At 35.5% G+C, this 61,809-nt stretch overlaps 1 protein-coding gene across 2 annotated transcripts; it reads right to left on the reverse strand.

The window, feature by feature from the left end:
- Positions 1-10,595: 10,595 nt before the first annotated feature.
- Positions 10,596-37,608, reverse strand: LOC113069207 (adenylate cyclase type 5-like). Of its 2 annotated transcripts, none has more exons than XM_026242216.1 (19): positions 37,421-37,608; positions 36,533-36,654; positions 29,733-29,844; positions 28,013-28,140; positions 25,848-26,006; positions 24,840-24,981; positions 24,333-24,470; positions 21,082-21,104; positions 20,409-20,553; positions 18,252-18,349; positions 17,851-17,938; positions 16,703-16,819; positions 16,267-16,431; positions 15,860-16,041; positions 15,271-15,403; positions 13,928-14,191; positions 13,259-13,463; positions 12,916-13,040; positions 10,596-12,720 (listed from the first exon to the last, which is right to left on the reverse strand). In XM_026242216.1, the coding sequence occupies exons 1-19, from the start codon at positions 37,604-37,606 to the stop codon at positions 12,592-12,594; spliced, it is 2,661 nt and encodes an 886-aa protein (XP_026098001.1). In that variant the 5' UTR covers positions 37,607-37,608; the 3' UTR covers positions 10,596-12,591. The 2 variants fall into 2 exon arrangements, with proteins under 2 accessions (XP_026098001.1, XP_026098000.1); XM_026242215.1 differs by having other exon boundaries at positions 20,409-20,568.
- Positions 37,609-61,809: the final 24,201 nt, after the last annotated feature.

Genomic DNA, 61,809 nt, shown 5'->3' on the forward strand with positions numbered 1-61,809 from the left:
ACATCCTTATAACATTTATTTGATAATGTGTATAAATGTGTAATATATATATATATATATATATATATTAAAACTGTTCAAAAGTGTGGGGCTAGTAAAGTTTTTTTTTTGTTTATTTTATTTTTTATTTTTTTTGAAAGAAACAAATACTTTTTATTCAGTAAGGATGCATGTGTAAGTGATTTAAAAGTAAATAACTTTTTTCAACATTATTAATAATAAGAATTGTTCTTAAACCAGATTAGCATATTAGAATGATTTCTTAAAGATCATGTGATGCTGAAGACTAGAGGAATGGCTGCTGAAAAAAAAACAGCTTTGCTTCACAGGAATAAATTACATTTTAAAATGTTTTAAAATAAATAAAAAACACTTACTTTAAATTAAAATCATATTTCACAATATTACTGTTTATAACCTATTTTTTCACCAAATAAATGCAGCCTTTTGTGAGTTTACAAAATATATTTCTTAAAAGAGAAAAAAAAAAGATACCAACCCCAAACATTTGAATAGTAGGGCATAAACCTTACTAAATTATTTTAGATATATTCTTAAAACAAAGCTTGTACTGAACTTGCTGCTTCCTGCTTAAAAACGTTTTCCTCCTGTTTCTGTTTGTATATCTAGTGTTACTTGTTCGCCTACTTCTCAATTTGGAGGAACATCAAGTCATTCCTGGCCTTTGCTATGATCTGCCTATGTAACATGTATCTGTATGAACTGCGTAACATGTGGCAGATCCTTTTTCACGTGACGGTGGGAGCATTCATCACTCTGCAGATCCACCTGAGACAACCACAGGGCAAATCACCTGACTACAACGTTTGACCCCCTTGAACACTTTTAAGACTACGTAATGTAGCCCAACATGGCAACCCCAACCTGTTCCCACCACATTGAAGGACCAAAGAACTATGGATTGTGAAGCAGGTTTTACTAAATATTTTGCTATTCAAGAAACATCCAGTCGAGGTCACAGATAAGAAACTGGTGTTCTTGTTGACGCGAAAGGATCATAACCGAGAATTCATAAGCGCACAGTATTAGATTCACGCATTAAATATTGAAGGAAGCATTAACAGATGAATCAGATGTGCACAGTTAATATATTTCACAATAGGAAGGAATTGTTTTTTGTTTAATTGACATCAGGGCTTAAAGGGACCGCTCATCCAGAAATGAAAATTCTTACATCATCTATCTTGAACAATGGCTTGAACATGGATGGTGAACAGGGTCTGTCGAAAATAAAAAAATAATAAAATAATAAATTCTGAAAAAAGCATCAAAATAGCAAATAAATAATTATTATTTACACACAGATGCATATTTTTTATAGGATTGTTTCAATACCAAATCAAAAGTGTATATATAACTTTTTCTCTTCTTTTTTTTTGTAATTTGCAATGCTTCATTTGTCTTTTTGTCTTATTTTCAAATAGTTTTTTGCTACAAATTGAAGTTTGTAATGATTCAATTCACAGATAACTGATGACGTTTTTTTTTTTTTTTTCAAAAATGAAATAAATTAATTGAAAAATACTTTTGCTGCACCTTAACTGTGTGTAAGAAACCAATCAAAATGTAAGTTATTATTCACTAGTTTAGTAGTTCATTATAAAAAAAAAAACCTCTTGCTTGACCGTTGTAATAATTCATATTTTATTGCAGTAAATCACAGCTTATACCATCATCAAAACATTTCCTTTCGTGTTCCACTGAATAAAGAAATCATTAAAACTTTTCATTCTTGGGTGAACTTGTCCTTTAAGATGTCATTTTAGAATTTTTTGATGTATTGTATGACGCTTTCTCTATTGTGATTGTTAAAGCCAATTCATATGCAAGACTTTTTATAGCTGCCTTTTTAAAAAGAATTGACCTTGCTGGATTTTCACTCCTTTCTGCAAAATCAGACTTTGGTGATTTTATTTTGTCATATGCTTTCATCGATGCCTAATTTGGGTGTCACTGTGTTTGTGGTCATTAGTCAGACGTCTCTGCTCTGAAGGCAGAATCAGATGTGTTATTTATCAATCATGTCTATGCTGCCTGCAAGGTGTTGCTTCCTGCAAATGACATGTGGTTGGCTAAGAGAAATGGAATCACACTAATAGACAGACTCTGTTTTTTACCCCCTCATTGTTTGCTGCCTTTTGTCAACGGGTCCTGTTCAGTGACTGTTGAGTGGTATAAATGAGTTTTGTTTTATTCTGTTTCTGTTCACCCTGCTTTGTTTTCATTGTGCAAATGACAGGTTGAATGGATGATTGACAGATTAAAGGGTCAAGGGGTTTTTAATTCCTCAGACGAATGTTACGTCGCATTTCTTTTTTCCCTAAGTGTCAGTGATCAAAGATGGCATCTGCATCTTTGTATTACAGTGTATCTCAAGGCTCTCTCTCCAGCAGTAGTGCATTGCCAGTTTGTTTGTACTCAGATGAAAGGCCCTGCTAGAAATAATCAGTTAAAAACCCTGATTTGCATGATTGTGTGCTTTCCTTTTTTCTTTTTGCACTTTACGCATTTATAAAAATATTAGCACCAGAGAGGGGGGATACACAAAGTTGAAAAATATTACTGCATTATTGTTTTACGAGAAAATACTTCTTTAGTCTTACTACTTAAAAAAGTTCATGTTTAATTCAATGTGTTACTTGTTTCTTTGTAATTAATTGTGAAACTTCCATGCATTTTCAAAGTGAAATGTCTTTCTACACGGGTGTTTTAAAGTGTTGTGTCACTAGTTTCTCTGTCATACACAGTCTAAATGTTTGAATATGTGCTTCTAAAGTCAAATAAGTTAAGAGGCTCGCCCAATTTATAAACCTGTTGCTATTCTCAAATCCTTAGAGCTGCAGTGATGATGATGATGATGATGATGATGATTGTGGTTATTAGAAGAAGTCATTTGGCTTTTAGAAGCATGACAAATTAAAGTAATGTTCCAGGTGATTCCAGTGAATGCTTTTGTGTATGCGAAAATTACAGCCCATTTAGGCTTATTTGTACTTAGTGAGGGGGAAAGTCTGTACATTTCTGACGTCTGTGAATTGATGTGATTTTTTCCAGCTTATGTTCACTGCTGATCTAATTTTATAGTTGCATAGCACACTACAGTGAATGGAAGCATGAAACCACAAAGTAAAGGGGGTAAATGAATGGAAAAACACAAGTTAAAAGTACATTTGAGTCAAATTAGTTTTTTTTTTTTCAGATTTTTTTTTTAGGTATAGTTTGATGCGTTTGAAAAGAAAAAATAGAGAAAATCAAATAAATTGAAGATCACGAAGGGGGTTGGGAATGGACAAAAAAAAAAAAAATCATGTAATATTCCACCTTTGTGGTTCAAGGCTTGCTTCCAGAACTGCATTATCAGGGTGAGAAATGATTTGAGTGATTTTTATGATATTGTGCTTCGCCTCAGGTCTTTCTAACCTTTTGACTGCTGGATCAAACCCAAACCACTTGGCCATTAGACTGTTTTTAATGTCAATGAAATGCCATTCTCACGCCCAGCACAATGGCCTTTCTTTCATGCTTTATAAAACAGCTTTGTTCCGTCAAACTGACCGGATCGGACGCATGCAGAGACCAAATTCAAGTGCAGTCAAGCCGATAGTATTTCATGGACACATTTTTTAAGATAAAAAAGGTCAGGTTTGCCAGAGGGGGAAGTGTTCTGAAATTATGTGAATTATAACATGCCTGAGTGACCAAACAGCCACTTCGTGGGGTTTGTGTTCTTAGATCTATTTCTGGACACATTCTGTTTATGACCGGCCTCGAAACTGCTCAGTTTAAAAGTTTGAATAATCGAACAAAAAATTAAAGAGACAAATGTTTAAATTAGCATACAATAATTAACCTGTCCGTACAACGAGAGCAGTAAAAGATTTGTACAGAAACATGGAAACATTGGAGGCAAGGATTAATGGCGGCGCACTCCTGCCACCTTCTGGTTATGTAATGCAATAAATATGTCAAAACCAAAACACAGCAATGTCAAAATGCCATAAAATGGATGTGCATATCCTGAATGAATACCTGTATTTGAAAGGCAGCACTATACCTTTGCAACAATCGTCTTGATGTCCAGATGTTCGCAATCATCTGAAATATAAATACGGAAAAGATCAATCACAATTCAGTATGAAAATACTGAATTTACGAAAGACGACCAATCCTAATTCGATATGTTAATATAGTACCAACGACGGAAATGAATTTCCACAAAGAAGAGAGTACTTCTTATGGTATTACCAAAAGCATCTACAAAACCAAAATTAAAGTTCAAATCCTATAATCATAGCTACATAATTTCAGAGTGAGTTTAATATTATAATAGTTCATTTGGATGTATAAAACAGCATTGAGTTTTGAGGTTGCAGATAACCAAAGACAACCCAAGATGAAGCTCCACAGGAATAGTACGTTAAATGGCAGAACTCAGCAGGACATAAAATGTGGTATTTAACTTACTTGACATCTCTTATCTCGGTGCTTTCGTTTAGATAACAAACACAAGGAAGTGAATTAAAACTTTTTTTTAAAAGTGTGTAAATTTATCCTCGCAGTTAAATATGCAGAGATGCCTACTTGTAAGCCATTCATAAACTAATCCCACGATGAAAGTAAAACTGTCTCAGCTGCGCCGTTAAAACTTTACTGTTTAAAAATCCCGCATTGGCTCTACCAATGGCGTGAATTCGGGGCGGGCCTAGATTATCATCAGACCAATAGCGTAAGGGGGGGGGGGTACAGAAAAAACACATCACTTTTAATTTTTTCAAATGGCAACTGCGTCATCTAACATTAAAAGACGACAAAAGTGCCATGATGACACTAAATACAAAAACATTCAACCAAACATTGAACACTGTAGAAAATTGATTCGTGATTAAATAATTAGGCCTACTTTATAATTGTATTGGGGTCACATGCTATACAGGGGTCATATGATGTGATTTCAAGTTTTCCTTTCTTTTTGGAGTGTTACAAGCTTTTGGTGCATAAAGAAGATTTGGGAAGTTGCAAAGACTAAAGTCTCAAATTCAAAGAGATATTCTTTATAAAAAGGTAAGACCACGCCCCCCTAAAATGCCTCGTTTAATCATGCCACCACATATCTACATCAAGATGTGGGAAGACATGCATAACGCCACCCAAATGTTCATGCAAAGAAAGAAGGCATAACCTTTGATTCTCGCTGTTGCCGCCGGCGCCATGTCATGGAGATGATGTTTCATTGTGAAAGAACTACTTTCTTTGGCCTTCCCAAAGAGGACACAACTACAAATCAGTGGTTAAGTTGTATTTACAGCACTGTTCCAGAAGAGTTTAACCCAAATATTTGAGTGTGTTCTGTACATTTTATGAAGTACTGTTTCCTGATCCTGGGAGAAAAGACTACAATGCCAGCTGTTCTGACTCACAAACTGTAAGTACATTTACATACAGGTGTGTCAATAAATTTAAATGTCATGGAAAAGTTAATTTATTTCAGTAATTCAAATACAAATTGTGAAACTCGTGTATTAAATAAATCCAGTGCACACAGACTGAAGTAGTTTAAGTCTTTTAATTGTTATGATTTTGTAAAAGTAGTACAAGTAAAAGTAGATGTATCTAAATAAAAAATGACTCCAGTAAAAGTAGAAAGTCCTCCATTCAAACATCACTCGAGTAAAAGTACAAAAGTATCCGATTTAAAATATACTTAAGTACCGGAAGTAAAAAGTGAATATTAAAATTAACTGTAAATATCAATAATTAAGCAGATCAGTTGTTTTGGGAGTGATATGCAGTGTTTTAATTGAACAAATGATGAGATTAGATACTTAAGAATTTGTTAGATTTACAATCATATGAGACAATGAAGAACCTTATCGCAGTATAGGGATTGAACTTTCAATATGTTCCATAACCTCATAGCTGCATCAAACAGAAGATGTGCAAGTTACAAGGTAAGACTGTTTCAGAATATCAATGAGGAAGAACCACCTCTTTAAAGAGTTAATTCTCCCAAAAATGAAAATTCTGTCATTCGCATTTTAGGGGCTAAATATCATGTTATTGCTATTGTTATTGTCCCTTCGACCTGCGGACATGAAAAACAACCACAGACTTGGCAACACTGGCTGACATATACTACACAGAGCCGTAATTCACTGACAATCTACACAAAAAGATTTTTTTCTCGATTTTGAAAGCGATTTTGAGTTAGTTGTCGGTGGACTATGGCTCTGTGTGGTAACTGCCGCTCCACCTGAACCAGTGTTGCCAAGTCCGTGGTTGTTTTTCATGTCCGCTGATCGAAGAAAACCCAATCCCAATTTCTTGATATTTAGCGCCTAAAATGTGAATTTTACAAGGCAACCCTCCCAATAAACATATATTTTAACCCCGGGAAGCAATTTTTTATCCTGGAAACAGGTTTGTGCTAGTTTTGGACTAGTTTTGAGAAGCAACTGGTCAGGATTGGTTGTGAAAACCTGGCGACCCTGATCTGAACGCACGTGCTGGAGATATACTTCTAATTACAGCATCTTTACTGATGAGATGAGCATGAAAATCGCATTCGATTTTTTGCACAGCCCTACTGAAATTTAATTCACCCATGGCAGGCAAAGAAGACATTTCAGCCAATAAAAATCTCCCTTGACTTACAGTATTGTTCAAAATAATAGCAGTACAATGTGACTAACCAGAATAATCAAGGTTTTTAGTATATTTTTTATTGCTACGTGGCAAACAAGTTACCAGTAGGTTCAGTAGATTCTCAGAAAACAAACAAGACCCAGCATTCATGATATGCACGCTCTTAAGGCTGTGCAATTGGGCAATTAGTTGAAAGGGTTGTGTTCAAAAAAATAGCAGTGTCTACCTTTGACTGTACAAACTCAAAACTATTTTGTACAAACATTTTTTTTTTTCTGGGATTTAGCAATCCTGTGAATCACTAAACTAATATTTAGTTGTATGACCACAGTTTTTTTAAAACTGCTTGACATCTGTGTGGCATGGAGTCAACCAACTTGTGGCACCTCTCAGCTGTTATTCCACTCCATGATTCTTTAACAACATTCCACAATTCATTCACATTTCTTGGTTTTGCTTCAGAAACAGCATTTTTGATATCACCCCACAAGTTCTCAATTGGATTAAGGTCTGGAGATTGGGCTGGCCACTCCATAACATTAATTTTGTTGGTTTGGAACCAAGACTTTGCCCGTTTACTAGTGTGTTTTGGGTCATTGTCTTGTTGAAACAACCATTTCAAGGGCATGTCCTCTTCAGCATAGGGCAACATGACCTCTTCAAGTATTTTAACATATGCAAACTGATCCATGATCCCTGGTATGCGATAAATAGGCCCAACACCATAGTAGGAGAAACATGCCCATATCATGATGCTTGCACCTCCATGCTTCACTGTCTTCACTGTGTACTGTGGCTTGAATTCAGAGTTTGGGGGTCGTCTCACAAACTGCCTGTGGCCCTTGGACCCAAAAAGAACAATTTTACTCTCATCAGTCCACAAAAGAAATGTTCCTCCATTTCTCTTTAGGCCAGTTGATGTGTTCTTTGGCAAATTGTAACCTCTTCTGCACATGCCTTTTTTTTAACAGAGGGACTTTGCGGGGGATTCTTGAAAATAGATTAGCTTCACACAGATGTCTTCTAACTGTCACAGTACTTACAGGTAACTCCAGACTGTCTTTGATCATCCTGGAGGTGATCATTGGCTGAGCCTTTGCCATTCTGGTTATTCTTCTATCCATTTTGATGGTTGTCTTCCGTTTTCTTCCACGTCTCTCTGGTTTTGCTCTCCATTTTAAGGCATTGGAGATCATTTTAGCTGAACAGCCTATCATTTTTTGCACCTCTTTATAGGTTTTCCCCTCTCTAATCAACTTTTTAATCAAAGTATGCTGTTCTTCTGAACAATGTCTTGAACGACCCATTTTCCTCAGCTTTCAAATGCATGTTGGCTTCATCCTTAAATAGGGGCCACCTGATTCACACCTGTTTCTTCACAAAATTGATGACCTCAGTGATTGAATGCCACACTGCTATTTTTTTGAACACACCCCTTTCAACTAATTCAACTAATTGCCCAATTGCACAGCCTTAAGAGCGTGCATATCATGAATGCTGGGTCTCATTTGTTTTCTGAGAATCTACTGAACCTACTGGTAACTTGTTTGCCACGTAGCAAAAAAAAAATATACGAAAAACCTTGATTATTCTGGTTAGTCACATTGTACTGCTATTATTTTGAACAATACTGTAAGTGAATTCAAACATATCCTTGAGATATGGCCATGGGTAATCCCTTTCGGGAATCTCGGGATCATTGCGGGCAGCAAGAGCTGCACTATCACCTATTTTAGTGGTCATCTTCCACCTTGAACTAACTGCTGCGTGACCATATGTTGGCAAAGAACTCGTGAAGTCGCACGTTCTTTTTTTCAAAAGAAAACCCAATTTTTCAATGGTTTGTAAAATCATAGTAAATACTTGAAGATACATGCATGGGCATGGGGAAATGTATCGGAGTAAAAAGTAAACTTTGTCTTTAATAAAGTAGTGGAGTAAGAGTGAAAGTAGATGCAAATAAAACATACTCAAGTAAAGTACAGATCACCAAAAAAAAATACTTAAGTAAATTAGTAAAGAATTTTTACTTTGTTACTTACCACCACTGCATTTACCACAAACCCACCAATTTAATAACTCAGCAAATTAGAATGGTGGCATGCCAATCAGCTAATCAACTCAAAACACCAGCAAAAGTTTCCTGAGTCTTCAAAATAGTCTTTCAGTTTGGTTCACTAGGCTACACTATCATGGGGAAGACTGCTGATCTGACAGTTGTCCAGAAGTAAATCATTTACAACCTTCACAAGGAGAGTAGGACACAAAAATGTAATGCCAAAGAAGCTGGCTGTTCACAGAGTGCTGTATCCAAGCATGTTAACAGAAAGCTGAGTGGAAGGAAAAAGAGTGGTGAAAAAGATGCACAACCAACCGAGAGAACTGCAGCCTTATGAGGGTTGTCAAGCAAAATCAATTCAAGAATTTGAGTGAACTTCACAAGGAATTAACTGAGGCTGGGGTCAAGGCATCAAGAGCCAACACACACAGACGTGTAAAGGAATTTGGCTACAGTTGTTGTAGTCCTCTTGTTAAGCCACTCCTGTACCATAGACAATGTCAGAGGCGTCTTACCTGGGCTAAGGAGAAGAAGAACTGGACTGTTGCCCAGTGATCCAAAGTCCTTTTTTCAGATGAGAGCAAGTTTTGTATTTCATTTGTAAACCAAGGTCCTAGAGTCTGGAGGAAGAGTGGAGAAGCTCATAGCCAAGTTGATTGAAGTCCAATGTTAAGTTTCCACAGTCTGTGATGATTTGGGGTGCATTGTCATCTGCTGGTGGTCCATTGTGTTTTTTGAAAACCAAAGTTACTTCACCCATTTACCAAGAAATTTTGGAGCACTTCATGCTTCCTTCTGGTTACCAGCTTTTTGTAGATGCTGATTTCATTTTCCAGCAGGATTTGAGACCTGCCCACACTGCCAAAAGCACCAAAAGTTGGTTAAATGACCATTAGTGTGCTTGACTGGCCAGCAAACTCACCATTTTTTTTATTGGTCTTATGAAGTATTCTAATTTGTTGAGATTTAGAGTGAATTGGTGAGTTTTTGTTAAACGTGAGCCAAAATCATCACAATTAAAAGAACCAAAGACTTAAACTACTTCAGTTTGTGTGGACTGATCAGGGCCAGAATATCAGTCTCTGTTTTGGTATGTGAAACCTGCCCACTGCCAGTTTACCCAATTGTATTTTGGCACCCCAGGTTTTCAGATGGCGGAACACATTGCATTACAGCAAATACACAATATGATGTTCTTTTTAGCAACATACTATGACCCCTTTAATAGTGGGAATTGCCAATTACAACTCTGAAATAAAAATGTAAAGTCTGTACAAATAGAAGAAATCATGAATATAATTGGGAATCATGTCAAAAATAAAAATAAAAACAATTTCATTTATTTCTATTAATCTATTTTAAAATGTATGCAGTTTTGTTCGCTTGGCTGTTTTTTCGTCAGATGTCTTTTTAAAAATATGATGTAATTACGTTGCTGTCAGCCAATCGCTGCATTGCTGATTGTGGTTTCAAGTATTGATACATCCAGTGTTCCAGTGTTTTTGATGCTAAATTTATCTATTTTTCACACTACCCTAGCAATTTTTTCTTCCAAAAGCACCTATCAACATATTTAGTTATTTTTAACATTTATTTGGCAACCTTTGGCAACTTTTAGCAACAAATCGGCCTTGTTTTAGCAACTTCCCTTGAAAATTAGTTGGCAACACTGGATAAATCTGCACTTTTTGGGAACATGAGAACACTCATTAATCTTAGACAACTTAATCCAGATATTTGTATCAAATCCGCAAATTCATTTGAAGAACCAAATTAACCAGAGTTCAGTTATCACCACTACTAGATCTGTAATCTTTCAAATAATCGCAGATGTATTAAGCAAGGCATGAAGAACGGACTCCAGGACCAAATATAGTTTACAGTTTCATAACACATGAAATGCAGATTTATTTTTCCAACACATTATATCATAATCCTACTTGACTGTATCTGAAATAGGTAAAGCAAAAAAAAGTTACTTGTAACCAGTTTGTGTACACACTGCAATTATTACATACAAGGCCTCATTGGAGAAAATGGACATTCATTGGGTCGTACCATCAGACTGAACTGAGGGAGAGAAGGAAATGCTGGTCGAGCTGCAGTGCAAAAATGGTGAAGATTTGTGGCACAACAAAATCATTCCTAGAGGATCCCCACTTGTTGTCCCACGCACTATAAATGCTAGGCTAAAATCAGTATTTGCACTTTTGTTTGCCAAGCTTTAAACGACTGTGGCTGTTCTGAAACACTCAATTGCCATTTTGCCTCCTGCAAATCTATTTTCTACTCAGAATTACATTGTAGTGTACTTGACAGGATACAGAAACCCTTTTTGGAGAAAGGCCAAACATATTATGCTTAAATGGTTACAAGGCAAGCTACTGAGTTTATCCAAAGGGACGCAGCAACAGAAAAGGGTGACTGATAATTTACACTTAAAAACCTCTCCCTCCTGTTCAAATGTGCAGGATTGTGTTCCATTATGTATTTATATGTATGTATTTATAGACAGCATTCTAATATATTAATGTATAAAATATATTATCTAAAATAGCATTGACAGTTTAGCTTTTGGAGTCAAAATATAAAATGTTAAAAATACAAAAACAGCCATATTTGACCATTTTCCTCTGTCCTTAAAAGTGTCTTCAGTGTATACAAGTGTCTGTAGTCTGGAGAATGTAAATTTGTGTTTGGAACAGACACAGTCACATGCCCTGTTCATGCCGCCAGCGACTTGCATGTCACACCATCCACCGTTCCGGTTGGTTACTTGTTAAGTCTCATTTCTTATTGACAGCTAGTTTACACTGCTAAAATGAACATTCTGGAAGAAAAAAAATATTTTTGTATTTAGGTTGTAACGGTGCATTATGCATTGTATTAAAGATTAACAAGAATCAGTATGCGCTCTTTGTCAATGTGGGCGGCCATTTATCTATAAATAAACGCTGACCTATTTGGGTCCACATACAGTCATATGCATCGTTTTTTAAATACTGACCCTGCACATGATTAAAGACATAAATTGCTTGTTTCTGACTGAAGACAGATTGACATACTCCATCAGGTTGGTCTAAATTGGACCTGAGCAAATCCCAACACTGAAAATGAATTTTCAAGTCGGCGGTGGCATAAACAGGGCTTTATTCTCAACTCTAGATCATTCAGAGCTAACACTGTCAATGCTCGCTCCCCCTTACCAGTAACAACCACAGTCGCTGCAGCAAAGTTCAGGAAACCATAAAGGGTTTGCAGAGCTGCTGTGCTCACTATGGCCTTCTACATTATATTAGCTCATTGTGATATCTCTATCTACTTTGATATCACCTAGACAGTGTTGAACACAACAAGACCAATTGAACAGAACTCTTTACATACACTGATGAATCATATACACATAAAACATGTGTTTTACAGGTATATTGGCTTCAGTGTTCATGCAGTTGTTTCGGAGCCACCAGGACCACTCAGTGGATTAAGATCGCAGTCCAGCCACACCTGAGACCACCAAAGCCAGGTGCAGAGAATGCAGTTCATCTGTCCTCTCTTGGCAATATCAGAAATATAAGACCGGGAGGACTGCTTTGTATGCCTTGAGATTCCTTTGTTTCTTTGGTCTCTGAGGATGAACCGTCTTTCTGAGCTGTTCCATGCCTTAAATAAAGGGGCCAAAGGCCTCTGTTAATCCTATAGGAAGTCTCAGTGTGCAAAGAGGCCTTTTTTAGACTGGCTGAAGGCTGTTTCTGAACAAATCCTATTGTGATTGGTCCAAGAGGATGCCTTTTAACAGCCTGGGAGGCCCGGCCCTAAGTGTCTCGTCCTCATATCATCTCGAAAATGTTCTGAATATCAGACGTTGAGTGTTAACTGCTGTTGGGTCCTCCATTTAGGAAGTAGGTTGTCATTTCTCCTTTGCCCTTCACTTTCACAACGCCTCTGCACTCCAGTGTGTAGTTATATGAGCTGAGAACCTGGTAGAGGTCAGTTGTGACCTAAAAAGAGAGAAATAATAAAATATTTGTTAATCATTTCACATAATGTTTCTTCGTTTAAACTTTTTAAACATCTTAAAACTGTATTTATTTCCAGGGTTAATTTAGATTTTGAATCACAGATTTTCAATCTTTTAGACCCTACAGTACTTACAGGATATCTGGCCAATCACAGAAACCTAGAATGCATCTCACCTGTATTCTCTCAGGTACCCCAGTGCTGTCCATACGGCTGGCTACATTCACAGTATTCCCCCATATGTCATATTGCGGTTTACGAGCCCCTATGACACCAGCCACGACGGGACCTATATTGAGACCTACAGTACAAGGTCTCATGACAACATGCTTTTCATTTTATAACAGTAAAATATTTGAGTCATTATATGAAAGTCTTTGTCTGACAGAATGTTACATTGCTACAGAAAGCCTTTTTGCAAGGGTAAAGGGACTATTTCATAAAATGAATCAAATTAAAATAATACAGATAAGGCAGCTTATTGGAGGAAATCTAAGAGTGGCTAAGCCAAATCCTTACCGATCTTCATTTTGAAGTTATTGAAAGAGTGTTCATTGATGTACTTCATCTGGTCCATGAGGCGCATTGCGTAGTCGGCTAGAGCGCGAATGTGTGACCTTCCTGCTTTATCATAAGTGGAGTCATTAAGCCCAGACGCGGCCATGTAGGTGCTGCCAATGGTTTTGATCTTTTCTAGTTGACGAAACTGATCCTCGCTAATGATCTGCAAGAAAAGTGAAATGAGGTTATGACCTTCATCTAGAAATGAGAAGGTAATAAACTTCTACATTTGTATGGACACAGTCGTTTTAGAAAGACTTGAAGATGTAGGTTTCACACACAGGTTTAAATAGAGACCAACTGTTGCAAAGAAAGTAAAAAAAAATATTTATATGCAAGAACTAAATAAAAAAATAAAAAACGGTCTGTTTGACATTTATTTATTAATAGATACAAATAAAAAAAAACATTAATAAACACACACACGCGTTATGAATTAGACATTTATATACAGACTACTTTAAATGGAATGTTTTTAGTATTTTTTGTTTTATTGTTATTTACTTGATTGATAGTATTTTCAACTCCAACTGCAGTAGAAAGTTAGTCAATTGTACAATTGTACCGCACTTAAAAGTAGCTTAAAAGTATTGCAACAGTTCTAAGGTTTGTCAGAAATCGCCGTACCTCATCAAAGTCGGCGATGATCTCGTTGAGGAGTCTCAAGCACTCCACACCTTCATTGTTGGCCTCCAGTTCCACGTAGAACTCAGAGAAATTGCTGATGGAGGCAAACATGACAGCCACACATTCACACGACTGATAATACAGCTCGTCATTCCGCCGCTCGCGCGCCAGAAAGTGTGCGGCCACGTCTTTGGGCAAGATGTTGTGGAGAAGCCGACGGTTGTAGGCCTGAAGTTCTTCCATCTCCTCCTTCTCCTCTGTGGCCTGTGAATGCAACAAAATAAAGGATGATGCTACAAATAACAGAAAGGTAGAGAAATCAACTTGATAAATGTTGCATTGCTGCAACACTGAGGGCCCTATTTTAACGATCTAAGCGCTATGGCGGTTCGCTGTTTACATGGCAGAATTTGTTGGCGGAAAAGCTGAACGCTTCTCAAGCGAAGAAACCAATCTGCTTGTGCGCAAAGTTAATGCGCACGAGTAGATCATCTACGGGACAAGCGGGAATCCACCAAAGCTTCCTGAGGGGAAGAAGGCATAGGATGGAGTAGAATTTCATTTATCATTATAAGTAGTAATAGGCTGAATTGCAAATAGGTAGCCTAAGTCTAATACACGCAATGACTATCTAATCATTACATTTTTATATTTATGTAGCCTACGGAGTGATATTCTTTTACTTTGTGATCGTTTTGATTTTAATATTTGGCATATTTGTGTGACGTGCATCCCTGTGTGTGATAAGCAAAGTCAATGCGCACTGTGGACCCTCCCAGAGGCTCATTTTCTACCAACGCGTTCTTTAAATAACAAAAAAAAGCAGTCTATTTTCAGCTCCTTCAATTAGCAACGTGCCAGCAATGCGCCTGAAAACACCTCTTTTTTAGACCAGCATGCCCATGGGCACACAAATGGGCGCAAATGCATTTGCTAATTAAACGACGTGGCGCTGGACGGGGAAATGCACGAGAAAGAAAAAAAAAAAAAAAAAAAGCAAAAAAAGCAAACACACTTGCGCTGCGCCTTGTGTCCCATTGCGCCGGGTGTATGATAGGGCCCTGAAAGCCAAACTGGATCAATATGCAATATTGCATAAATCCACCATTACTACCGTTGAAAGGTTTGGGGTTGGTGAGATTGTTTTTAAATGCTTTTAATAAAGTCTCTTATGCTCACTAGGGCTACATTTATTTGATCACAAATCAGTTAAAAGAGTAATACTGTGTAATTCTATTACAATTTAAAATGACTAATATATCTATTTGTGATTCTGAGTTCAAAGTTGCATTTTTAAGCAGTCATAACATACATTTTCTACATCATTACACAGACAAGCACACCTGTAACTTCCAGAGAAAGTCTAGTCTGGCTGTAGACTCCACCTGCTGTGCATGAAGGTAGAGAGCCAGCACAAAAACTGTGATGACAACTGGAGTCATGATCTTTAGAGGAACCCGGGTGTCCATTGCACAGCTGCAACACACAGATCACTGACTTTCAACAACTTTCACACCATAAGGCAAACAGCATGATGATCTAAAGCGTTCAAATCTAACTGAGTACATTTTAATCTGTTAACATGATTAATATCATATCAGGACAACACTAGATCAGGCCACATGGTCACACGTTTGATTTATTCCTGTGGTGACAGCAATCTTCATGGTCATGCAATAAAAACAACAAGCTCACTGGCATTTCTTTGAGATCAGTGTCTCGATTTCATTGATTTTATCTTACATTGTTCCATTAATATACTCTCTGTGAAGACAAAGAAAAAGCAAATGCATCAGAGGTAAAGAGCACAGCTGACTTTATCTTTAATATAGACTCAGTAGAACTGATAGGACAAAAAAGCAACTACTTCATTAGCCGGGTTATATAAAGATCCAAGACACTGTGACGCTTGGCTAAAATCTAGATACTCACATGGCATTGGCATTGGCCATGACTAGTAGGTCCACATTGTCAAAAAGGCTGACCTCGGGCACCTCCATGATAAGCACGTACAGGATCTCAATGAAGAGCATGAGGAAGAGTTTACCAATACTGCTGATCTGTAGGAACACTGAGCAGGCCAGTAAACTGAGCAGCACACATGAAGAGAAATACTGCAGAAAGAGAAAAACATTCAGACATTAGTCTTCCGCTCTCCCCTTATCTTATTCCATAAATGATTTATCCTTTGGTAAGCAAGGGATGTAAAGCTACATTTCTCCAAATCTGTCAATGAAGTAACAAACCCGTCTACACCTTGGATGATCTGAAGGTAAGTACATTTCCAGCAAATTTTCACAAAACTACAAAACTGAACTGGTCTGAGAACAGTGCCACACCTCTGGGAAATTGCAGGCGGGTGACGAGCTGTTGCAGAGGCTGTCCTGAGACCAGAGAGTGTAGTTGAAGGAAGAGTTGCGGACATGGCAAACGTTCACATCACTGGGGCTGATGTTAAACTCCTGTCCTAAACATGTCTTCAGGTCATCCGTACTGCAGGTGAACTAAAGGACAGATGAAGATTCATTTAATTAATCACTACACATGTCAAAAGTCAATTACTCAAAAGCATATGATGATTGCAGAATTAAAGATTTCTATTTTTGCAATTCTGTCTTTAAGTCGTTAAATATTGTGAGACAGATTAAGTGTTAGTTGCACGGCTCTATGGCTACACAGTTTATGTATCACTTAATGTATCACTAGTGCATGAAATAACTAAATATCTGAGACATTAAGGCACAGGATACTGAGGTTAAGACTTGTAAGACTCACAATGTTAATGAAAGCGGAGAGAAAGACCAGGACGATTGTAAAAACCCCCACCAGGGTGCTGTTGAGTCTGGACTGAACAATCCTTTTTGACAGAGTTTGCAGAGGCACAGGGAAAAACTGTCAATAGAGAGAGAAACATGAATTGAGTTTCACAATTTTAATAAACATAACTCAAGGGTATCTAAGGACCATTTAATGCGCTCACATTATGATTTTTACAAATAAAAGTATAAAGGTAAACTTAAGATGTTTTTCTTTTGAACTTTCTGCTCAGAAATCCTGAAAAAAAGTATATTGAGGTTTGCCATCACAGAAATAAATTACTTATATATTCAAATAGAAAACAGTTATTTTACATAATATTTTTTAATTAAATAAATGAAGTCTTGGTGAGCATAATAGAGTTCATCTTTTATATATGTATATATATATATATATATATGTATATGTATATGTATATGTATATGTATATGTATATATGTATATGTATATGTATGTATGTATGTATGTATGTATATATATATATATATATATATATATATATATATATATATATATATATATATAAAACACAAGATAAAAAGACCTTATGGATGTTGTGGTTTTGCAGAGATTTTGTAGCACATGCTTCTGTGAAAGACTTTTTTACGGGTCAGGAAGTTCAGAATCTAATTCCACTGCATCTCTAAGGAAAGACCTGCGATGCCCCCTTGTTGCCCATGGAGCGATGCAGTGACAGTTCCACCTCAGTGTGCACAAATGAGCTGCCAGCGCTTCACTGTGTCTCTGGCTTTGCTCTGTGTGACTCATTGTCTCAGGAGACCTGCTCAAATTGACGCAGCTAAAACCCCAATATCAATCAAACCCGCTCAGGTTATTTTAGTGGAGAATTTGAAGGTTGATAAACACTTGGATATAGCGATGATGTGTCTGTAAGAGTGTTAGGAAATGGTCTGTGAAGGACGTGTTAAGATGCATTGTTTTCTAGGGCTGAGGAGGAGGGTTTTGTGTTTTCCTGCATTGTTGTTAATGTTGCTCAAGATTTGTCTCTTTATTCTATAAAAAAGAATTACTATTATGCAGAATTTCCCAATGTTGCACTTATATTATATAGGCTAAAATCCATTCAATACCAACATTTCACTGACCCCAAAACAGGAGTAAATGGCTGAGATAAACATGACGGCCATCAGGAGGACGAGGCACAACATATAGAAGCCAACCATCAACCCAGAACTGCAGAAAAACAAACAGGTGTAGAAGAGGAAACCAGGTGAATAGAAAATAACTGTGTCATTTTAAACAACTATTATATATCATAATTAACATAGGGTCTAAGGGAGAGGAAAGACCTCCCCTGGCTGTTTTGGCTGCTCAGGTACTAACTATCGTCACCTTTACAAAGTCAAAATGAATGAAAGCTTCTGTGTATGAAGGCTATGTGTCATTCCCATTCAAAATCAAACAAAACCTTCTCTAAGCCTCTGGCTTGTTTGAATGGACCAGAAAACATTTGCTAGGATCAGACATTTAACTGAAGTGTACTTACTGTGGCACAATGACGATCTGAATGAAGCAGATGAATAAAAAGACGAGGGAGGCGCAGGCTACGTATGCTCCGAACCTGGCGTCTACCTGTTTGGAGTACTGAGAGAAGGTGAGGAAAGAGGAGAGAAAAGAGTGGGGTTACAAACACAGTTCAAATAGCATGTGAAAGCAAGTAGTGTTTTACCGACTGAGGGGGGTAGTTCATTGTCTACTTCAGTTTGTACTCAAAACCAGGGTTCCCAGTCAAAGGGTTTTCTTTAACTTTACCAGTTACCACTTTGGGATAATTGGCTGATTTGAAAAAATATATATATTTTACAGATATTGCCATTTTAAACCCATTAAAGGCATATTTCAGCCAAAAATGACAATTCTGTCACACTGATCGTTTAAGATAATTAAGATATTTTTGATGAAATCCGAGAGCTTTTTGACCCTCCATAGTCAGCAATGGTAATTAATGACAGAAGTTTCATTTTTGGGTGATCTGATTAAAATCAGAAAAAAATAAAACTGTAAAACTGTTTGTTAAACTTGTTTGTTACAAAAAAGGCTAAACTAAACTAAACTAAACTTAACTAAACGGCAGTCTGCAGTGTCACATGACCCTTCAGAAATCATTCTTATATGCTGATTTGGTTCTCAGCATTTCTTAATAATGTTGAAAACAGTTGTGCTGCTTAATATTCCGGTGAAAAAAAAGAGGACATTTTTCTTTGATGAACAGAAAGTTAAAAAGAGAACTGTTTGAAATAGATATCCTCAGTAACATCAGAAATGTCTTTGTCAGCTTTTGATCAATGTACTGTAATGTGTCGTTTCTAAATAAAACAATTTCTTTCAAAAACAAAAAACTATGGAAGAGAACTCTTGAATCAACTCTTCAGTGATTCATTCATGAGCCTAAAATAGACGTTCTGGACACAGACAATGGAAGCTACAAAAGCAATAATTATCTCCACTACAAACTGGAAGCAAGTCTCTGAAAGAGCCGTGTGATCAGTGCCAGACGTGTGAGGACTGGTGCATAACAGGCTGAAAAACATTTGGATGTGACTGTAGATGGAGGATGTGAACACCAAATGCAGACGCTGAGAAACTTTCTTTCCATTACCCTTTCATCACTATCTTCACAAAGAAAACTAGTCTCCTACGTGTGAAAAAAAGTACATCTTTTCTGGGAAAGTTTGGCATCTCTCTGAGGTAGGGGAGGTCAGTGTGACAAATACTTTGAAGGTAACACCATAAAATGACTTAAATCACAGTGCAGCATAAAGACGTCAGTCTCTGACTCATTCCAATCTGGACCTTGAATTTCATTGCCTCTATTCATCGTAGCAGCGTGCCACATCTTTGTGCTATGCAAAGTATTTTTTTCTGTACAACAGTACTATAATGTACTTCTGATTGGCTCTCTGCCCTATTTCTTGCTATGCAACTGAAGGAACAATTTACCAGTTACATTAACTAATGATCTGTTAAAATGTTAGTTCCTGCTCAAAAGTCATGCAATTTACAACAAAATCCCTACAAGGCTAGAAAATGTCAGCTTGATAATGCAATTAAATCAAAAGAACCGGCAACTATGCTTTTTTTTTTTTTTTTTATAATTGTTTAAGCTTGACTGGCATAAAAATGAGTGATTTTTAGTGGACAACAATATGAAAAGTGGCCTATTCTTCACAAAAAGCTTTCATATAGTGCATAGACTTTTTTTATGTTTTTTTTGGAGCTTGACAGCTGTGATCTTGACATCTTTTATTTTAGCATTTATTATATACTATTTTAGTACTTTTTAATATTTAGCTTTTATTTTTTCAGTTTTCAGTTAAATTTGTGATTAATTTTGTTACATGCTTTTGTCATTTTTGTTGACTTTTTTATTTCTATCTAGCTTTATTTTTATTTCAGTTTCAGTTCTAGTAATTTTATACGTCGACTTATTTTATTTTAGTAAGTTGCCATTTTATTTAATTGAATATTTATTTCAACAAAACAATAGTTTTTTTCAATGTATGGAAAAGAACAGTGTGAACATTTTGCTAAATTTCTCATTTGTTGTGGTTCAAGGAAAAAGAAAAAGAAACATAGTGTGGATTAGCATTATTAGCTAGATCAAGTTTTATCTTTTCATCGAAGCTAGTCATGAAAGTCGTACCTTCTTCTCCAGGTCAGGTTCTCGGAACGTCAGCAGAAATTTCTTGACGTGTTCGGACCGTAATCGGTCGATGCTTCGAGCATCAATGGCACGGCCCAGAAACTCATCCACCTCATCCTCAGGGTTCAGGTTTTCTTGCGTGTTTCTGAAAATGAAATGTCTAGATAACAAGAGGGGACATGGTTTTCTACTTTTTTCTCTCTTCTTAGTTAGCCTTTAACTTACTACTATAGTTTAATACTATAAAGCTAGACCACCAGAAAGCAGCAGCACCACACCCCCAAAAAAACATGACAGAATTAAGTGCAGCTCAGAATCATTGTGGTTAGTCTAGATGATTTTCAGTAAAACTGTGTTATTTACATTAAAAGCCACAAAACATCTGCTAAAGAATTCAAGGCCTAGCAATCATGTTCATGCAATTCAGTAACTAAATCACATCAGCAAAACTACATTCTGCATTTTAATTCAAATACTGAAAGTGTCATTTGACAGAGAAGTGTCAAAATGGACATATAATAGGTTTGTAGTCTCATTTTTTAAAATGAGGTTTGATGATGAATAAATGGTAAGCATTTGACCCCATACATTTGAAGGGTAGAGTATATGAGATCAATTCTGTAATCGACTATTAATAAAAGAACTGGCATGAAGATGTGTTCCATATACTCACTTGTCTTTGGGATCCTCAAATCCCTGCAACAAAATTAAAAGAGAAAATGCATTACACATGAATGCAAAATGGATGAGATCTGTACAATCAGCACAGCAGTGACCCCTTCTGGAGGACCTCAAATAAAGTAACACAGCTTCTTGATTACGGAGATAGAAAATTCAAAAGCTATATTCCCAGGAAAAACTGGAAAATGTTCACACCACAAACTTCTTTTCTTGTTGGAGTAATAATAATAATAATAAAAAAATAAAAAAAATGATTTACCCAACACCCTATTCCAAAACAAGCATGAATCTCTATTAATTCCATACACTTTCAAACTGAAGGTAACCGAACAGTGAAGGAAAAACGGAGAGGAAACCAAACAGGCTCATGTTTCACATGTGCTTTAGCGGTTAGTGTTTTGTCCATTCCTCAAAGGGTTTTGATTTTACACAAAACATAGATACTGCCTATAAAGACATCTAACACAGGCATCACAAGTTACATACATAACACATACAAATGTTGGTTAAAATAACTTGTATTACTGTAAATATATATATATATATATATATATATATATATATATATATATATATATATATATATATATATATATATATATATATATATATATATATATATATATATATATATATATATATATGTGTATGTATATTGTCATTAATAATATATATTCTAAATATGAAAATTCATATTAATACCGAGCACACTTTAAATCGATCTTCAAAACTGACTGCAAACGTTTAAGTATACCTTTTTAGGTGTAAAGACCACAAAATCTCTGTCCAGAACATACCGCAAACATTTTAGTTTTTCCTGTAGTATTGGTAAAGAAATTAAGCTTTTTATTACTTTTTAAAATGACTTGTATTGGTAGTGACTTATGAAAACTGGTGATTTAAGAAACCCATTCTCTACAATAAGTGCTTTGGATAAAAGCAACCGCTAAATGACTACATACTTAATATTTCAAAAATAGCAGATATACGGGTCAGGGAACAGACTGAATGTTCCCATTAAATATCAAATGACCATTTTAATGGTAATTTCTAACTACTAAACATTAAATTATGAGAGTAGAAAGCATCCATGAGACAAGTTGCTAGATGCATAATAATAGTCTCTAGATGTATAGTCTCGGGAGACTCAGATGCGCTCCCACACACAGGCCTGCATGTATTCACTCAACAGAGACTATGACCCAGTCAGTATGTTGATGTGTTAACGCAATGCCTTCTGGGATAACGCAAGCCTCTAGACAATACACCAGACAAAAACAGGTGTTGTTATTATGAAACAGATAATCTATCCGTGAGAATACACTACATGTTTATCTGCCTTCATCAATGCTCTGTTTGTGTAGGCTTGGACAGATATCTGGCAATAGAAGCCAGTCTGAGCTCCAGTAGGATATATCGAGCGGGATTTATCTGTGCCACTATCAAACAAAAACAGCACAAATAATTACAAACAGGTTCCCACTATCTGCTGTTGGTTGGACAAACACATATTCCAACCGCAAAATACAATATTTACCACCCCCCTGCTGGTGGATTGTGCAACTACACCATTTATAAAAAAATAAAAAAAACAGCTTTCAAAACATAAAAAACATACTGCTGTCTCTCTCTGCTTTGTGATTTAAAAAGTTTGAGGTCTGTGAAGAAGTCTCTTATGCTCATTTTAAAGCTGCATGCTTTTTTTCCAGTAATGTTAAAATAGTTTATTTTAGTGTTTTAAAATGCTATTTATTCCAGTGATGAATAAATAGTTGATTATTCTAGAGTTCTGTGTCACATGATCCAGAAATCATACTAATATGCAGGGGAACATTTCTTATTATTATTAATGTTGAAAACAGTTATGCTGCTTAATACGTTTGTTGAAAACAATGTTTTCAAAAATATATTTGAAAAATATTTTTTTTGGAAACATTATAAATGTCTTAGTAATTTAGTAATTTAATGCACCCTTGTTTAAAAAAAGGAAAAAAATATTATATATATATATATATATATATATATATATATATATATATATATATATATATATATATATATATATATAATATTTTTTCCTTTTTTTAAACAAGGGTGCATTAAATTACTAAATTACTATATATATATATATATATATATATATATATATATATATATATATATATATATATATATATATATATATATATATATATATATATATATATATACACATACATACACACACATACATACATATATATATATATATATGTATATATACACACACACATATATATATATATACACACACACACACACACACACACACACACATTATTATTATTTTTTACTTTTAAATTGAGTGAATGCATATTTTAATTATAGCTTTAATGAGGAGAAATCAACCTATGAATGGTTAATTCCTACTGTACATTAAACTGGGACTGGAAAAGGTTTTCTAACAGAAATATCAATTTTGTTAATACTTTGAATGAACTTTGAATACTTTGAATGAACTTTTTCTTTTTTTTATAAATATTCTGTTTCTCACTTTAATTTTAAATTTAAAGAATGACATGGATACCTTTAACAAAATAATTCCAGTTGTATATAAAAATGGGACTAGAAAAAGGTTTCTAACATAGAAATTACATATTATTGTAAATTTTAACTGTAGACACGTCTTGTTATAATGGAAACATCAATATTCCTGTCATGTTTTATTTGAGAACTAATCTGAAGCATATCGGTTGTAGCCAGGACAAGTTATGCTGGATTTCTGTGTTCCTTCTTACTATGCTAACCAAGATGAGAAGGAACAGGTGATTCAGGCAAAAAAAAGAAAAAAAAAAAAAGATAAAGGGTATTCCCATGGAGCTCACAGGAACTGATTGCTGGTTCCACTTTGCCTGATTAAATCCCTCAGGATGGTATGTGAGGCAATCCAGCTTTATTTAATTAAAGGGCCATTCCCTTTGGGTTCCAGAGCCGGGGAAGAGCTGAGAACTGAATGAATGAAAAGGGACTACACAGAGCATGAGGCCTTTTACATGTGGCGCTAAAGCAATGACCTTGGGATTGTTTTGGATTAGTTAACACATGGTATAAAAAGCCTCCCCTGTCAAAGCCCTTATCCTCCAATAGAGGTGCTAATGGGTTTAAGACACGGCAATTAGATTAAATGCAAACCAACTGGTTTTAAGCACTCAGATAATGCTCTCGTCCTACAAGGGTGGCTAATCAAAAGTGTAGCTTCCTCACCATCCTCTTCATCTCCTTGGAGACCTGATTGCCACCCATGTGATTGTAGAAGGGCCGGTCTGTCCAGTGAGTGTTATTATGCGTGACCGAGTTGGTACGTTGCCGGTTCATTTTAGCAATCATTGCCTTTTCTTCTGTCTGTGAAGGGAAATACAAAACAGGAGCAGTATTACGGTCCATGCTTTTTAATGTCATAGTCATTAACTTGCTTGTCTAGCTTGACATCACATTTCCCTGAATTTATCCACATAGCTTATTGGCATTCCTCTGCTGCCCAGCATCATGTGAGTCATGCTATTCCTGAGTGCTAAGCATTTCTGCTTGAAAAGCAGTGAATATTAATGGAGAATCATAGCTTGTCGACCTCAGCTGTCTCAGGTTACAAGGTTTAATAAGTAATTCGAAATACACAAGAGAAAGGAGACTCTGAAATGATTTATCTCACCTGAATTTATAAAATTGAACTGATACCATTTGTTGATGAGGAGAAAAAAAAAAAGGTCTCACCCGCTTCTGACTGCAGCCCACAATGAGGTAGGTTTCTATGTTGTGCTTCTTGAGATAGAGGTTTCTTTCTCCACCAAATCCAGGTTCTACATCATAATCACCATTCAGATAGTTCAGGGTGGCCTTGGTGATATGAATACGCCTGAGATGATAAAAACAATATTTGGAATGAAAAACGAATGTCTTCAATATCGAGTATGTGCTGGTTACAATTTTTTCACAGTGTGTGAAACAGAACGCATAATGGAGTAATAAATGTTTGAGTTATTGTCAGCAAGTGGCCTTCATTTACAAAAAAAAAAGAAAAAGAAAGGTAAACGTTGGGATGATTACTTCCATTTCCAGTTGGACTAAATGAAAGATTAGTCAGTGTTAAGTTATTGTTATTGATATACTAATATAGATTTTGTTAATATTTTGAATGAGAATTTATTTTTCTATTTTCATTAGTAATTTTTATACTATCAATATTTTATAATGAATTTATTTTCACTTAACTTTGTTGTGTATTTGTCATTTTGTTTATGTCTATAACTAAAATTTATCAAAAATGAGAAAAGTTATCTTAAGTAAAATAAGTGTAATATAGTTAATGTTTATATTATTTTAAAATAAAATAATACATATTAAATTATATAGCTATAAAATAATATAAATGTATTATTTTCTCTATATCATCTTGATGTTAATTTTAAGAAAATTGCAAAATTATTACAATTTCCTATATGATTAACCATATTTAGACATTTTGATAATAGTTGTAGTAAATCGGTCAGGAATGCTATGGACAGTGTACATACTACAGACAGCAGTATTCTAGTATGGCATTTTGAACACTGCGAAGAAAAATAACTGGAAAGAGACTTAAAAGACTTGTCTGAACTTGTCTTGTGTTAATGGAAAAAAACAACACCACATTTTCAGATTTTAAAAGTGAAGAGACACAGGGAGTTCAGGTGAGAAAACATGGGTAAAAAAAATAAAATAATCCGAAGTTCATGAACCCACCCTGCTTTGCCCCCAGCTTCCATGTGATTGGCCAAGGTGACATCGTTGGACCAGACATCAAACTGCCACTTCCTTAATCCCAGCACCCCACAGTGGACTCGCCCGCTGTGTATCCCCACACGCATGTTAACGTTGACGCCGGTGACTTCCCTCACCAACCTGGAGCACAGAGTCAAAAAAACCTGTTAATCACATATAATGATATAACACATTAACAATATACTAATATACTAACAGTATATTCTAAAGTTGATATTAAACTTCCAGTTTTACCAGTCAGAACTGTAAACAAGTTTAAAGGGGCAGTGTGTAAATTGTAAATTGAAGACAGCAGAGAGCGATGAGATTCTTTACAAAGGTAAATCAAGGAATTATTTTTACTTAATTATTCAATAAATCGTTGTTATTGCGAATGTTAATGTACTTGTTCATTATTGTGTCAGTGTTTTATTCACAAAAACAACGATGTGATTAAACGCTCTGTAGAGCAGTTTAACCGTTTAGGGCTACTGTACAAACATGGTAGCGACTTCCATGTAAGGGGACCCGTGGTGTATGTAGATAAAATTACTCAATCTAAGGTAATAAACACCTAACAGTTCATTAAAAAAGCCTCTGAAACACCTCTGAAAACGTAGTTATGTATATTATATTGCATTTCTGTAAATAGATCATTGTAAATATTACACATTGCACCTTTAAAACTGCTAAACCTTATTAGAAACCATGGTGTCTGCTATCAACTGAAATGAAAAGAGTGTCTTCATAGAAATAATAATATCTCTAAAGAAAGTGGCACTTTCCCAATGTTAATAAGCAGGTATAATTGTGAATGATTTACATTTCAAATTTTTTGTTTCCCCCAAAAAATGAGTCTTATTTGAATTCAAACATCGAATTTTACTTAGAATATCAATAAGACACACAGGAAAAGGTTGAGTATTAGGAATATTTTAATAAGGTGAAACAACTTATCCCTATATGTGAAAAGTCGCACCCTGAAATGCACGTTTCCACTAGGCACACCAACAAGTTAACGCAGCACATTCTGATCCCCACGTCACACAGCAAACAAGCCATCAAACTCTTTTGAACATTGAAGATGACAGGCAAGTCTGTGGAAAAATGGTCTGTTCCTGTGATGGGGCGCTGGGCCGGCTGGCTGCAGCTCAGTGAAACACAGACACGTGCTCATTGGAGCAGAAACCCAGTCACCACCAATCCTGCCTTAACAAACAACTGCTCAGAGACACTGAACATCAGAGAAGTCACGTCCACACGCATGCGAGACAAATAACCTGGAAACAACTCAATTAAGGGATGACTGACCTGACCAATTAGAACAGCAGGACAAACTCAGAGAGAGCAATTCAAAGTTTCTGGTAAGAACGTAATGCTTACAACAATTTAGCCTTGATTAGCAAAAGCAGGTAAATAAGATTAAGTGTTCTGCCTCAACTCAACCCTTCTGTGAACCTGTACTGTACTGTGTGTTCCACGAACAGGGTACAAAACAGTGCCTGAAACCCAGTTTTTTTTTCAAGAGTTGGCCAGTCAAAAGATGTACTTAACCTTCAAAAAATACTGATCAATAGACATTTCAAAGGAGTTCAGACTAAATATGAGTTGTTTTATTATTTTTCGAAGAGGTTCATTATTTATCAAATATAAAATTTAAATTTTCTAGGAATAAACCACCTGAAAGAAAAAAATGCTTAGGGATATACAAATAAAAAAAAAAAAAAATCACACATTTAAGAACAAATAATTAAAAAATAAAACATTTTTTTTTAATAATAAGATTAAAATATTTAGTCTTGTTTTAAAAAATATATATTTTATTTTAATATATATAATAAAAAAAAATAGTAAAAAACACATAAACCTATACCTAGATTTTGTCCATTTTGTATATGTGTGTGTTTATATATAGGCAAGGGTATATGTATTTGTACATAATATGTACATTATTCTATATTACATTTAGTGTTATAAGAATATTTTTAATGACTGACATCAACATTTCTAACTGCCAGTTTGTGTTCCACTACAGCATCTGTTTTGTATCTTCTGGCTGAAGTACATTTCCAGTGAGGCATTAAAAATGAGACACAAAAGCCTTGCTGTTCCTGTCTGAAGAACAGAAGCAACACTATGATACTCACGAGATTGCTTCGATCATGTCGACACCCATCTCCACGCAGCAATGCGCATGGTCGGCCCGGGCCTCGGGCAGCCCGGACACGCAGTAGTAGCAGTCGCCCAGGATCTTAATCCGCAGACAGTGATTCTCCTGCAATGGGATCAACAATGACCAATAATCAAATTACAGCTGTTTGAGTGGCTATAGGTCAGTATGTATGTTTTTATTTTTTATATATACATTTTTTCTTTCACTCAAAAATTAAATAATGTGTCACACATCATTTCATAGCCATTAGGAGGTGACACTGGATAACCCATACAGGGATGTGTTACATATATAGCTTTTATATCCTATTTAAAACCCCTTCACATACCGCAAAAGGTTTTTCCTTTTAAGGGTGTGGATTTTCATAGGGATTTATATGATTTATGAAGAAAAAACAAACTCAAAACTCAACTGTTCCCAAATGGCTTAGAAATGTCAGATTTTAAGATTTAAATATTTTATGTAGTAGGTTTGGCACCCCACTTTCATGAATTCAGAAATCCTGCCCAGTTTGTCCTGATATTTTGCTTGGAAAACATGAGTAGTCTTAACAAAAAGCTCTTGGAAATGCCAAGAAGGAAAATTCTGTCATTATTTGTTAATCATCAAATATGACTTTAGAAGACTTGCAATATACAGTATAGTGTAAAATAGCATATATGACGTTTTTATGGTGCTTTTGCATCCTGTTTGAATCTTGAAACCTCCAGTCAGCATTTATTGTAACTGAATGGAAAAGAGAAGAACAACCAAATCATTCTCCAAAATTTGGAAGAAAAAAGTTAAAAAAAAAGTTTTAGAGGTTTGAAATGACATAAGGGGGAAAAAAATTACATAAATGTCTTTTTGTGACCCACTTTATATCAGGTGGCTATAACTACTATGCACTTACATCACAAAATAAGTCAAATGTACTTTTTGTGTTAATATTGTATGGCAAAATTCTGCCATTGTGGTGGGATATCGGTAAGGTTAGAGACAGGTTTGGTGGTATGGGTGAACCAAAACATGAAGAGTTTCTTTATTTAATCAACGTATGACTTCAGAAGACGTCCACTATAGGCTAGTATAGTATATATATGACACTTTTATGGTGTTTTTGCATGTTTTTTGAAGCTGGAGTACTATAGGTATCTTAGTTTGTAAGTCATCAAAACAGGAGACGAGGATCCAGTGGAGAGCAGAGGAAGCCTAAGGCTGGGCACAGGACTCACGGCAGCAGGACCGGGTCTTATGACAGCCACCTGAATGTCACCCCAGCGCATGCCTTCATTTAACCCGCAGCCCATACAACAACCTCTATTGTTGATCATCAGGGCCAAGTGCGCGTGCATACTTTTTTGTCTTTTTGCTCGAAGGTTCAGTGAAATGTGCAAACATCTAAACAGACAACAGATGGTTTCCCCTTTGAGCGGCATCTCTCTGCAGCAGCAGAGTACGTGCACAAATGCATGGCAACTCGGCTGCGATGAGTCACCAGCACTGGTGGAGATAACGAGGAGATAGTTGAGCTGGAAAACAGCGGCAAGCTCAGTGTGAGAAGCGTGGTCTGACAGGAGGGAGGGCTTGTCTATCCCAGTCAGCTGTGTGAGTGGGATGCAAGCGGAATTAATATGATGACATCTCAGTTTGCCATCGTGTTTTGTCAAAAAAGCTGTTCGGCTGAGGGCGTGGGCTGTTGTGCGGACACTTACGGCGGCCAGTTTGTCGAATCGTGCGAAGAGCTCATTGAGGGTCATCACTAACTCCTGGGCCGTGCACTGGGAAGCCAGACTGGTGAAGCCCTCGATATCGGCAAAGAGTATACTGCGGAGAGAGAGAGAAATAGGAGTTGGAGGTTTCATCAGTTATCTCAATGTTTTTCTTATTGTTAACCGAAGGTCTCTTTTTTTTTTTTTACCATGCTTTCACCATCATTTATTTTTGTTGCATTTCAAATTTATTTTAATGTACAGATATTCAATACTAAAGCATTAAATAATTATTCCTTAAAAATCTTAAAAATAAAAAATATATATTTCTTGTATAAATCTCAAAATCTAATTTAGTCAAATAATGCAATAAACATTACAAATATTATTTAAAAAATACTGAATTAATTTTAGTTAAGATACAATACTAATAATACAAGTAGTCTTAATAACAAACTTGGCCATTATATTCCCAACAATATTTCAAATTCCATTTAATCACAAAATATTTTCAAACCCAATACATAATTAGATAGATAGATAGATAGATAGATAGATAGATAGATAGATAGATAGATAGATAGATAGATAGATAGATAGATAGATAGATAGATAGATAGATAGATCTATAATAGTGTGTATAAAGAGTAATAAAAAGAAAGGGAGGTTTATTTAATAAAAAAAAAAAAAAATGATGCAAGTCCAGCCCACAATTTGCAAACACAAAGAAAGTTCATAAGGAAATCACGGGTTTGACTCGCAGGGAACATACATTATAAGATGTATACACTGTCATTGTGGATAAAAAGCATTTGCCACATAAATAATAAACCCAATGAAAAATCAGGTCATTCTTGTTAATCATCCCAGACTCTCCTCGCCACACATCAATGCAGTGCACATTTACCTATATTACAAGGTTGTCACAGTAACCTGGCTGACAATTGAAACCCTTGCCCACAGCTATTCATTTCAATTGACCATTTGTGAAGCAGACTTTACATAGATACAATATGAGCTATCTAATGTTGTGATCCCAGCGTCATAGCTCCATTACCATTCCAATGGCACAGCAGACAGCTTCGGATGAGAGTGTGTGCTCTCTTTAGAAATAGATGACATTCACATTAAGAGAATGTTGGGCCTACAGAGACGAGAAAGTGAATAAAGCATGATATTCCCCTGTGGGAGCCAGTTACAGATATGGTATATATGATATCTTCTTTGTGCACCTTGAATAAAATACAAAACAAACCCTTGTGGGCTGTAATGACTTTTCCTATTCGATATTCATCTGCAGAGCTTTTACCAATGCTGACATTGATCTAGTTTTATTTCTAACAGCTCAGGGCTGGTCTGACACTCAAGCTAGTGTCTCAGAAGAAGCCCAGGATCCGGGTGACTGTGACCTCTCAGTTCAGACTCAATATCATAAACGATTTCCAGAAATGTTTAAAAGGGGCCCAGAAGGCAGGCGGTTTTCGAACAACACACTCATCTCATGTGATGTTTGCAATGTGGCTTGGATCTCTGGAAAAAAGCCTGACTTCTTAATGGCTTTCAATCAATTAATCTATGTGTGAACTCTAACATTGCAGACCATCTGCAAAAATATCCTTCAAACCTCAATTAAATATTTTTATGCAGATTTCAGGCTGTCTTCAATTGTCCTTAAACCCAAAAACTTGTCACACAGACAAGTTAAATATTTACTTTATTTCTTAATTCTAATAAATAAAATATGAAGCTATTCATGAATGCAACTGATCCTAAGACAAATTTTTAGAATAGATTTTTTTTTTGCCAGATTTAATTATTCAAATTAGATTATTTGAATTACTGGAATTGATTTGGGTCTCTTAACTGGCCCCAGTTGGTTATATGATACAATTCAATGCAGAAAAGGACAACAGATCCTCTTGCTGCCTATTCTACGATGTCAATACGCCATACTGAATTAATGATGCCACCTTTTCATGGTAAATCAAGTGAACAAAGAGCATCACAAGACCATGTCTGAAGCCCTGATCAACAACAAAAGCATCAGATAACTGTACTGTACACAAGTCTCTTAGAAGCTGTCTTAACGACAAAACTAAGTCAATCAAACTAAAAACCAATTTTGCTATGGTTTCACCTTTAACTTTTTGTTTCCTGAAAGGTAAAATGAAGTATTTCATATATACACCAGTAGGGTTGGGTATCGAAAACCGGTTCCGTATTAGAACCAGTTCCAAATAAAAAAAAAAACGGGTATTCAATAAGGTGCGTGCATTTCGATTCTGCTTAACGATTCCTGCGTTTGCATTTCAATTTGATTAAAAACAATAAAGTGCAGGAACGGAAAGAATTTGCGCTGTTTGTGTGCAGCGCACACGAAGCAAGCGCGTGCACAGAAAGCAGCGGTCGGCGGTCGTGTCCATTCTCGGAATTTTCCGTGTATTTCCACTATAGAAAAGGTTGTTCCGAGCCCAAACTGACTTCTTTCATATTTGTCAACCAATATACAGAAAACTACATCAGTATATCATCATAAACACAGCCGTTTTTGTCTTACGAGAACGTAAACAGACGAGAAAGAAAACACAAATGTACAGTATTTTTGCTTAAAGAGACAACAGCCTAATAAACGCGCTGCCTGTCATTAATGTTAATCAAAGAACGAAAGAAAATCATTCACTGATCTTAACTTAATATATTTAATAACTTTAATTGATTAATCTTTATTTTATTTATAAAAAGAAAACTATGCAGTTTTTAAACTTTTAATTAGTTTATCTACCTGAAATTTTATTTAGTTGTATTTATTTATGATATTGTTAATCAAATTGTTTGTTCCCATCTTATTACTGACTGTTTACTTGTCTTTAACACTTTAATATTTGAAATTTATATTAATCTAGTTGTTTTAGCTATGGTGTTTTTTTTTTAAAGCACAGGCAAAAATCCTCTTGCAGTGTTTTGTAGGCTGCTGATGTTATTCAGCTGCAACCAGAATGCTTTGTAAAATGACAGAATACATGTTTGACATCTAAATGTTTGACTTATTTTTTTTTTTATAATGGAATGTTTTATCTTATGGGAAGCGAAACTATGAATCGATAAGAATCAGAATCGATAAGCAGAATCAGAATTGATAAAATTCTAATGATACCCAACCCTACATACCAGTTTGTTTATTATTTCAATTAAAATAATTATTTTATATTTTATTATGTAAACCAGCATAATAGCATTTTGGGTGAACTATCCCTTTAAAATAACTAAAAGCACACTAACACCACAAAGTCTAAATTTAAACCCTCGCTTATACAATATAGTATCCAGAAACCATTACATTAGTCATAGATCAAAGGTTTCTCTATAGCTGACGGATCTATTAGAGCTGCTATATATAAAAGCTTAAATAAAAGGCCTCTCCTGGGTGGGTGGATTAAGGTTAGTTGACTCTGAAAGTAGACAGAGTGCAGTGCTCTGAAGGATAGCGTCTGGGCTGCTGCAGGCATCTCAGGCGGATCTTTAAACCTCATTTAATCGTTAACACAGAGGTGACTCATCAGCTCCCTGCAGTCAGGACCAAAAATGTCGCTGCAGTGTGGCACAATGGCAGGATGGCTCTTTAAAAAGAATCCAAACACATTACAACCTCTGGAGTATTATAAACACACTCTAGGTTCTTTATTAGGTGCTTTTAATCTGGGGCTTTTAGTATGTAAACATCACGCAACGTATTAAATGAAATTCAGAGCACACTAGAAGAAAAGACTGCCTAGAATGTCAGCTTTCTAGAAACCAGCAATGCCAATCATTGAGGAAATCAGCTGTGGTTAAATTTATCCCAGTCAACAAGAAAAAATGTCTGCAAATTCACATTTAAATAGTTTTAAAAATGTTTTGAAAAAAAAAATTAAAATACACATGTTTATATGCTGCAAATCACAAATGTAATATATTTTTTAAAATAAATAATGTAAATGAAGGTCTCTTATGCTCAATGCATTTATTTGATACAAATACAGTAAAAACAGTTCTACTGTAAAATAGTATTACATTTTAAAATGTCTGCTTTCTATTTCAGTATTTTTAATGTGTAATCTTCATTTAATATCATAATGTAATCTTCATTTAAACATTGCTTATTGTCAATGTTGAAAACCATGGTCCTACTTAATATTTTTGTAGAAACCATGATATATTTTTATTAGATTTCAGGATTTTTTGACGAATAGAAAATTCAAAAGAGCAGCATTTATGTGAATTAGAACTTTCATGTAACATTCTAAATGATTTTAGTGTTACTTTTGATCTATGCTTCCTTGTTAAATAAAATATACATTTCTTAAAAGAAAGTAATAATAATTCTAACCCAAACTTTTAATCGGTAGTGTATAAACAACTATTCTCATACAAATATACTAAGCATAATGATTATGCATGCTGTTTACTGATTATTCTCATAGAAGATATATAGATATATATATATATATATATTGAGTGAGATATATATATTGTGTCGATGGGGACAAAACAACAGCTTTTGCCAGAGGCAATGTTAATGGATTTGTGCTGACAGCAGCCCTAAGGTCAAATGTAGCTGCTTTTTGAACATACTAAATTATACTTGGAGTTAGAATAGCAAAGTGTTGACAGAAAAATTTTCAGCATGAAAACCACTTCAGCCAAAAAAGAAAGTCCCTGGTTGGAATGTTGCACAAAGTCACACCTCCTGCTTATATAACATGGCCCCCTAAATCCATCAAGGGTCACTGCTTGAGAGGTCTGACATCCTGATCGAATCGCTCCTGGAGCTCAAACTGATTCTACAATTGCTGAATTATGATATTGGATATAAAGCTGTTGTATAAAAGCCTGTCAAATCTGTCTCGCTCCACAACAGCGATTTGTAGAAAATTGCTAATTGAACAAATATTTAAACTATATTTCAACTATAGTGTTTCCTTGTTGCATAAAACTTTTTATAGTATGTCAAATTCATTTCAAATGTGCAGCATGTGAGCAAATCCACTGAAAATCACCAGTACCTTTCCTTCTAATTTTCAGACCCTAAAACACAACAGAATTAAATGAATTAAAAAGACATTTCTTCATATTAGCATGATCATTGCACCATAATTTTACAGACTTTTTTTAGTTTAAGCTACACAGTTAGAACACAGTAGAATTGTGCTTATAGGAGTTATTCATATTCCCTTTGGGGAAGAAAAAACTACCTTCAGTTTCAAACCATGCTTTATAAGTCACAGAAATATGACAGACAGGGATCAGAAATGGCTCAAGGAAGGAAAAAAAAAAACAATGAAAAAAAAAAAAATTGGCAAAATATATTGGAAAATCCCTTACGATTGTAAGTCTAGACATTCATTTGTAAATGCTAAAATTAAATAATATAATTTTTTCAAGGCTAACTGACATGTCCATCAAACTTGTTTTTGGCCTAGAATGTGTCCCCCCTGAGGAAAATATGAAATCAGAATTTCATTGATGTCCACAACCGTTAAAATTAGCCGGTGCCGCACCAGTCAAACTATCAGTTTATTCCTCGAGCAAAACTCCCAGGCTTCTCGTTCCACAATAGTGTGGGTTTCGCTCCGGAGCAAAGATTCAGACACAGACACTGTTACATAACTGTCCTCAGCAATTAAACCACTGGGTCCTCTAGTAACAGACCTATCAATATTCCACTTAGCGAGATACCGCTTGGCTGCACACTTACATAATTCCTCTGAACATGGAGCTTGTTTGGTGGGGGCTTTACTGGAAACAGATAAGAGACAGAACCTCGATAGAAATAAAATAGTAGTTTTACTAGTCTTAGCTGTAATATGGTGTGGCAGGCAGTAGCCATGCCTTAACACTCCGCCGCTAAATCCAACAACTCCCCTGTCAAACCGTTTTATTTCTTGGGTTAATCTTCTACCCTCCAGATTTAGAATTCATAATCGTGGAGAATCATAATTCATCACATGGATTCCCGAGTTGTCTTATGTCATCGACCTGAGGCTCACATGCTTTTAAACTCAAGTTTTCGTAAGATTACAGCGGTGTTAAAACATGGACATGAGGTAAAACAACTTCTTGTGTTTATGATGTATCCAACTAGTCTAGTGGTGTGAAAATCAGCTCGCAATCGGTGGGAAAGTGTCTGTAGACGGTCAGAAGAGCTGCCTTGACACACGGGATGGTCAGCTGGAGAGAGAGATGAGCGAGTGTTTTCTTCTCTCAAGCCACAAGAGGGTGCAATATCTAACGCTTATCAGATTTATAAAACACTTAGGAGCTCTGTTCCAAAACCTAGTAAGCTTCTTATCAGGGAATCACTGAAGTCTGAGGCAGTATATACAATAAATAATATATATATATATATATATATATATATATATATATATATATATATATATATATATATATATATATATATATATATAATCTGAGATGGTTAACTGCCAGACAGAAATGCCTGACAAATGTAAATATACCCTACTAATATTTCACGCAATGCAAAAAATCTAACAATGTAACAGTATCATATTAGTTTAGCAACATGCTAATAGGTGAAGATTTTGTATTTGTCTATAAGGTTTCATTTTCAGTTCTCAACAGGGTAACTGTGTATAAGGGCAGCTTACTCGAAAAGCATTGATCTCATAAGCTAACTAAGTACTAACATAATTATATGTTAAACTAATTGCATTTGATTACTGTGGGCTGAAAAGGCTTTAAAAGTGCTTTGAGATGCACACACTTACAACCGTCTTTCAGGCTATTTGGGGAGCCACTCTTACCTCACATTGTCATGCTTTTGAATATAGATCTTGTGGAACATCATATCTTCTTGTTTGGCATTGATGTCGGCTTTCATCTCCATGGCGACATGTCGCGGAAGCACAGAGAGGAGGAGGCGTTCCTGCAAACGATGAGAGTGATAGTAAAGTGAAAGTAAGCAAAAGACAAGTAGTAAATGACGTTCATTCTAAAACATTATCCCATATATTACAAATATTACACTGACTGTGACAGGAGAATAGTTATTTTAACTACTGAGGCCATACTGTTATTTTCAAAACACCGAAAAAAAAACTATTAATGGCCTCAGTGGGCTTCTGTGTTTGCAGAAACTGACATTATTTTTTCCTTTGTTGCCACTGTGAATCTCCGTACTGTTCTAGGATGTGGTTCTGATCTCACAAATGAATCAGCACTACCTATACGTCTCTGTGCACTGGTTTTCTCACAGTTTCAAATCTAAACTGAAAATCAATTGACATGTGAATGGACTCCAGCTGAAGGATTTTCATTCATTTAGCTCTATCCCAAGCAATCTAAAGCTATTTCCTCACACATATTTGAGTCTAAAAGAAAGAAAGAAACATTTGCACAGAATGTTGCATGCTAATATACTTCAGTTTTTATATGGTTCTACCAGCTGCTTAAATAAATACCTTTGTATTAATTTATGGTACTTTGGGTACCTGATTATGGTACTTAATGTAATATTCTTAAAATGTTTTTCAAAGAATTCTATTATGCTCACCAAGGCTGCACTTATTTCATCAATAATAATCTAACTGACTCTTGACTTTTAAACGATATCTGTGCCTGGAGAATAAATCTCATAGAATTCAGATACTAGAATTTAAAATCTGCTCTTATGATATCTGGTGGACTCTCACCTGTTGCTGGTTTTCTCTCTGAGAGTGCAGACGCGCTTGAATACATTCTCTGGTCTCCTGGAAGGCTTGCCTCTGTGAGCCTTCTGCTGGATAGTGTGTGCAAACGCCAACTATATTAGTGCAGAAGAAGATCAGGACATTGGACACAAGCTGGAAGAGAAAGAAGAACACACCATTAAAGAACATAAATCTTCACCTTTAGAGACCCTAACCCTAATAGTTCACATAAAATTCAAAAATCTACTAAGTCTAGATAAAACTAGACACTAATAACTTTCACAGTATGGTAAAAAAAAAAAAAAAATCAGTTTTCATTCATGGGTGAACTATCCCCCCATGTGATTTCCACTTGTTGTAAAATTCATGATTTATGTTTTATTTTCAGTATGTTCCATCTCAGGGCACTCCAATAAAGTTTCATTAGATTGCGCTGACAATCTTTTAGAATAGTTTATCTATGATTTACACAGTAGAGTCTGTTGTGCAACCCTGGCATTCTGGGAGTTCCAAACTGTAATAAATTTCTGCCAAACAATTTTTATGATAGATTTCAGAAAGTAAGCTGATGCTTTATATATTTTGAACTCCTATTTAGTGAAACAGCTATTATGCAATTGTTTTAAACAAGTGAGTGAATCATTGGGTTGAAAGGAGTGTGCCACTAAAATTGTACCACTCTCAGGCCATCCAAGATGTAGATGAGTTTGTTTCTATATTAGAAATGATTTGGAGAAATTAAGCATTATGTCACTTGCTCAGCAGTGGATCGTCTGCAGTGAATGGGTGCCGTCAGAATGAGAGTCCAAAAAGCTGAAAATAAAACATTGCAATAATTCACAAGTAATCAATTAATCAGTTAATGTCTTGTGAATTGAAAAGCTTCATGTCTGTAAGAAACAAATCCATGTCCTCCATCCACAATATTGCTTTCTCCAGTGAAAAACTCATCTCAGAATCAGGAGAGAAATATGCACAGATCAAGCACAGTTTACAAGCGAAACAAGTTTTCACTCCACAAGACATTGATGGACTGGAGTCATGTGGATATTGTAATGTTTTTATCAGCTGTTTTTGACTCTCATTCTGATGGCACCCATTCACTACAGATGATCCATTGGTGAGCAAGTGATGTAATGCTATCTTGGATGGTCTGAGGGTGAGTAAATTTTCAGCAAATGTTAATTTTTGGGGTGTTCAAAAGCAGGCCCCAGATCCACAGTAGACATTGAGGGGTCCCAATTTTAATCAATGATTTTTCCCCACAGTGTTTCTTAAATTATAACATTTAGTTGCCCCAGTCCTGAACATCTGGTTGTATTTTTCCTTCCATGGAACTGATTGGGACACATAGACACTGAGAAATGAACTCGCCTTATTTCATTCTCACATTGTTATGTCCAAGATGAGTTTGTGTTCCAATAAGAGAAGGCAAATCCAGTGAAGGGAGTCTGCAAACTGAAAATAGCATGTATGATAAAGACTAGCCAAACAACCTGAAGCTGTTCAGTGTCAATGCAGTTCAATTTATCTTGGTTAAAAAGGCCCTCCCCCCTCTCTTCGACAAGTAGGGTCAGGAACAGGGTGTCTCGACTCCTTATAAACACTGGTATCAGGAGCAGCGAGATGCATTCCCACAATATCTTTGCTTGAGCTGGACTAACTTTAGTGGACATATCTCTGCCATGACCTCAGGGTCCAAAACACAGCCGCACCAGACTCCTCACCTTAAAATGGATTGTGTCTTTTCCTTTATTTTGTCTGTAATCAGTGTTCTAAATAACAAAGCTCTGTTTTTACTCTTTATACTGTATCCTTACTTGAAAGGTTAGTTTAAAAAAAAGTTTGCTTTATGTAGTGATTAGAAAGCACCAATCATAACCAAATTTAAAACAAAATTTTTATTGTGTACAGCGGTCCATAAGCTAAAAAAACATGAAAGCTCACGTCCAACAGCAATCTTTAATACGGTTCTACCTTTCTGTCTTTATGAAAACACTAGTGACATCTAATGAGAAATCAATACATTCAAATTTGATCAAATGTGGATCATATCATTTCAGGATATACTGTACATTGATAGTGTATGCACTGAACAGAACTGCATTGTATTTCAGAATTCAGGTTCAGAACTACAACAACATACAGAATTGGAACCACATTATAGGGAGTTAATAAGGGGCATGATTTTACATTTTTGGTGAACCATCAGTCTATTTATGGCAAATAATGCAGAAATTAAATGCAGGAATCACAAGAGAGCTCATAACAGTGAACAGAGACCAAGTAGTCTATCATGAAGAGCTGAGACTGGCCCTGAAAGTCATTTCATTTCAGCTCACTTAAGTTCTGCTGATTGAATACGTGATATCAAGCTACAACATTATCTGGGAGCAGCAGCTGCAGTGTTGAGTGTCTGCTGCATCGAGCACAGGAGCTTTGGGCCAGTTGTGCATTAACTCAACCAGTGCCATAGAAACACACACACGCGCTACAATGCGTATATTCCTAAGCAATAATCTTCTCTATTAATACACTCCCCTTTTACATTCCAAAATATCCTAATTAAGAAGTTGGTGGAACACCTCTGTCAATGAGGGGGTACATAAAAGTGCATCTTCTCGGCTGGAGGAATGCGGGGGGATCCGACTGCTATCATAGCAGGGAACGAAAAACAATGTGTATGCACTCTTTTGCTTTTAAGAGATTAATATATGCATCACGCTTCTCAAAATTAGCCCTTTGTACTTCATCTCATGTGTTATTCACGATGACTGTTAATTCATCCTGCCACCTTGACAGATGTTTCTATATTCTGCATTAGTTCGATATATTCATAACGAGAGGACGGGTCAGTCATGGGTCCTCAGAAAAGCCAATCACACACAGATGCCAGATGCAAACCCTACGAATTGGAACAGCTGGCTGCTGTCTTTTGGCCAGGATTCTGAAATGGTGATCTTACAGAGCAGTGTGAACAAGATAAGCAAAGGCTCAAAATACTTCGGGATGATATGATACCTGTTTTGTTTCTTATATTTTACGTAGTCTTAGTTTTAACTTCTGCTCAAAGAAGAAAGCACCTGCCTGTTAAGTGATCAGCCACAGAGTATCTTTCAATGAGTTGATGTCACTAACCTAGCTTAGAAAACAAATAAATAAATAAATAAATAAATACAAAATTAAAAAATGCGCTGTAAGAAATCCAATAAACTGTCTGGTCAAAAGGTATGCCAAAATAAGAGATAAACAGGGTTTTACTAAGTTCGATATTAATACTCATTTTTAAACTGACTTGATGCACCAGAATAAATTATAATTACTCCAGAGTTTATGGAACCTGAAAGTTAACATAACTCATTTTTCTATAAGCAAGTAAACTCAAAGTGTTGAATCTAGCGAGTATATAGTTTTGACTTCCTCCAACTTTTGAGTTTTAAGAGTATGCACAAAACAAAAAAATTATTTTGTTGCCTTGACATTCTAATTACAAAGAATTAGAAAAAAGAACTGGTTTAAGTCATATAGTTTTATCACATTGTCCATCTCTGCACTTTAAAAGTAAAAACCAAAGGCAATGACATTTTGTGTTTTAAAATGTTAAGTAAAATTATCTAATTAAATAAATGGAATTATACTGATACATCAATTAACATAAATGAATAACATTTTATTAATAAACAACGAACAGATACTAATTATAAAAAATACATTATAATATAAATAAATAAAATAACCTAATATAAAAAATATTGTTACCTAAACAGCTTTATCCACCTTCATGCCAGCTGTTGTACATAAAGCTAACTACAAGAACACACTAAAGCAGATGCCAAAACAAAAGATGGCTGAAAAGCACGTTCATTCTAAAATGGAATCTATAGCAGAAGCAAAAAACGCATGTCAAGTATTTGAATCTCTAATCAAAATAGCATCCCCATATGTTATTTACTCACAGCATCTCATGCACATAATAGGACAATGATGCTCAGCAGAAATGCACCCTGATAAGAACACAGTCTGCGTAATGGATGATACAGGTATGCATTATTCTAGCAAGGTGAACAGTAATGGTGAAGTATGAGGTTCAAGCTGAACCTTGAGGTCCAACACATCTAATGGATAGCTCTGACAGCTCTGAGCTAGACAATCTCGATGCTATTAAAGAAGAAAAATACAACAAGTGATAATGAACAAGAGATGGCTGGTTGAAGCATAAATGGCATAAAAAGGATGTGCTGTATTCTTGTTGCAGCAAAATTGTTATTTAAAGTTTTCTAAGTATTAATATTTGAATATTTGAATATATTGCAATTAAATAATCTATAAATAACACATCCAGTTCAGGGGTGCAGATATTGGCAGCTAACTTTCCCATACCCTTACTATCAGCATTTTTTACCGCCACAGTAACACTATATAGAATACAAACATGCAATGGTTAACCAAGCATTTGCCTCGATGTTTGCATACTTGTTCACAGTCGACCTACGTTTCTGGCCTTACAAATAAATATGAGAATTCTGGCCTCAAACACAACATGTTTTCTGAAGCCTGATATTATAGTCAACATACTGCTGTGCCAGGAGAAGGTCCTCATGCATCTTTGATGAATATGGATTTAATAACAGACAACGGGCGCAGTGCGTTAATAAAGAGCAACCTGAACAATAAAACAGTCAACAACTCATTTTCTATGCAATATAGTTGTCAATCATGTGGGAGTTAAAGCAGGGATAGAGCTGTGGAGAGGCATGGCTGTCTGACTGTGTTCACAGAAGCGTACAGCCTCAGACGGCATCAACTGTAACCAGGGAACAGGCACAGCAAAACATTATTTCAGAGAGATTAATGATTGCTGGTGGCACCATAAAAATCCCACCAAGTCAAATGTGCCAAATGTCAATATTTGTCTGAACACTAGTCCCCCGTTTTCCCCTCCACTTTCTGATAGTTCCGCTATCTGTATCGGTTTAAAAGAAATGCGACATTTCATTTGACTAATGGATTTCAGCCATTTAAGGCACTGAATAGGACATTAAAAATAGGGAATAAAAATAGTAGCGCTACTAGCTCAGCTTTTCCAACTACTACCGGTCAAAAGTTTGCGTTTGGTAAGATGTTATTTTGTAATCATTTTAACCAGGAAGGATACACTAAAATTTTATCAAAAGTGACATCCTAAATAAACGCTTTTCTTTTGACATTTTTCTAATCAGAGAATTTTGCAAAAAAAAGTTTCACCATTTCCAAAAATATTAGGCAGCTACAACAGTTTTCAACATTGATAATTATTATCTAACACTAAATACTTTATTAATGGCTGCCAGAAATTCAGCTTTGCGGGCCAAAGGAATAAATAAAATGTAAAAAAAAAAAAAAAAAAAAAAATTATATATATATATATATATAGACAACTTTCTATAAATATATAAAATATAGAATATAAAATATTTTCTATAAATATATATATATATATATATATATATATATATATATATATATAGAGAGAGAGAGAGAGAGAGAGAGAGAGAGAGAAAATGGTTATTTAAAATTTTTAATATTTCAGAATATTACAGTTTTTACTGCATTTTTAATCAAATAAATCCATTCTTGGTGAGCATAATTTGCACATTAAAATAAAAATAAAATAACCCAGAACTTTGAAAACTAGTGTAAGTTGTTGAATCATTGACCAAACAAATGATTCACTAACTTATTTTGTAGTAAAATCAATATTTAATATTTAATGGGGAAGTCGTGGCCTAATGGTTAGAGGGTTGGACTCCCAATCGAAGGGTTGTGGGTTCTAGTCTCGGGCCGGACGGAATTGTGGGTGGGGGGAGTGCATGTACAGTTCTCTCTCCACCTTCAATACCATGACTTAGGTGCCCTTGAGCAAGGCATCGAACACCCAACTGCGCATTATTATATAGTGTAGTTTTGATCGCTGTTTACTGTATTTAATTTTCTGATAAATATAACCCTTAATATAGATATAACTGATAGGTATAACTTGCATCAATGTAGTTAACAACATTTTGTTAGTAAATTTAAATTATTACAGCCTTTTTTGTTGACTCAAAGTCCTTCTCCAACTATTCTTACTCTTAAGTCAGGAATAATTACTATTGCAATCACTGTACATGGGGAATATATAACAAACAAATCTGTGACTCTAGTATAAAGAATAAACCTTTGTCATGAAAGAACAAAGAATCTTTGTCACCCTTTATGTCCCCATTACTCTCTCTTCCAGGAAATGTCTTTTGAACTCTGTCTTGTGTTCTTTTTCTCCATGGCAGGAAGCTCATGTGACCCCTCGCGATAGGAAGGTCATGACAGTAGCTAGCAGAACTCTACAGAGACAGCTCTAAAATAGAGTTATCTGCCTACAGGGCTTTATACCGATCACATAAAAGATGGTTTCGATAAAACATTGATGAAGATGACAATACACTTGAGAATCGTGAAATGTATTTTGTGATGTCTTTCTGAAGGACACTTCAGCACAGGGACCTTCAGAGTGCTCTCACACTAACACTGCTGTGATCCATGACAGGCCTGATTTTGAAAGGGTCTTAAATGTCACATTCTGAGTCACACCTTTGAAGAGTACCACTAGACCTGCTGGTAGAAATAAATAAATTAAAGTTTAGAAAGCATTTTCAATTTTTCATGCTCCACATCAAAACAAATAAGGCATACACATACTCCAGATATAGCCACAGCAAACACCAGCCACATGTGGTTCTGGGCTTGGGCAGTCCTTTGATGTCACTAGTAGGGCTCTTCCAATCCAATTTCCCTTCACATCATTCAGATGTAGGCAAGAGACAAACTTTAATACATTATTACAGAAGGTCTATCGCCCAATCAATGATATAGTGAATAGATTTCAAATAAACCAGCACATCAGAATTGTATAAAGTTGTATAAAGAGTCAGATTACACTACTGTTCAAAATGTTTCAAATTCAAAATGCTGAGACTGTAAACACCAAGTAAGCAATTTGTAGAAGATACTACATCTGAAGGCAATCAATCCGCTTAAGACCACTTCTAAAATATAACCTAAATTAAGTATACAATAGTAGCTTATTAGATTCTTATGAAACTTTCATACAGAAAACTTCAACAGGGAAATCATACATCCACTGGTAGAAAGAATCTAGAGGTTTTCCAAGGATGCATCTTGCAAAAGCGAGCATAGCAGCTCTTGGGAACCTCTCCCTCATCTTAAGAGAGAAGCAAAGGTGATGAAAATGGAAAGGACGCTTCTCTTTAGCGGATGAAGTCATTGTTTACTGTTACTGTACTCCATACGTCAACAAGCATTATTAATTGGTGCTACACAACCATAGTAAAAGCAAAACTTAGCTATGGGTCACCATTCAGAATTGTAATTTTAAGCATGGGTGAAATGAGTTTTAAGCATAACTGCTCATAAGTAACTGGCCATATTATTTTACCTGGCCTATGTTTTGCAACTGACGGAGCACACATTTCAAAGATTTACTTTTAAACCGTTTATAAACCAGTCAGGCATGGTGCTTATGGCCTTTAAAGGATAGTTCACCCCCACAAAAAAAAAAATTGTGGCATGATTTTACTCACCCTCAAGTCATCCTAGGTGTACGTAGATGACTTTCTTCTTTTAGACGAATATAAAAAGGAAATATATTAAAAATGTCCTTATTATGGCAGTCAATAGTGGTCAAGATTTTGAAGCAAAATAAAGTGCACAAAAAAGCACTACAAATGTAGCAAAGGGATGCACCAATATTAAAATTCTGACCAATACCAATGTTTCACATATTTGTTCACAACAGTTTTGGACCATTTTTGCTTGTAAGGGTGCTTTATTTGTGCATATTTCTCTCCTGATTCAGCCTAGACAACTTTATATGGATACAAAGGACTTGTATATTAGCAGGTTCAAAGCTAAAAGCATCTTGATGATGGATTTATTACAAACATGCAGCTCTTAACTTCACAAGATATTAATCTATTTCAAATCTTCCATTTATGTCTAAAATTTTAGAGAAAGTTGTGTCTGCTCAATTGAGCACCTTCCTGCATAAAAATGATCTGTATGAAGAATTTCAGTCAGGTTTTAGGCCCCACCAAAGCACAGAAACTGCACTTGTTAAAATTACAAATGACCTGCTCCTTGCGTCAGACCAAGGCTGCATCTCATTTCTAGTCTTACTTGATCTTAGTGCTGCGTACGACACCATAGATCATGACATACTCATAGATCGATTACAAAACTATACAGGTATTCAAGGGCAGGCTCTAAGATGGTTTAGATCCTACCTGTCCGATCGCTACCATTTTGTTTACTTAAATGGGGAGTCATCTCATTTATCATCAGTAAAATATGGAGTGCCACAAGGATCCGTCCTAGGTCCCCTTCTATTTTCAATATATATGTTGCCCCTTGGTAATATTATTAGAAAATACGGAATTAGCTTCCACTGTTATGCTGATGATACTCAGCTATATATCTCAACGAGACCAGATGAAACTTCCCAATTATCTAAGCTAACAGAGTGTGTTAAAAATGTAAAAGATTGGATGACACACAATTTTCTCCAATTAAATTCGGATAAGACAGAGATACTAATTATTGGACCAAAAAACACTACACAGAATCTTGTAGATTACAATCTGCAACTAGACGGATGTACTGTTACTTCCTCTACAGTCAGAAATCTGGGTGTTATATTAAACAGCAATTTGTCTTTTGAAAATCATATTTCCAATGTTACAAAAACTGCATTCTTCCATCTTAGAAACATTGCCAAGCTACGAAACATGTTATCTGTTTCTGATGCAGAAAAGCTAGTTCATGCATTCATGACCTCTAGACTGGACTATTGTAATGCACTTCTAGGTGGTTGTCCTGCTTCTTCAATAAACAAGCTACAGGTAGTCCAAAATGCAGCAGCTAGAGTCCTTACCAGGTCAAGAAAATATGATCATATTACCCCAATTTTACAGTCTCTGCACTGGCTACCTATTAAGTTCCGTATCAGTTACAAATTATCATTACTTACCTATAAGGCCCTAAATGGTTTAGCTCCAGCGTACCTAACTAGCCTTCTACCACGTTACAACCCATCACGCACCCTAAGGTCACAAAACGCTGGACTTTTGGTCGTTCCTAGGATAGAAAAGTCCACTAAAGGAGGTAGAGCTTTCTCACTTTCTCACGGCTCCCAAACTCTGGAATAGCCTTCCTGATAATGTTCGGGGTTCAGACACACTCTCTCTGTTTAAATCTAGATTAAAAACTCATCTCTTTCGCCAAGCATTCGAATAATGTATCTTTTTAATTGTGAGTGTAGTTGCATCTGTTCAAAGGTGCATTTTTATTCATTAGCTTGGGTTAAACTAATTTTACTTTGTTGGATCAGCAGCTATGCTAATGATGTCTGTAGGATTTAAACAAGCTCCAGTCTGGATCCAGAACACCTGAGAAGAGATGATGCTGACCCTCAGAGGACCTCAGATGATGCTAACCTTGAATCAACAAACAGAACTAACAATTATTGCTAAATGTGTGACTGAATCATATAATAACTTAATTAATAATATTGATAGTTCATCGTCTAGCTGACTACGTCTTGTACTATTATTATTATTTTTATTTTTTCTAAAATCCTGTCAAATGTGCACAAACTACTAGCTACTACTAAATATTGTAGAAACATAATTTTCTGTAAAGTTGCTTTGTAACGATTTATTTTGTAAAAAGCGCTATACAAATAAACTTGAATTGAATTGAATTGAATTGAATTAATCGATGGACTGGAACGGTGTGATATGAACTCTCATTATGGCGGCACCCATTCATTGCTGGGTGACGCAATGCTACATCTGTTCTGATAAAGAAATAATCTCATCTACACATTTCCAACAAATATTCATTTTTTAAGTGAACTACTCATTTAAGACCCATCAGTCCAGCCTTAAGAACCTACACTGTCATTCGCTAGTGATTTTTTCTTCAGTTTCCAGTCGGAAAATCCAGGATTACCCAAATGATAATGGTTTTCTGCAAGGGAATACAATTCTCTGTGTCAACTGGGACAAATTGTTGCTAGGAGACGGCAACCACGATCACACTATTAAACTGTGGTAAATGCGAGTCTTTAATGAATGTCATCACCCTCACAATGATCTGCCTTATTCAAATGACTTTACTGCTCATTATGCTAAGGCTGGATGTTTATAATCACAGTCTATGAAGTTATTTAACAAGTGCCTGGTTACATGCATTCATGGATTTTTTCAAAACTCCTTAAAAATAGGTTGAATAGCCTTTCTGTGGCTACAACACATGATGCTTCCAACAGCCATCCCAATGCAGGTCACTTGAGGTTCGTCTTAGTAAAAAGCCATTAACGGGTTCTAAATGTTACAAACCAATCAAGCAGTGTCCTCAAAATATCACAGTGTTTTCACACTAATGACTCCTCAGGCAAAGAACACACAGATCTGACTGCTCGTTGCAAGGTGCATTACACCATCAGCCTGAGGAAACAAGTGAAGAACTGCTATGAAATGTTGTTGTATTATTTTTCCTCTTTTTAAAGCTCCTTTTTCACTTCAAGTGTTGTTAGACGATTACAGTTTAGTGGCACATAGAGAGCAATGAAAGATGATACAAGAGACAATGTTTTGCCATGTTACAGTAAACTATCAACTTTGTCTCGGATGTTTCTTCTTAAATTTAGAATTTCCTGTCAAGATACATTCCAATATGTATTCACTACCTTTCAACAGTTTTGGGGTCAGATTTTTATTTTATTTTATTCCTTTATACAGTAAGTATGGATTCAATTGATCAAAAGAGGCAGTAGACATTTACCAAGTCATAAAAGATTTGCATTTCATATAAATGCTGGCCTTTTGAACTTTCTATTCACTGAAGGACACTGAAATAAACAGAGTAACAGTTTGCACAAAATATTAAGCAGCACAACTGTTTTCTGCTTTGATAATAAGAATAAATGTTTCTTGAACACCAGATCAGAATATTGGAATGATTTCTCTGTAGGACCATGAGATACTGAAGACTGGAGTAATGAATGCATTTTAAAATACATTTAAAGCTGCAGTAGGTAACTTTCGTAAAAATATATTTTTTACATATTTGTTAAACCTGTCATTATGTCCTGACAGTAGAATATGAGACAGATAATCTGTGAAAAAAATCAAGCTCCTCTGGCTCCTCCCAGTGGTCCTATTGCCATTTGCAGAAAATACCTCGCTCCCGTTAAGAAACAACCAATCAGGGTCGGTTACTCAAGGAACTTAAAATGTCGTCTTGTTGTGTTGTTGGTTGCCAGAATCGACGAAGAACATTTTATATACATTGTTGTGATTAATTGTGACCGGAATGCAGTCTTCGGAATTTTTATTTCTAGAAAATATTTACATCTTAATAATAATTTTACTGTAATGTCACTCTTTATTTAATCTAAGGTCCTCAGTTTCTCTTTACTTTACACGCTCGGTTTCTCTATAAGGTAAGTGTAGATGTCAGGCCACTCAATCGGAGGTAATTCTGTCAGATCGTCCATCCAATCAGTGATTGTGTACGGGTCGACCAATCTGGTTCCGCCCGTTAAAGTTAACTTTTTCAAATAATTATCGCGGTCCCGGACAGTGAGTGACCTTAAATATTCAGATAAAGCAGATATATTCAGATTTTCTCCAGCCACTGTTAAAAAAACAAGCTAAGAAAACTCGCTAGCTACCGTTTGTTCAAGTGTTGAGGGGAATCTTTCTGCCTCCAGCTAAGCCCCGCCCACACAAATACGTCACCTTGTTTACCAACTGTAAAAGGGTCTATATATACTATATATACTATACTAATATATATATATATATACATATACATATACATATATATATATATATATAAATATAAATATATATATATATATATATATATATATATATATATATATATATATATATATATATATATATATATATACACACACACACACACACATATATATAAAAAAAATTATGTATGCTTTAACATAAATATGCATAACATGACTAGCATATGCTACGTAGAGTTTAATATAGGCTTTGTGTCTGGAGCTTATAATACCTTAAAATACTGCCTGCGTAGGCAACACACTAGGTTTCGGAACAGAATCTTGGAGTTGAACTCATGCTTTCTAAGAGCCAGCCAAATGGCAACTCAGACCACAGATGCACATCCAAAGGGATACAAGATGGTCCTCCAGTATGCTTTGCCTGCAAGGGCAAAGTATTTACAACATTATAGGAATTCTGTGAGATCAATCATGTTTAAAGTGGTTGGAAACAACAGTAGCCTGTTAGCATGAAACATTTAAGTAGGTCATGTTTCTGGATTGGTCTCATTGTTTGGAGCTGACTGCAAAGAAGGTCTGCAGAATAACACATGAAAGTGAATGCAGAGAATAGACTTTCAAAGGCATCAGATAAACTTTGCCGGAGAACATGGGAGAGAAAACAAGTAGGTGTGTAAAGACAGCGAGAGCGATAGAAGAGCTGCGACCAACAACAACGACTCTTGTCTAAAGAGATGTCTGCAGGCCGGTCACATGAAACTTGTTTTTCCATTCGGTTTTCTTCAGTGGCATATGGAGGTTCACTTTAAAGAATTTTAACTTATTAGACCACCGTCTGATGCAGGGTTTCTGCAGTTTTTAGAGATTTAGGACTTTTCAAGACCAAGTAGGAAGACAAAAACTGTGGAATTAAGTTAAGGCAACATGAATACTTCTGACAAAAGATTAAAAAAAAGTCTGTAAATTGATCAAAATGAAGGGAGTTCATAATTAAAACAAGAACAAATATCTGCCAACGGGCTCAGACAAATCTACTTAATTCAAAGTGAAAACAAGTCTTTTACCATATTACAGATATTTCTTCCAGTTTTAAGCATCAACTCCCTTAATTCTCCTCTGTTTTTCAATATGTTTTACATTTGCAAGTACATGTTATTTAAATTTTGCTTAAAGGATATTTAGATATTTGCACTGATATTTTGCAATGCACGCAACATTTAATGCCATGACTTCATGAATTTAAGACTTTGGGGTCTTATTTAAGAGCTTTTGAAGACCCACAAAAACCCTCTACAGCTTAATATCAGATTCACATTGTTTATTAACATGGGGAAAATGTCATTTAATTTCTATTTGTTTGTATACCACTTTTTTCCCCCTTTTTTAATTTTATTTTTAAACAAATTGTTTCAAGAAAGCTTTACAAAAAACAAAGCCAAGCAAGTTGTACAAAATAAATTACTGTTTTCAATTAAAATAATAAATAACAAATACACAAACAAATAGATCACATAACATGTTAAATATACAAAAGCACATATTGCAGAAAAAGCTGAAAAATATAGTCTTCCTTGCTTGGCCAATTGGCTGTTCTTCTTTACAGCAAATTAAAGATTCCTAGTTATTTTTACAAAACCTTTTTTATGTGTCAGTATTGTCAGTCTCTGACAATATGTATTGTACGAGACTGCATAATGATCCAGTAAATATGCCATATATCATCTTAAAAATACCTATTATATACTAGAGGATTTTCATAAACCTGCATTTGATAGACCTTGTGCCTATAATAGTCCAAAGTCCTTGAGTTAATGAACTTCTGACAGTACATTTACACTTCACTGTGACTGTGCTTCAGAGAAAAATGATGAAATGAATGCTGAAACAACAAACAAACTGGTTGAAAATAACACAAGGGCTTCAAGCATACAGTCATGCTTAATATGTATTGTCAGAGGCAGAAAGCTACAAAGGGTGACAGAATATATGCATAATGGCGCATATAAAAGATACATTTATCAACAAAAGAAAGTGTTGAATAAAAACACTAAATGTTTGATAGAATTTTCAGGTCCTGTAAGCACACGAACATTGCATTAAAGCATTTGTGCTTTTAAGTAGATAAAGTTTTAATGGCTATAATAGACAGAGTAAAAAGGACATTTGTAAAAGTTTGGTTCACCAAAAAAATAAACATTTTGTCATTATTTACACAACCCTCAAATCGTTCCAAGACTGTATGACTTGGGCCTACTTTCTTTTGCAAAACATTAAAACAAGATCAATTTGGCAAATGTGTTTGAATTTTTCAAAATATCATCTTTTGTGTTCCACAGATGAAATTAAGTCATACAGGGGGTGTGTTCACGAAACATTATTAAGAAGTAATTTCTTCTTAACTGCCGTTTTCTTATTTTTTAACTTTAGAAAAGTTATGAATATTTTGTATTCCCAAAATTTCATCTTAATCTTTTTCCTTAAGATTGTTCTTAAGACAAAACCTAAGAAGAATTCAAATTCTTGAAAAGAATATTCTTAAAAATCCTCGTAAATAACTTCTTAATTTTAGGACAGCCCCAGACTTGTCTTAAATCCGAAACAATAATAATTATTTAATGAAATTATTGGGTTATTTCAAATTAATTGTTATATTTTAGCATTACAACAACAGCTACATATAATACATAGAAGGACTAGGGACGTGCACGATAGTGCTGCAACGACTCGTCGACGTCATCGATTACGTCGACTACAAAAATACGTCGTCGTGCGTGAAATGTGTCGACACGTCACACTCTTTGTTTACATCTCACGTAATGGCATACTGGGAATGGAGAAAGTTGCATTCTATCACAAAAACAGAGACCACCGTTATCAAAAGTATGGGAATGCTTTAAACAGAGGACAAATAAAATGGCCCTTTGTTCCCTTCACAAAACTGATATGGTGGACCACGGCAGCACAACTTCGATTCACGAGCACCTCAGAGGAAACATCTTGGCGCTCTCCGATGTTATGGTTTAACTGGTTACCGTGTGACCTGGTTCAGGTCTGATATTCTTGCGCTTGCGGCATTCTGGAAAGTTGAGATGTTTGTAAAAGGTTGAAATATTATATTAGAAGTTGTACTTATATTTTTTTTGTAAAGTTATCCAAAGGATTCATTAGCTAATTAAAAAAAGAACATTAGATTAATTATTTATTGTAATACAAATAATCGTTAGATTAGTCGACTTATCGAAAAAATAATCGTTAGATTAGTCGACAGAAAAAATAATCGTTAGTTGCAGCTCTAGTGCACGATGACTGTTAATGTTAACATGATCGCTCATGATTAGCCTGTGTATGACGCTGCTTTTTGCTGACTTAAAACTCATAAGCAACTCTAAAATGAGTCAGATAGGGAGCTTTAATTGAAAGCCGTTAATTTGAGCCGATAAATACATAATCTTTAGCAGTAATCAGCGCATATGAATGCGCAGGACGCATTTGATGTAGAAGCGTGGACTCGCATAACGGAAGCGATCACTCAGATGAGAGCGCAAAAACACGGCACAAAAATGAATGAAACATATAGCTGCAGCTTGAGACAGGCTAGCACGGCCCCAGGTTTGTGCTAACATTAGGGCGAGTAAATTATGGCAAAATTTAACAGCCTTACATGTCCTTTAAAACACAGTCTGTCTAACCTGAGCATTTATCAGTCTTTGCTTTCATCTTTCTCTGCTCAAGTCCATACTGCCAAATCTTCATATTTTCACAAGATCAACAACGCTACAGACACACGTACCCTCTTCAAAACATTCAATTCTCTACTGTCCCCATCCAGTCCACCACTTCTATAACAACTGATGATTTAGCCACATTCTTCGCAGATAAAACTAAAACAATCAATAGTCAGTTCTCAGCTCCACACACACATAAATTCAATCCAACTCCATCCAGGCCTTAAACTTCCCCCTTCTCCTGCTGTCCCGTCACTGAGGCAGAAGTATCTAAACATCTTCTCTCCAGCCATCCTACAACATGTTTCATTTGGTTTTGTTTGTGTATGTTCTATGACTCTCAAAGCTGTGATTCCCATCCACTTACATTATAGGACTGAAAGGCTGCAACGTTTCAGTTAAAAATCTCAGTTTGTGTTCTACTGAAGAAACAAAGTCACCCACACCTTGGATGGCCCTGGGGGTAAGCAGATAAACATCAAATTTTAATCAAATCAAATAATATCCCTTTAAGATGAATCACTTGATGCATTCCCCAAATGTAAGTCACTTTGCATAAAAGTGTCTGCTAAATGAATAAATATAAAAATGTAAATGTAAACTTAATTTGGCCAAGATGGTCTTTGCCAAATACATCAACTCCTACATACGAAGTGATCCAGCATGAAAGGACTGGAAAATCACAAATGAAACAATCTCTATTGGTTTTGTTTTACAAGTGCAGATATTCATTCTAAAATAAGAGTTAAAATGATTATGCAAATGAATCATGACTGCTGTGACTCAGCCCAGAAGGTCAAGGCCAATCACAAAAACCATCAGGACTTAAATGATGTCCACACTGAAGCACACTAATGACCTTCCCTGTGTGACGGGTCAAGCTAATGTGCTTGGCCTCTCAGGATTCTGACAGAAGTTAGCCACAGCAGGCCGGAACTGGTTTTGTCTGTTTCCTTGAGATCAAAGGACCGGTAACGTCCAAACTAGCCTGTGTTCATCAAAACGTGATCCTGTGTGTAAATTATGTGTTCTATTGAGCCCTCAGTGCGCAGTTGTTAAGACAGGACTGGGAATAAGACTGACCAGAACTGTGGCACTGAGAACCATAAGGGAACTAGTGATGTGCGGTTCGTCTCATAACCCGTGGGTAACTCGCGGGTCGGGTTGGGACGGGTAAAGAAATTGGCACTTTATTGCGGGGCCGGTTGGGGCAGGTCACTAAAAACAAAATTTTTAAAAATCCATTTATGTTGCATGGAATTTAGTGGTGGAAATTTTAATTCTTTCAAGAGATTCGTTGATTTTCAGTAGGAGCGGGTCAAGTAATATTACTTCATTTGAGGGGCGGGCCAAATCATTTCATAAAAGCGAGAGGGTGTAAAAAAAATAAATAAATATTGAGAAAATCACCTTTAAAGTTGTCCAAATGAAATCTTAGCAATGCATATTACTAAACTAATAGAAAAATTAAGTTTTTATATAATTACGGTAGGAACTTATACAAAGTATCTTTATGTAACATGATCTTTTATTCTAATGATTTTTGGCATAAAAGAAAAATCTATAATTTTGACCCATACAATGTATTTTGGCCTATGAATCCAAACATATCCTTTTTTTGGTTCTTAAGAAGCATTTTGAACAGTTGATGCTTGATATTTCTCTGGAAAACATTATTTTTTTAAGGATTCTTCAATGAACAAAGGTCAATAGAACAGCAATTATTCTAAATGGATTTTTTGATGTCACTTTTATTAATTTAGGATTGTTTGAAAAAAACTATTATTACATTAATATTGTTACTACTTTTAGTTAGTTACTTCCTAGTTCCTAGTATTGCAAGTAACTAACTACAGACATCTTAAACACTGGGTCAGGGAGGCTTGTGGGACATATGCTTTGAATGTTCATGTCTTCTATATTGACAAGATATCGCCAGTAAAAGACAAAATTAAATGATGTATCTCTCTCTCTTCAATTGCACTGGAGACTCAGTCCCACTCCACCTACATGCTCTCTGTAACCATCATTGTTTGGGGTTCTTGGAAAGAAGCTGTAACAAAATAGAAGAGAAGAGAAAAGGTTGCTTATGAAAAAATAATAATAATCAAGTTAGTGTTAATTAAATGCGTTCTCTGAATCTAAAACACAGCAGATGGATTTTTTTTTTTCCTTGGCCACAAGTGCATATGGCATCAATTCTGGAGTGTGGGAATGTCCAAGATAGAAAAATCTGTGAATGAGAAGTAATGAATTTTAATGCTGCCATTCTCTAGCAGACATCGACAAGGCTGTCTGCCAATCTTACAGTGAATACAGTAGTTTCAGCCAATCCATTTCAGGACCAATATGTCAAATGTCAAACAGGGTCTGTCATTCAACAGCCATTTCTACTTTGAATCCTTGCATTGTTCTAATATGCTGAAATATTGATGACCAATTCGTGACATCTGCAGTGTCTCAAAAAGCCTGGGCTACGAGGAAACACTTCACTTTAACACCAATATGTCTCTTTTGCTTCTTATGCAAAAAATAGTAGGCATTAATGGTGAAAATGAAAGTGCATAACATATTATTACTATACTATATTATATATTACTATATTATATTTATGTTTTTTTTTATTTAGTGGTTTCTCAAATTGTATATAAAATTAATTATATATATATATATATATATATATATATTATATATATATATATATATGAAGAGTTCAGATGCAAAAGCCTCTAAATGCCATCTGAAATATTCATAAAAAAATAGGACTTTTATCAGGCTCCTATATTTATGTTCAGTTATTTCACTTTAATAGCCTGGAAAAGGACCTGTATATTGCCATTAAAATAAAATGACTCAACCTAAGCATAGGAGCTTGATAAAAATCCTAATTTTAGATGAAAATTTCAGATGGCATTTAGAGGCTTTTGCATCTGAACTCTTCATATATATATATATATATATATATTATACTTATGTATATAACTATAAAATATTACTTAAAGTTTTAGTTGGACAGTGAGAGTCTTTGAGCTAAAAGAAACACTTATTTAAAATAACATTTAATACAGCTCAAAATATGTCAGAAAGGTTATTTTATATTTCCTATATAACAGTTCCTTTAAGTCATGCCAATTAGTCATTTCGAATAATATACTGTACTACATTTTCCCACTACAGCAATAAATCCAGTGAACAATCACACAGCTGAAGGACAAGCATTTGAGATGCTGGTTTACAGCAACTGCTGCAGTTGATGTGGAAATATATCCGCTATTTTTAGACTCATTAAATGCATAATGTCTTTGGCTAATTCACATGTTTCACCTTTTGAGTGCTTATGGATCATGGTCACAGGGGGCAAGCGTTTGAACAGTGGGCAGTATTGTTCAGGTTCTCTGAGCCCCCATTACTGAGCTCAGGCAAAGCTGCTAATGTGGAGCACGACTAACCAGACAGAGCGCTAAGCCTGGGCATGAGAATTTCACCAGGGTCTTACAGAGTACCCAGTCAGTCTACAAACTGTGCTGTTGACACTCGAATGACATTCCTCAGTTTTGGAGTTTACACTCAGCACTTTTAAGAGTACAAACTGTTTGGCAAACATTAAAAGAGATCAAAACATCTCAGAACTTAGGTTCGTGATTTCATTAATTTATTTTAGTTGCAATGTCAACACTCATCTGAAAAAATAAAAAGGATCTCAGTGAAGCCAGAAGTGTAATATCTAGATGCAGAACGTAGTAGGCTGTTGTATCTAGAGATGGAATCAGATATTCAAACTTTTGGTTATATATTAGATAAAACTAGAGACGCACAGATCGACTGGCTGGGGATCGGAATTAGTCGATTTCCCTCTTAGGAAAGCCTCTGCCGATTCCGAGCCGGTCCATTTTTTCATCACACTTATGCTCACACCTACTATGTTAATCGGCGTGGAAACTTATACAATAATGGTTCAATAAATACAACAGGTTAAAATTAAGTGACTTACATTGAAGACAAAATATTGACAGTTATCTCTCAATTTTGCGGAGAAAAATAGCAACGCACAGCAGTGTTTCCTTACTGAATGAGTTTGTTGATACCAATTTCATTTGAATGGTAACAACTGTACAGTTTCTTATTATTCTGAATTAAATTAAACAATGTAAGAATTTGATGTGAAAGATTACATGGTATTGGGGGGAAAAATACCATTTATCAACATTGTGGGACATCTGTATCGTTACAGCAATTCATTTTCAGGTTCACTCTTCATTCCAGTCACAGAGCACTTTATTTTGAGAGCTGTTTAAATGAGAGCTCTTTAGCTTAGTCCAGAATGGAGGAATTGTAATGTTTTATCATTTATTTTATGTATATATTTGCTTGCATTGTCTTTTTAATAACTATAACTGACACTATATGCAAACAAAAACCAATCGAAATCGGTAAGATCTACATCGACAGGTCACACTTACAAAAAAAAAAAAAAAAAAAAAAGTGTAAATGGCCAAGAAAATTACAATAGGTGCATCTCTAAAACATATGATGGGTCAGGGTCACATTCATAATCATTAGCTTTTGCGGTGCGCTGTGGCAAGATTTATTCATGCACATGAGTGTTTTATTAGGCGATGTAGGCAATTCAAGTCTTATTATAATGATTTCAATTGTTTATTAATAAATGTGCGATTAGCAAACTTATACTTAACATGAACGACTACTAGTAAACCAGAAAAATCCCTAGTCAAGGACAGCCCTAATTTAACTTTACCAACTGAAACTTCACCACAGATCAGTTTCTGACAGAATGCCACTGCTAATTTCACACCTATAAAGACTGAAACTTTGACACAGGTAAATTAACTATGCCAGACATTTACCACAACACACTTAAAACATTTTCCGCATTCTGTCGGCCAGCATCTTCAACACGGTTTGTTCATTTTTGTCTTAAAATTTCGAACGTTGTCCAAACATAACTCAAGTAAATATTAAATGCAACCCTAAAGCTCTCGTACTGCTTTCCTAATTACAAGATTTCTCAAAAAAGCAAATTGTTGGCTTTGAGACAATGGAAAGAGCAGCCCAGAGGGCCAGGCGAGCAGGGGGAGCAGAGGGCAGGAGGGGGCTGACTGCCAGATTGGTCCCACTGAGCCAATGTTTCCTTCATATGTTCAAGTCCTGGCAGCATCCTTCCTACCAGTTCACATGTAACCAGGCAACTGTACAGTCGGCTGGACGTAATGCCTAACTGATCGAGTACAAGTGCTCCCATTTAATGGAGAAGGAAAGGAGTTTCATTCTAGCAAGTCAGGTGACTGAATCCATTTAATTGAGATGACCAAATGATCATGCCTTCTTACGGTTTGCCAGCCAGCAGATCTGGACCTACTGTAGTAGGTGGGAACAAGTTACTGTCTTTGAACTGATTGGTTGAATGAAGGATTCAATGAATCAAAGACAGATTATGTGAGTAAATCATTCACTGAATCGTTTATGTTCATGAAAAAACACTCCTGTACAAACAGTCGCTTAATATATATATATGTTACATTATTGCAAGTTAAAATAGTTTGGACATTTGCTACAACAGAAATGTAGAGGCTGGATCTCTTGGAATTAGAATAACCCTGCTCTAAAGTTTACTCCCAATTCCAATTGCTACATGAGCTCCATGTATGGCAGGGTTGAGAATTTCTCTCTTCACTAAAGTATGATTTCATTGGTCTCTCTTTGTGTATCTTTAATAGTTCACTGCTGGCGAAACATCAGAGTGGGATGCTTTTAACACAGCCTAATAATTACCACAGCATATTGCATATTTAAGGGTAACTCTTGCCAAAAAGAAATATCTGTAATGAGAAATGAAGCGTATGAAAATTAAATAGCAAGACCTTTAACCAAACTCTCTGTTTTGATAATGCAGCCTCAAAAAAATTTCCAACCTATCCATAAAACTAATTTCACTGTCAATCAATTAAAATTTTTGGCAAAGTAATGACATTTCTGAATTAATCGCATATCTCAATATGAATTGAACTATAAAGATCATTTGAAATTTAATTGAAAATTTTAAGTTTTTAGGATCCTTTACAATGTAAGGCATTTAGAGGACAGAAAACATGATTCATTGCATTCATTTTTTGGTTTCTGTTTTAATAATTGCACTAAATGAACACATCAACTTGCCAGTTCTAGTGTTTTGTAACTCCTACCTAAAAGGTCTAAGATTCCAGCTTGTCCTCCCACTGGAGTCTTGACTATTTGCAGAGGCTCTTGCTACCAAGGCCGCTAAAGTGTCATTCAGTTGCCTTGGCAATCACTTCTTGAATACACTCAGGTTCATCCTCAGAGGCTGATGCACACACATATGCGCTTCATTTCCGAATACAGCACAGAAGCCATTTAAGTACGAGTCCTAGTTCAAATTTTACATCTCAGAACAGCCAAGAAACATGGTGGAATGCAAAAAAATAAATAAAACATAAACATGAAAAAGTGAAATATATCAAGAAATCAAATGTTGAATAAATTTATTCCAAATAATAAGAGAGGAAACGATCAAATGAGATGAACATGAACTTTTCCTCTGTAAAGAAATTTCACCCTAATATGAGTGAGCGATTAAATCACATTTGCAGTTCAGCCCATCTGATGTGAATAAGCAATTTAATTCTTTCCTGATGCTTAAATGGATGAAAACAAACTAGACAAAAAATCCGGAAGAGTGGAGAATTAAAACAAGAACATTTCCTGAAATGGTATGGCATTTAGACAAGGAGAACATGAAGTTTCCTGTGTGTGACTCAGCTTTGGTGTTAAACCGATGTCAGATCTACTCTGCTGTAGGAAGATAAATCAAGTGCAGTGGATTTATTGAGACACAACTAAGTTCCAAACACTACTGTTCTTCATTGAGTAAAACAAAATTGATGTGAAAATCTCTCCCTCACTCATTATTCTGCACAAGGTCCTTAAAATGCGAGGCGCGGAGGGGAGAGAAGTAACATAAGTCCTCACTTTTGCAAATAATTACCATAATGGCACTAAAATGATGTCTATTCATCAGCTTGAAATTGTCACCCATAATTAATTTCACCATTCCGTCCACTATTTCAACCCTCTTATAAGTGGCAGAGTGCTGTATCAGTGTTGATCTCCAACCTATTACTTACTCAATTTTATGACTGTCAGTCATATCTAAAAAAATAATAACTCTGTTATTATTAAAAAATAAATGTGATAATTTCAGTTTTTAAACCTGTAAATACTTACCCCGGGGTTGCCAGGTCCATGAAACAAAACAAGCCCAATTGCCATTCGAAACTATCCAAATCACATTTACGCCATCTGTTCCCTCTGTCAAAATCACGCGAAAGGGTGACAGCTTTAATTAAACAAACTTTAAAACAAAAACTATGGTAGCAGCATGAATTGGCAACCCTAACTTTCCCCTTAAAAACAAACTACCTTTTGTAGTCATATTAGAGCGGCATAATTAATCGAATTTCGCGATTACAAATAGATTTTAGGTCATATCATCCAGTCCTAGTTTGGGTCTTGGTGTTTTATGCATAACCCCAAGTAAGAAAAATGCAATATTGATCCGTAAATGCTTTGAAAATACTTGAAGCATTTTTGCCATGCTGCGTGTCTCACCATTAATGAATTCAACACTGCTTCCTGGCACAATAAGTGTTCCCTGGCACCAACTAAACCAATCCATGTTACCATGTGAGATTTAATTTAGACCATAATATATTCGTATATCAGGTCTGAGCACCCGTGGCCTTGTTTCAGTCACCTGGATTTGCTATGGCCACCCTGTGATTAGCACAAATAGCGTGTTATATTAATAAGCATATGGGCTCACAGAGTGAAGCCACAGCTAGACAGCTGGGATATTGTTTTCCCTGAATTGAGCTGCTCCGGTCTTTCCATGTGCCACAAACGCTCGCTGTTGTATTCATGGAATTCACAAAGCTCCGTGCTTGGATCCAAATAACAGCTGTTACTGATACATATGAGAGACCCGTGAACCTCGCTTTGTTTTGTCCAGCCTAATCACTTAAGGCAAACTGGAAAAAAAAAGAAAAAAAGCTACGAGCAGAGGCAAATAGGAGTGAGAGGAGAACATACGTCAACAGGCTAACACTCTTTAAACACATCCCGGAGGACTGAACATGATGAGGTCATGCCATTTTCCACTTGCTTAATGCATCCGAGTTTTTTTATTCTTAAAACGGGCTGGTAAGAAACCTATTTGAGGCATGCTGAGTGCTACAGTAGTGTATTGCGAATTATAGCATTACACAAATTCTGCACACTTTTTCCTCACAGTTTCTGAGTTAATAATGGAGTTAAAATCTTCAGAATTCTGTGGAATGGTTAAGTATGGCAACATGTTAAAAAGAGCTCAGACAGAGTATTACACTCTTAAAGGCAAATGTTATCAAACAGGCACAAAATATTTTAGCAAACAAACAACATTTTGTGGACATTTAGCTTTCGTGGATTTCTGCATGCAGATTTTTTGCAGGTCTAGTCATTTATATTTCAGGGTGACAGCAGAATCCACAACACTGCATATGTCTAGGCTATATTTGGTAACAGAATGAGTAAGCTTTATCACATCCTTGTAAAGCATTACAGAAGCAAAAGGAGGAAAATGAGCCTTTATCAGCTTATCTTAAAAAGGCTGAAAATGATAAGAAACAGCTCATCTTAAGTAGGCATAACAACTTGAAAGGATAATTCAGCCATGATATTTCTATCATCGTTTACTAACCCCCGTGTCATTCCAAATCTGTAGGACTTCC

The sequence above is a fragment of the Carassius auratus genome, unplaced genomic scaffold, assembly GCF_003368295.1.
Source record: "Carassius auratus strain Wakin unplaced genomic scaffold, ASM336829v1 scaf_tig00001126, whole genome shotgun sequence".
In the NCBI taxonomy this organism is placed as follows: Eukaryota; Metazoa; Chordata; class Actinopteri; order Cypriniformes; family Cyprinidae; genus Carassius; species Carassius auratus.

Excerpts from the sequence above, each read along its gene's own strand:
- LOC113069207 (XM_026242215.1), bottom strand. The coding sequence starts at position 37,606 with ATGTTCTTTAATGGTGTGTTCTTCTTTCTCTTCCAGCTTGTGTCCAAT. Across the intron at positions 29,845-36,532 it reads CAAAAGCATGACAATGTGAG|TATACTCTTTGCCGATATCG; the intron begins GTAAGAGTGGCT and ends CTCTCTCCGCAG. Across the intron at positions 24,982-25,847 it reads GAAGCTGGGGGCAAAGCAGG|GCGTATTCATATCACCAAGG; the intron begins GTGGGTTCATGA and ends TTATCATCTCAG.